This window comes from Coffea arabica, chromosome 5e (assembly GCF_036785885.1).
Source record: "Coffea arabica cultivar ET-39 chromosome 5e, Coffea Arabica ET-39 HiFi, whole genome shotgun sequence".
Lineage (NCBI taxonomy): Eukaryota > Viridiplantae > Streptophyta > Magnoliopsida > Gentianales > Rubiaceae > Coffea > Coffea arabica.
Window position 1 is genome coordinate 38,954,926 of NC_092318.1, and position 60,948 is coordinate 39,015,873.

At 34.1% G+C, this 60,948-nt stretch overlaps 1 protein-coding gene and 1 pseudogene across 1 annotated transcript; both read right to left on the reverse strand.

Annotated features, from left to right (window-relative positions):
- Positions 1-12,255: 12,255 nt before the first annotated feature.
- Positions 12,256-26,101, reverse strand: LOC113688562 (lysM domain receptor-like kinase 3; annotated as a pseudogene).
- Positions 26,102-34,334: 8,233 nt separating this feature from the next.
- Positions 34,335-55,818, reverse strand: LOC113688563 (chitin elicitor receptor kinase 1). The gene is made up of 10 exons (XM_027206421.2): positions 55,727-55,818; positions 55,388-55,522; positions 52,748-52,941; positions 50,779-50,868; positions 49,329-49,422; positions 41,675-41,826; positions 41,503-41,594; positions 35,425-35,560; positions 35,047-35,145; positions 34,335-34,958 (listed from the first exon to the last, which is right to left on the reverse strand). The coding sequence occupies exons 1-10, from the start codon at positions 55,767-55,769 to the stop codon at positions 34,698-34,700; spliced, it is 1,296 nt and encodes a 431-aa protein (XP_027062222.2). The 5' UTR covers positions 55,770-55,818; the 3' UTR covers positions 34,335-34,697.
- Positions 55,819-60,948: the final 5,130 nt, after the last annotated feature.

Consider the following 60,948-nt stretch of genomic DNA (forward strand, 5'->3'; position numbering starts at 1 on the left):
TTGAACGTGCCACCATCAAATTAACTTGAAAATTGCCTCTTTTAATCATGTTTGCTCCTTTTCCTACAATTAGACCATTAACCAAATATAAGTAGCATCTATCAATTAAAACAATATTTGGCTAAAATCAAGGGGAAAATAATCATAAATTAAATAGCAATTTTGCACCTTATCATATGTAGTATAGAAATATAGTTTTTTGTATTTCCATATTGTTGCTTATATTTTCATAGGGGCTAAACTGCAATATTTTCTTACGAACTTTTAAGGCCAAAAAAGTAGAGTTTAAATTCCATATCAGCACCAAACTTTGAGAAAATTATGTAGTACAGAAGTTTTTTTTTTTTTTTTTTTTGTATTTCCATATTGTTGCTTAAATTTACAAATTTTTTTCAATTGGCATATATCTAGATTACACTTAATTATCTTTCGAGTTCAAAATGCTAACTTATGTGAGAGAATTATGCACAAGAATGAATTATCTTGTTTTGAACTTCAACAAAAGTATGTGTAATCTAAGCATACTTACTTTTAGGGGCTTAGGTTCAGAGAATTGTTTGGTGGTTTTTAAAATTATAAACAGAAATGAAAGATTAATTTCCAGAATAGACAAAATCTCATAAAAATGATTTCTTAGTCATCCATATAGTCCTTCACTTTTATTCTCGAAACTTGAAATTTGTTATAAAAGTCTACTGTTGTGCAAACGCAAACGTTCATACTTTTCATGTATCTAACTGGGGGGGGGGGGGCATAAGTGTCTAAACAAAAGTACTTTTGGAATTTTCTTTCAGTGTCAAGTTCAGAATTTGAATGATACGGATGATGGAAGGGTAGAATGCCAAAAAAGAAAAAAAATCTAAATAGGAGAAAGTATTTCAAAAATAAAGCATTCATTATAAACTCATGAATATTGACACTAAGAATTTGGCACTATAAGAACAACTATGCACTATCAGATTTTGGCCAATGCACACTCCACACCATCATTTTATACCTAATTTTTTCTATGAAAGAAAGTGACCTAAACACCTTCAAAATATAGGATGAAATACAGAGGCCAGCAGTCACCAAACTATTCAAAAATTTGATGTACCCACTTGATATTTTTTATTTGTGTCAATTGGTGCATCAAACTTTTAAAATTGCATTATTCCACTAATTTCTACAAATTATCTTAAACATAAGTAAAAAGCACATGATATGCACATCTTATTCTCTAGAGACAATTTTGCCATGACAAAAAGTGAATTTTTACAGATTTAATGGGTGAACTGACACAAAAGAAAGTCAATTGGGCAAATAAAAATATCTTGATGCATACATTATCATTATGGTAATTATTGAAAGTTGGAGGGATTAGTTTGGCTAGCCCTTTTCTGTATGATTGGAGTGTCTAACAATTTGAATAAAAATTAATAGATGTTTGTCTTTCAATTTGCCTAATAAACCACAAAAGTACATCCAGTTAAATGAATTATGAAGTTTTGTATGGTTGAGTTTATTCTAATTAAATTAATCATGAAGTTTTGTGATCCTGTTGTTTCATTTTTATTGTGTAACAACAGTATTTTTTATTTTTATTTTTATTTGCTTAAGTGAAGATAACTGTTTTTTTCCCTTCCCTCTTTTTAGTTATTTTTTTTCCGGAACATGCAAGTGAAAAGCTACTATTCTTGGTTTAATCTCTTGAAGTCCCATTCCATGATAATTAACTAATTGAAGTAACTTTAGTTAATAATTCTAAACTTATTTTGGAAGATGTCTCTATTTATTGCATTTAATTGGCTCCTATAACATCTATGGTTTGAGTCCGATACTTGCCTTACTAAACGTAGTTGCGCAATATTTTTTGTGCCAAACAAGATAATAGATTAGAAAAACTCCAGATTGTGTGAATTAACTTAGCCACCCTACCCTAAGAATCCTTTTATTAGATGCTATATTGGCCTTCAGATAACATTATCACCCAATTAAGAAGGTATATATCTAAACCATGCCATGAAATTGTAGGCTTATCAGGTTCAAAATACTCTTTATTGATTACATGACTTGTTTACATGACAGATATTGGCCTTTAGATGATTTTGATTAAACCAATATAGAAACAGAAAATCCTATGATAAGCGATATACGATTTAAGCGACAGAAACAAACTAATAGATAACCAATCTTTTTTATTTTAAAGATTCCCATGTTTGTGTCTATCGTTTAAAAAAAATGTCATGATTTAGAATCATTTTTTATAGGTGAACTCAGAAATAATCTTAGTTATGTCTTGAAATGGTATGATGCTTGGGTCAAAATTAGATTACTCTCACGGTATCCCCTCTGGTTTTCTTCATATATAGGAAGCCAATACCCATTTAATTTGTAAATGGACCTCTGTATGTTTGTATAGCAAGTCAATAACTGTAATATCTCTATTGTTTGTGATAGGATTGTTACATTTTTTCTGAACTAAAAAGAAAATAAAGGACGTCAAATAAATGGTACCAACTACTAATTGAAGACAAACATTAATTTGATTAGGGAAGACGATCATATAAAGGCTGGCTTAGAGCAAAAGAACATTTTCTCAACAAAAAAGATGATCAGTTACATTACAATGGGCATTTCTGCCTTAGTTCTTTCTTTCTTTCTTTTATTGTCTTCAAACCACTCATGTTTTGCCTTGTATGAAATTCATATTGTGAACCGTCTCCCAAACATACCAATCATTTAAAATTTCACTGTTATTCTTCATGAGAGGGAAATTTGGCATTCCATGATCTTAGAGTAAATGGTGATTTCCATTTTCAATTTAACATGAACCTTTTTCAGTCTACTAAGTTTGTCTGCAAATTCTGGTGGGGCAATAAGGCAAGGAAATTTGCTGTGTTCGAAAGTAGTATAGCTTATAATGGTCGCAAGATTAAGGACGAATTGCAGTTTTAATATTCAATATTTGGTCTATGTATCAAATTAGTTCTTAATGTTTTGGTCAAAAGTAAATTTGGTCCCCAAAATTTTTAATTTAAGCAGATTTAGGACAACTAATGAAAAATCATAATAACTAACTGCCAAAATCAAATTAGCATTAGTTAAAAGTTTTGAAGTTGCATTTCTAGTCTCTAGTGTTTGGAAGTTCGGATTAATACGGTCCCTTAATTTTTAAATAGTTACAACTAGGATTTTAGGAGGAAATGTCATGTGAATATAACAAAACATACGACGAATATGTTCCTAAATTTATATAAAGTTTCCTCACAACAATTTATATTGGCACAACATTTTCTTTTCATTCTAATGGATTTCCTTCATTTTCTCAGCAACCAAATGGTTCAAGGGACAGGCAATAATGTTTGCCACTTCTTTGTATAGATTAAGCTAAACCTGTAATGTACATTGAATTCAGTTGCAAAGTTTCATTTTGATGAATTTTCAGGCAACTTAGAACCCTCCAGTTGCGTTTGCAAATCCACGTATCCTTTGTTGGAGATTTTCAAAATTCCATGAAGGATCCGCATCCAGATCCTGTTTGAGGATCGGATTCTAGAAGCAACAGAGTTTTCTCCTTCTAGGATCTGCAAGCATTAATGGCCAGCATTGTTCAAATTTTTGTTTTAGCAGCTTTTAATGTTTTCGATAGGTAAACACCCTCCATATGGTACCTTAACTTCTGATAACTTTCTGAACATTTGTGTTAAGAGTAGAGATACCTCTTGGCTAACATAAATTCATGCAAAGGTGATGAATCGTTTGACAAAAGTTACAATTCTTTGTGTATATTCAATCCTACCTATATAAGGTCAAATAATCGATGATTTGCTGCAAAAACTTATTCTCTACCTCTTGAACTTTCTACAACAACATTTCTATTGTTCTTGTGGTTCGTCACATAAGTTTGTATTATAGACAAATCATTCTTCATCTTATCGTAAAGGGTATTTGTCCAAATGATTACACAAAATATAGGACAAATATAGCTTAAAGAAAACAGAATCTGATTCACGATTTGAATCCTTTCCTTTCCTTGTTATTCTTGTTATTTCATGTATTTGTACCACCATCCTTCTGCTGAGCCAAGGGCAAATTCTGTCAATGAGCTCACAGCAACTAACATGCCAGCACATAATACTCGAATTGCAACCTAGCCATTTTTTTCAGCAGTCTCGACTTCCTCCTCTAACTGGTCAAACTCCACCACTTCCATATTGCCTGCAGATTCCTTTCCAGACCTTTTGGATCCGCCCAGGTCCATCGAGAACCTTCCTACACTAAATCTACTTTGCATCTTGGAATTTGTATCACTTTCTCTTAAATATTTTGCATCATAAGCTCTCAATTTTGGATACTTTGCAATCTACACTCTCAATTTTGTCACATTTAAATCCAATTAATGATAACTTTAGTAAAATTAATAGCATGCAACATCCAACAAATCAATGACAATATCCTAAAAGTAGTTAAAAGGTGCCAAGATATCGTAATAAAAACAAAATAATACATTGTTATTAATTTGTACTATCTTTTATCTCATTAATTTTGCTAACAATAATATTATTGATTCAGACCATATCAATTAATGACAATCGTGGTCAAGAAAAGTTAAGGGATCACAGTTAGAACAAAATGATACATTATCATTAATTTTCATCATTCTTTATCTTGTTAATTTTGCAAACGTAATTATTAATTGGATTTAAATGGAACAAACTTAAGAGTTTAGGGTGAAAAGTGTCCAAAATAGAAATTTAGGTACAAAGTGAGAAAGTGATACAAGTTTAGGAATGCAAAATGAAGTTAGTCCCTTGTTTTGCTTACAATGAACCGACGCCTGCTGCATAAAACGTCGAATCCATCGAGCACCGGAACTGCACGGATATCATCCAGGAATATAGATCATTGTCGAATGCAGATTAAGATTCTGAAGAATACGGAGTCCAAATATGAAATATACATTTTGCTGATTTAATTAAGACACAGTATCATGATCATTAAACTAGACATAGAAACGTGTTTTGCTAGGAATCTGAGCTGTTTCTCGAATAATATATCCTCGCACCAGTTTTACATGTTGAGGCTGGAATTCCTCTTTGAAAGAGCCTCAACTGAATGTATTGAGTCCTCTATCTGAGTATGCAGATCTCTCATTGCTGCTCTAGTCTTTCCGATTGAAGAAGGATCTACTCCTTCAACATCTTGGTTTCTAAGTTGCAAACACTTCTTTTCATAAGTAATCCAAACACGGTCACCCTCTCCGACTTGTTGATAGAACACATTCACTTCTTTTCATACATTAAACAGCATCTTTTTGTTAGATTAGTTATAATTGGATGAGAACAAAACGATAATACATGTAACAAAAAATTAGTGGAGGAAAAGGAGATTTCTAGTTCTAAAATATAAGTTTATCATAGTTAGTAGTACACAAATTCTTGGATGTATTATGCTCACAAGCTTCAAATTCTTGTAGTCAGTCATTATAATTACAAAAACTAATGAAGGTAATAGCAATGTGAACTACTTTTAAGAATTTTTGAAAAAATTTTCTTTTATTTTTTTGTTTTTCCTAATAATTAAAATCCAATGTTCCAATACTATAGTTTTTTTAAAGTCCTTATTTTACAATCTGATTTTATAAAATGCAGACTTTATTTCAAACTCATTTAATAATCTATTGAGATGCAAACAAAAAATTACTCACTTTGATTTAGTATATATATTTTTTATATTTTAAAGGGATAATTAATTGAGCTATTCAATTATCACTAAAAATAGTAAATGATAAAACTCATTATCAACTAATTATTATTAGTCAATATAATAATATAAATATGTTATACCAAATTTGAGACTAACTATGAAAAGACAAGAAATACATGAGATATTAGTGGCATAAATAAATGAAATAAAAAAGGAAGAAAAATAAGTTTAATTAAAAATCCTATTACCCATTTGATACAAATTTATTTTAATTTTCATCTAATTTTATCTTAAAACCCTTAATGTACTATTTAAAATTTAGAGAAATATAATGATTCAAAATCAAAACATTGGGACCAAAATTGCAAAGTCAAAGTTGTTGACTAATGGCAATTTAATGTGGCCCATTGGTCATTATTAAATTTCCATTAGTAGTCCTAAATGTGCCGCAAATCATAAACTTTAGGGACTACATTTGTTTCAAACGAAATATTTGGGACCAATTCAGTACACTGACCAAACAATAGGGATCAAAACTGCAATTCTTTCCAAGATTAACTACACTGATCCTAGCTTATGTTATTGGCTAGTAAGAGCTGATGGCTTTTTTTATAGGCCGCTCACTTAACCATTCTCCAGGATCTTTCAAGAAAAAGAATATATGGCTTTGATGATGTGAAATGTAATGCTCTAATATATTATGAAGTGCCCAATATTCATAAAGATCAATCTGAAAATTATATTATGAAGTACCAAATAAGTACAATCTTTTTTTTTTCACCTTTCCACCCCTCCCTACACCCTTTCCACCTTGAAAATTTGATAATCATCTTACCTGATATCAAACTTCCTAGTCAATGCTTTCTTCGTGGAAAAATAATTATAATGAAGAAGTACTCTTTCCAAATCTTGTTTTTCTTTCTTGATGGAATGTAGGATTCTGTATTCATGCAAAGCCATTTGACATGAAATTCTAGATATCCAAGACGAAATTAAAAGGGCATGCATGTAAAGTAAATCCTATTTATTAAAAAAATTGTCGGATAAACTTACTCTGTCTGTACGTAGATTAATACTTTACATACTTGCACCTTTACATACTTTGATGCATGGCTTATTTCCACTTTGCACCTTTAATTATACTTGCAATCTCATTTGGTCCTTAAACTTTAAAATGGGTCATCTTACACCTTAAAATATAAAATTTGTCCTCCAAAGAAATTGTTGATGAAGTGAGACAAATTTTATATTTAAATAGGACAAATTTTATAATTTAGGGATAAAATTGGGACACTTTTTAATCCTTAGGGCACTAGAGGGTGATAGAATTTATACGTTATGAACTTAAGTGAGATAGCTTTTACACTTTAGGGACTAAAATATTCCACTTTAAGGATCAAAATGAGAGTTCATGTATAGTTGAAGCATGCAAAGTGAAATTGACCCTGCATAATATACATGCTTAAAATGCATATATAGACCTGCCTTTTTAACCTAATCACTTCGATTCTACTAAGAAACTCACTAAAATCACGACTGTGATGCACTTGCAAAACACTATGCATACATTTTTTTTCTAAAGAAAAAATTCCAAAAGAAAATTGAAGCAAACAGGAAAAGAGAAGGAAAGGAAATCGGAAGACACAATACTTGATCTTCAATCTTATCTAAAATGGGATAAGTAAATAAAGATACAAAACGTAGAGTTTAAGCATCAAACAACTAAGCATGGCATATTTTCCGAATGGCTAAACTTAGGTGCATTTGATAAAATTGTAATTTAAAATCTAAAATCTGAAATTTGAATCCGTTAACTTAGTGAATTGCTAAGTACTGAATCTGATACATCTTAACATCTTCTACATTTAATAATGAGTGAACAACATATCACTTATTTGGTGAAATAGTATTTGTCTAGGTAATTCAAAACCACTTAATTAATTAAGATGTTCTAGTTTTTGTTATTAAACACACATAAATAAATTAAGATCTAAGCATATATAATTTAAGTGCTAAATTGATTATCAAATAGAATCTTAAATTGTCTTTCTCGTTAGTATCTTAATTCATTTTTGTACTTTTTTGGGTGAAGAAAACCAAAAAATAATTTTTTACAACTATGACTTTTGTCTTCCATTTATAAATTGTCAACTGGAATTGACAAGATTTCAGTTGATCTAAAAGACATTATAACATTATCTAGAAATAAGAAGGGATGATAGTCCAGGCCACCTAATATAACTAGGAAATCCTAATTAACTTAGAAGGGATAAATTCAAAGATTAATTCAACCTTTTCTTCTTTTGCTATGGAAGAATTTAGTGATTGAATACTGTGACAAAAGCACACTAATGGGGATAACTTTATTATAATTACATGGAATCATAACTTATATTTATTCATATTATTAAAGATTGTTTAAGTAACTTGAAAGGTTAAAAAAATATTATAAGGGAGGATTCTTTAAGAAGACACTTTTGAGGAGACGTTGGTATTAGATATACAGCTTATAGCTTCATTCCAGGCAATTTAGAAACAACATTAAATTATAGTTAATCTTATATAAACTATCACAATTACATAAATTTAAATTATATGTCATGTATCTAACGGTGAAAGTATATAAACTGACAATTATAAAAGATTAATCCTTCATTTAAATAGAGAAAAATATGGAAAAACAAAAGATGACAGTTTTTTTTACACCAAAAATCTATATCTATATAAATTTGAGAAGGGATTTTTAGCAACAAGCATTCACAAACCTTCCCACTCTCAACTCTATTTTTCTAGCATTTTGCATTTAATTTATTTCGTAAAAAAAATCATGGGTACGTTACACCCCCACGTTTCCCTCAAACAAGAAGTTAACTCCAACTAACACTTCCACGTTTTCCTCAGACAAGAAGTTAACTCCCACTAACACTCCTTACATACCTTACTCCAACTAACACTCCTCACCCACCTTCCTACTACAATAAATATTTTCACAGATCATCTCCATGAAGACAAGGTATACTGGTTTCAAAATATATATGTAATTCCGGCAGATCTTAAATATCGGCTTGCACCACATTAGTACCAATTATCATTTGGAAACGATACGAATATAGTGAATATTTTAGATGATTGTGGAACCATACCCCGTTTCAAGTTTAATCTGGTCAAACTAAGAGATACAGAACAACACATGGACAATGATTTGCAATTGATAGGTATTTCATTCTTAATTAACCATACTTCTATTTAAGTTGTATATTTGAACGGGTATTACTTATACTATTTGATCTTTTGCAGATGTAATTGGTTTAGTTGTATCTGTTGGTTCACACTATCAAACATCTATCAATGATACAACTAAGTGTGATATACTTTTACTTGACAAAAGGTTAGTTAATAGATTCAATATCTTTAAAATATTTTATATTCTGCAAATTTTGATTTATACTTACCAAAATTCTCTAAATGAAGTTTGACAGTAGTTCGGTTGACTTTATGTGATAAATTTGCAACTGATGATGGTGAACACTTGCCTCAAACTGTTACAAAACACAATGTTTTGCTAGCCTATGGTATTTGTGTGATAAATTATAAAGGTAATTCAATTTTTTTTCACTTTATTTTATTTAATTTTTATAGTTTATCAATAATATAGCACATTGTGCAGGAACGTCACTTAATACTATTCGAGCAAGCAAATTGTATGTCAATTACTACTTGGATTTTGCTCAATACCTACACAGTTGGTAAGTTTTACAAATATCAAAATATTAAATTATTAATAATATTTCATACCCTTACGAATATGTATTTGAAAAATTTGCAGGTTTGAGAATGATAAATGTGCTCAGAAATTAGTGACGTGGTTGCGGTCATGCAATTTTACAATGTCCCAAGGATTGTTGATATTAAATGCTAAGAGAATATCGATATCCGAATATGCAGTTCTACCTACGGTACAATCCCTCTCAATTAATTAAGTAATGAACAAGTATCTACATGTAGTTTCGAATTAATAATTGTAATCTATACATTCGTTGGATCGTTTTAGGTTAAATATTTTCGAATACTTGCTTACATTCAAAGTATCAACATAGATAATATGTTCCATGAGTTATGCAAAAATTGTGGACAACCATGTCAATCTCATATTGTAAAAATGGTGTGTATACATTGTAATGATGTAGTCGACATTATTGTCAGGTAATTATTTTCATATATTTTGAATTTTAATATAATTTTTTGCATGATACATCACAAATTTTTTTTAACAGATACAATGTTAACATAGAAGTTAGAGATTCCAGTGGTAACCAATACTTCACTCTTCAAGACAAGCATGCACGATTCATGTTTCGTTGTGATGTTTCTTATCTTAGAGATTTAAAAACAAAGGTATACATTATTTATATGTATATATTTTTATATAATATTATTTACAAACTGTCTAAAACAAAATATAATTTTGAATTATGTATGCTTTTAATTGTCAGGAAAATAGAGGTGCATTGTTCGACCAACACTTTAATTCATGCAAAAATCGTGCATTCTTATTTATAGTACGAACTTCACAAAAATCAACAGAATTAATTAAACCTCCAATATTGGCGTTCGTACTCAGAGGTGATTGGTATGAATAAAGTTCACACCTTCGTAGAAGATTATCAAATCAAAGGCACAATGTTTGTAAGTATTTCATTTACTTATCAAATTAAGTATTCAATTATATTTAATTGGACCCTTATGTCGCTCAATTTACGATATAGACTTCTATTTTTTTTCAGGATCCAACATTCATCAAAGTGATAGTTTATAAATAATGGAGACGTTTTATCATATATTGAACTATTGTTACAAAGTTTCATTTTTTTAAATATACTTTCATGTGTCCGTGATTATAATATTTTACTTTTTTTAAATTCCTCCATAGATTGTAATTTTTTTCAAAAATATAATCTACTGTGCGTAGTACGGGCATTTATACTAGTGAGATAAAGGTTTCACTACATAGAAGAAAAATTGAAAGATATAGCATATTAAAGTTCATTGTGGGCTTCAAACCGACACGAATTATGCTGGATGATGCCTATATTTATCACGAATTATGCCACATCAACCATGTCACTTAAAAACATGGGTACTGATAACTGCCCACTTCCTCACCTCAAGTATGACATAACTACCACATCCGTTAACTTCTAAGACCATGATCTTCTGCATGACTTCTAAATGAATCATCTAGCATGTTAGCTTTTCTTCTCCCTTATATATCTAACACTTATCAACACTTGTTCGTGTGCATCAGTAGAGCCATTATGTCAATTATTGATGAATCTTCCGTTGCTTTTACTTATTGGCCCCAAGTCGATGTTGCTGATAAATTTTAGGCGGCCAATTTCTAAGTAATGAATATTTTCCTAATAGATAGATGAGTTATCAACCTCTATTTGTCATGGCTGATAAATCGTTCATGATATGGCCGATTACTTGTTTATCGATAAGTGATAAATATTGCATCAACGCTTCTTATTCTTCTACTCCAATAGAAGTGGTGGTGTTTGGATCACATATCATGCCCGTAATTCTTTATTAAACTTAGAAATATTTGAAAGATTGGTTATATGTTCGTACAAGGTATGTTATTCTTTCTAGCTAGTTACCTTTCTTCCCAACTAGAAAAAGAATAATCTTATACATATTACATAATCTTTAGGTGGAGAGAAGAGTATGATTTAATTCATGGAAAATTAGACCATATTTTCCTCAAGCATGCATCTCACAGATGAAGCTTATGCTTATGGAGCAGTTGAGCATCCTTTTCCGATGAATTGGCATTGTTCAATATATATGTCTTCCTGTTGATTTCAAAGGATATATAGGAATATCTAAGGATATCCAATATCATCTCCTGTCAGTCGAGATCTAAGACTACCCTATTTATATTCGGAAACGAAAGACTACCGTATCTTAGAGAGAAGGGAGGATTGGTGTGCCATTTTTTAAGATGATCTATAAGCCAAAAAAAAAAAAAATCTAAAATAGAATAGTTAACATACTATAATAAGTTGAATAAATATTATATACACTGATAGTGTATGCACTATCACCGTTAGATTCATGACATGTGTGCAAAAGTTGAATTTCAAATTTAAATTTTGCATAATTGTCATTCATCAAACGCTGATAGTGTATACATTATCAGTGTAGGAAAGATTTAATATAATGTCTATCAAGAGTTGGATTTGATTGGGTTGCCCATTTAGCTTCAAATTGGAGTAGCTTCTACTCCAACGCTGATAGTGTGCAAAAGTTGAATTTCAAATTCAAATTTTGCATAGTTGTCATTCATCCAACGCTGATAGTGTATACACTGTCAGTGTAGGAAAGATTAATCCATAAAAATATTAGTTTTTACTCCAATTTGAAGCTAAATGGGCAACCCAATCAAATCCAACTCTTGATAGACATTATATTTGAGAACATTCGTGATTATATTTTTTGCCCTTACATATATAAATTTTGATTGGAACCATATTTGTTGGCATATATATATATGTATATACACAATTAACTCTAATTTTTTTCCTTGCATCCTGGGATGGGGAGGGCCCTGGATAATGCGAATTTGATATTTGATGGCACAATCTCACTGCCATGTTGCAGATATTAGTCACAACACCTCAGGGCAAAGACTAATTGCGGTTGCAAGTTCTATCGCAAGTATCTCCGCAGTCTTGGCACTAATTTTACATTGCAAAATTTTCCTTCCCATGTAAAATAAGTGTGAGTAGCTCAAATTTTGTCAGGTCAACCGCAATCCAATCCTTAATTGACTGCTTCAGTCACATCTTCTACTCTGTACACCTCAAATCCCAAGACCACAGTTTCCACAGATGCAACACTAGAAATCTCTACTCTTAGGACATCAGTTTCAGGGGTTTCATATCCCAATACTTCATTTTCCAGAGGAGGAACCGATCATAGACTCTTCTATGGAAGATGAAAGTGTCATTAGAGTAATGATAACAGATTTCATGCTCGGCCGGAGTTGAGGTTTTTTGTGCGTGCAAAGTTTGGCTAGATGAAACATCTGCAAATAAGTGAATTGTTTGTAAGAAGCTAACGGTGCACTTTTAACAGGGACTAGTGCATAGGTTGCTGTATACTTCTTACCTTTCTGACTGATTTGAGGGGGTAATTATCACCAAGTCTGGGGTCAACCAGGTGGCGGAGGTCATCATTTGGATCTGGCAAAACTTGTTCAAACTGTCATCCAAGGGAAAAAAAAATCATTAGGTCCCCAACAACTTCACTTACAAGATGGTTAACAGTCATTAATCAATTTCCAATTACTTCCTTGCCTATTGATTTATAATTCAGGAGGCTAATGAACTTTACCAAAGTAACAAGGCCCTTAGGGTCAGTAGCAGAGCCTCCATCAACTATGGCTGCCTTGGCCGAAATTAGTTCGTAAAGCATAACACCAAACGCATAGACATCAACTTTAGGAGAAACAGTACCGCGATTAGCATACCTGCACAGAATAAAAGGTTGATATTTCTGCATGTCATGTGCAAAACAAACCAGTAATAACTTCATTCATGACAAGTGAAATGCTTCTTCCAAATGAAAAAGGGTCTTATGCAGAATATTCAAGCCTCATCAAAATAGGTATTAGGCCTTAGCTCTATAATCATGATACCTAAGCCAAGTCCAAAAGCGATTTTTAGCACATTTCTTACTTGTAGGACTGGGACTCTTCTACTTAGACATTAACATCGATTTTTTTTTTTGGGGTCAAACAGCCAATGTGATTTAACCTAGGAAACTACCTCCTGTGAAGTAAAATCAACTAGTGCAGACATGGAGCTAATCGCGATGTTCTAAGGGATAATGTCAAATTGTAAGATGTTGAGTGATAAAATTTCTACCGAGTAATTCCGTACTTTTACCGCAGCATTTTGGTATCAGTGCCATACATTTCACCACCAAGTTTTCATCAGTTGTGCAGATCCTATAAACCTAGTCTAAGTTTTGAAGCAAGGAAACACATCTATAAATGATCATCTGCAGGAGTTTCACGACCTTTTTGTTCAAATTAAGGTTCTTGAAGGTCCTCGGAGAACAAGTACTCTATCTAAAGCTGGTTTGAAAGATGAAATAGAGAACAAGTTGCAGCAAAAAGTCTTACATTGCACAAACTGGTTTTCGACCAACTTTAAAGGCTGGTCAGTAATTAGGACATCCTTAGATAAAAATGAGGTTCAAGCCAGAAAAAGAGCACCTAATGAACTTCATGACGTAGATCGTAATCCAACTACAGATCCTTTAGGTCCAAGAAAAGACTAAAGACCTAAAATTTTGCTGAAAATAACAATCATGGGAATCCTGATTCACATCCAAAAGAAGCTCATGATGATTTAACTTGAAAAGCAAGGAAGACATGCTTAAAGGCTGCAGAAAATTAAAAACACACAGCTTCATTCTTACAGCATGATATAGATGTTGATCAGATCTCTAGAGATGGATTAACTCAGGCTGATAAACCTGTTAAGCCTCTGGATTCATCTTATATATCCAGCAGCAAGACATTGAAGGAGTGGACCCAAAAATAAGTACTTTAGGAATTGAAAGATCATAAGTACCTCCCCCTGAATAAAAAATCCTTTCTGACATCTCAAACTACTAGTTGAAGTTCACAAGCAAAACTAGCTTTTGAGAGATTTTAAGAGAAGGTTATTGCCAAATCCCAAGAGAAAGCTCTTCTTGAAATCTCAGTTAAGACAATACTTGACTGAAGAGACCTTGGAAGGAAGAAGAGGCCAAGGGTGGATTTTTGAAGAATGATAGTGCAAGGAAAAGGCAAAAGGAATCATTAAAAGATCAAGTATTACTCTATGCTTTCAGCATAGACTTAGGATAAAATCTTAAGAAATCCATGTCATTTCTTTGATTTTGTCATTCCCTAGAAGTTTCAAAAAAAATTTCAGGAGCTACTTTTTTAATACTGGTTATAAGGAAAGTGCGCCAATCTAAAAGCTAGCTGCATTCAGCTTCAGCAAAATCCATAAAAAGTTGTAGCTTCTCATGCTGTACTACAAAACAGGGGATCAAGTTTTCTCCAACAAGGGAGAATGATGTAGAGTATGCAAGTCTAATTAGAATGGCTGGTACACTTAAGCTCTTGAACCTTAAGACCCTTAAGACCCAAGTTCAAGCCCAAATTAGTTACTTATTTTGTTTTGCTATTAAAGCTTTGTTAGCCAACAAAGCTACAAGATAGGACTTTTCTGGTCATACCTTTGAAGTGAACCTTTTTCTGTTAAGTGCGGAAACTGGTGTAACCAAGATTCATTTTTCCAGGTTACATAATCCCGGAATCATTCTCTAGGAAAAAGGTTACAGTACTTTAAATGTAGTGGCATGCAAATAAGTTGTACGTTTGCGACTTTGTGGAATAAAAGCACATCACTGTCTTCGTCTGACTTGCTTATAGAAATTTTGCCTGCTATATTTTTAAGCCAAACCTTGTTCTCTTACTTTCACCAGCAAAGAACATGGAAGCCTCAATAGCCAGGGGGAAGGGGAAAAGGAATGCATCCACACACCTCTTGGGAGCTGACAAAAGCATGAAAGTAGATTACAACGTCAGAAGTGACTGACTGACGCAAAGATAGAATAGTCCTCATTCTCCTCCAGCTTTAAGTAGACGGGTGTTTGGAACCAAGAAATCCCCAGGAAGAGTAGACCAAACAAGAAAAGCTATGAGTGGACAAACACTTACCTTATTCTTTATAGGTCATAAAAAACTAATTCCACCAAAGAAGGGAACTCCAAGGATTTGGAAACATCAAAAGGCAGATTTAACAAAGTGAAATATGTTTAAAACTACTTAGAATCAGTAGAACAAGGAATTTCAACCTGAAAAGTAAATGATCTACAAGCATCAAGAAACAGATTCGACATATTCCCAGCAAGACCCTAGTACCGATATATTCCTAACACATGTATGTCAACATTACAAAAATAATAAATGCTTACTCTGGTGCCATGTAGCCAAATGTACCCACAAGACGTGAGTGCAAGGAAGGACCTCCAACCTCAGCCAATTTAGTTAAACCGAAATCTGCAACCTGCAAAACAAACAATTAGCACAAACAGTTTGGAGATTCTTTAACATGATTTATCAAAATGAGAAGTCTGTGGTACTACCTTAGCATGCAAATCATTGTCTATCAAAATGTTTGCCGATTTAATGTCACGATGGACATAGGGAGGTATAGTATGCTCATGAATGTACTCAAGACCTCTTGCTGAATCCACTGCAATTTGCACCCTAGTTGACCATGACAGTGTGTCCGTCCCTAGAAAGAAGAGCCAGATATCATAACAAATACTTCAGAGTGCGAAGAAGAATTACTATCTGAATAAGACCACGTTTCAAACTTAGGGTTCTAATATGGAATGCTAATAAAAGCACTAATATGAATACAAATCCAACGCATAAAGAATGCATCAACTACAATGAAATGCAACAGTATGAATAAAGAGATAATATGCTTGTACTTCTAATGCGACAGAAGATAATTATGATTTTCAGCCTCAGGAACAACCAAAGAAAAAAATGGTAGATCTGCATATGAAATGAGATGAGCAAACAAAGTTTGTAAATTTGAGGGATCTTTTGTCTTAGAAATGACATCAACCACCGAGATTGTTTTGTCGAGGAAACTATAATGCAATCCCACCTAGTGCCTGCCATTGCCTCATCCCCACCTTCCCCACCCCCCCCCCCCCCCCCCCAAAAAAAAAAAAACCAGAAAATCCTCAAGACTCAAGCACTCTAGTGACAGATTTCGCTGTGCAAAGGCCTGCCAGGGGTTTTGCTACTCCACAGAAAAATAGTATACGAAAACAGGAGAAACAGAAACCCATGGACGCAGCCTAGTTTACAAGTCAATAGAATTCCTGTAGCAAATGCTGTGTAAGAATTAGAATGGTGCCATTGATCTTTGAACAATGATTATGGCATAAATTTCAAAATGTTAGCTTACCTGATCCACGGAGATGCTGGCTCAAGTTGCCATTCTCAACATACTCATATACAAGAAAAAGAGAACCCTCAACGCAATATCCAATTAAGCGCACCTGTTTTATCATAAATGAAAAGTATTGACATTCCAAAAGCATTAAGAGTATTAGCTTACAATGAAAAAACAATTAAAAATGATGACATATCTACGGTATGACCCCATAAATACATGCTAATTTTTTAAGCCCAAATCCAGCAAAAAGATATGATTAAACTAAGATTACATAGATAAAACAAATGCAAATGATTTTCAGTAGTATTCAATGTATCGTTGTTTGGCTAAATAAAACCTCCTGAAAATTGACAATGCCCATTTAAGCACTTACTGTAAATAATATTACTTAAGACTACCATTTAATCAAATTCATAATTGCTACTAGCCAAGAAAGTAACACTGGATGATCCAAAATTATACATTCAATACAAGAGAAAACAGCTTAAGGAGGCAGTAGGGTGGCAAATGCTTCAATGCTTGGGTTGGATAAAAAAAGTTATAAGCTGTGGTGAAATTTTTATCAGGTAAACAATTTCAAGTCAAAACTGGTCAATCCATGAGAACATGTTGAATAGATTTCTTCACAAAGACCATGAATACAGGACTGATATAAGTCTGATGCCTTAGTCTAATGCAATATGGACATAGAAGAATTTAGGATAGTTCAGGTTTAATTACGAAGAGAAAAGCAACATAACCAGAATACATTAACTAAATCACCAGGAACAACGAAGTGTACATGTGTCTGTTTGTGTGTGTGTTTTTTCTTTTTCTTTTTGTGTTTGTGTGTGTTTTTTCTTTTTCTTTTTCTTTTTTTTTTTGTCCATGCATGTGTAGATAGGCATGTCCATGTGGAAATCATAAGCAGTAGACTGCTGAGCATTTTAGGCAAAATTTAGACCAATTGTGTTGCATGTTTTCCTGGTTACAATGACTTATTACATTTAAACATGAGTGGAGAAGCAATGAGCTTAAATCTTGACTAACACTGTATATAGCTCATCATAACTAGGAAAACATGCATAGCTCGTCTAAATTTTTCTTAAATTCCACAACTATACTTCTGCTGCTCATGTTTTATTAACAGATGAATAACTAAATTTGCAGATAAGTGTTTGCCTTTTTCACTAAAGTTTGCTATGAGAAACAACTTCATCAAAGTCACAGATTCCAATATACAATCTTTGAAAATGCTGAAGGAGAAAAACCATAATTGCATCTTAATCTTTCAGATCCAGGATATAAATGATGTTAAAAGCAATACATGAGTATGGGATAATATCTGCATGTAAAAAGTAAGAAAACCAATCCCTAATTCCAAACAAAGCTTATTACTACGTTCAAATGATGTTCATACTGTTAATCTTTAAAAATGCTAAAGAACTGAAAACATAATTGGATATAAATCATTTTAAAAGCAATTTATGAGTGTGGGATAATTTCTGCACATAGAAGTAAGATAATTAACACCTAATTTCAAACACACACCAACATGCATAAGATTGTTTAATAGTTTGTTACCAAGTTCTGATGATGTACACGTGTTAAAACCCTCAATTCAGCAAGAAATTCTCTTGTTGCTTTCAAGTCCATTTTCTTGATTGCTGCTTTCTGCACCAGAGTTTGGGTGTTAGGAAAACTCTAGTATGTGTAGTTGGCAAAAAGGAAATTGAAATGCAAAAAATGACCAACTTTGTATTACATATACTAAAATGGGGGGAAAACAAAGACAATGGATATTAGACATAGGTTAATGAGATGTTGAACAGTGCATCATTGAAAGCAAAAATGCCAAAAAAGAAAAAAAAATGAGAAGCAATTCAGTAACTCAGAGACATTTTTGCATATAACTCGGGAACTCTCCAAATAGCATGACCAAGCTACTCAAGTATACCCAAAAAAACTGAGTTCCTAATTCACGTCAATCATAAAAAGTTAAAAGTCCTCACATTTAGGTATCCCTTTACTTCAGTATAACCAATTTAAGATGAATAAGGTGAAATACTATATGCCCCGCAACTTACCTTAAGGCACTTATTCTCTAACACCAGCCCTGACTGCCCAAACCTGCTATCTCCAACTCTGTAGATCCGGACTGAGAGTACACCTGGAAACTCCCACAAATAAAATATCTCCAAGCCCATCGAACTCCCTTTCCACCCCAATCCTCTGCCTCCACTAGATCCCTATTTCACATCCACCCAGTAAGTGCCGAAATACACATTACCAAGCCACAACTTTCTGTACTCCCTCAGTCTGCCAAAGCCCACTTCCCCACATCTCAAACCCACACCATCCCAGGCACACCCCAATTCACCCAACCACTCAGCTACTGTTCTGAATCCAATTCTGCCACTTCTTCCCTACTGGCAACTGTTTAGAGAAGAATTAAAGAGACTCAGGTCATGTATTTGCAGTTTTTACAATGATTGGACAAAAATCAAGCCACTATTGTGTGGTACACTCCAATGGTGATGCTTAAAACTAACACGAAAAAAAAGGACATAAAGGTGTTTTACCCCTAAATTTTTCTGTTGTTGCGGGTGTAATATTCACTCTCGAAGTATCCATGAAAGAATTTGTCACTGATAGTCAGTGATCTAACACGATTAAGGAGTTCATCCTCCATATTGTTGAAACTAGATACTCACTAATTATCACCACCCATCCATTCTTTAAACCTTGTCAATGGTCGAACTAGAAGATATGAACTGAATGCCATTTAATAAATAAAGAACAAAAGAAATACTACAACTTGGGCACTGGGCCTAAATCTCTGAAAAATGATGGATCACTAGAATCAGCACAAAAGTGGCTGATAGACAAAGGAGGTAGCCCCTTCAGTTGAAGGCAAGAGATAGGATGTCAGCCGTTGAACTCCCTTTCCACCCCAACCCCTGCCTCCACTAGATCCCTATCCCACATCACCCATTAAATGCCTAAAGAAATATCACCAAGCCACCACTTTCCCTAATGCCCTCAGTCTGCCCAAGCCTACTTCCCACACCCCCCCCCCCCCCCCCCAAAAACACCATCCCAGGCACACTCCACGCATCCACCGACCCAAACAACTACTGTTCTCAATCCAATTATTTCCCTTCTTTCCTACTGGCAACTGTTTAGAGAAGGTTGCAAAGAGATCGAGGTCAATTATATGCCATTTTTTGAATGTTTGGACAAAATCAAGCTGCTATTATCTGGTATATTCCAATCTGGAAATGCTTAAAACAAACAAGAAAAGAAAAGGACGTAAACGTGGAAATGCTTTAAATTTTTCTGTTGATGTGGGTGTAACATTCACTCTCAAAGTATCCATGACAGAATTTCTCACTGATCTTCAGTGACCTGGCATGGTTTAGGTGCTGAACCTCCATATGGTTGAAACTAGCTACTAACTAATTACCACCACCACCCTTTCTTTAAACCTTGTCAATGGTTGAAGTAGAAGATATGAACTGAGTGCCATTTTTTATAAAATAAAGAACAAAAGAAATACTAAACAACTAGGAAAGTGGTTCTAAATCTCTGAAAAATGACAGACCGATATAATCAGCACACAGTGGCTGATAGATGAAGGAGTTAGCCCTTCAGTTGGAGGCATAAGATAGGATCTCAGCCTGTCTTCTAAAAAATATGTTTGAGAAAGCAATCTTGATATCTTTAAATGGACAAGATATCCTGCTCAACGAAAATCTAAAGCTCCATTTTACATATTCATTTAGAATTTGGAGACAGCCTGGCTGACAAAGGGTAGACTTCTAGTAGTCCAGTCTAAATGGAAAGAAAAACCTTGAAAGTAAGGGGGTAAAAACCGAAACAAAAAAGAGCAATATGGTGTGTAAATAAACCTGATTTCATACCCTACTCTTTTTTATTCTACAATCAAGTTTGCTTTACAGTGGAAGTTAGATAAACATAACCAGATATGTCATTCTATCTAGATCAGATGATTATCCTCTAGGAAAGTCTCAGGGAACCTGTCCACCTATCAGGTGCCAGAAATAAGGTGGTCATCCCCCTCAACAGCTTAACACTCGAGATCATGAAAGCAACTTTTACTCTGATTTGGTAACCAAGAAATAACAAAAATATGTGTGCACAATTTCATCTTTCCTCATAATGGTGCATACAGAAAGAGATTAAACAAACCTCGCCTCTAAGCTCGGCATAATAAACAGAGCCAAAGCCGCCTTCACCAATCTTATTAGCTAAACTGAAATCATTAGTGGCCATTGCCAGCTCTTCTTAAGAGAATTCAACAGAATTTTCAACAACTATTCCAGCAAGGCCTGGAGATGCCCCTTTAGTAACACCAACAGAGTTTGGAGCTTTGGCTGCAGTACCTCCAGGGTTTCAACCAAAGAAGAGGATCAATAAACTTACACAACCAGTGTAAGGGAAAGCTTCTAAGGAAAGAAACAACAAAAACATGCATATGCTTCTTTAAAGCAAACATCATTCCTTAGGTGTATGCACACCACCATACTGAATTTAATTAAAATGAACATTTACATGGTGTCTGTTTTGTTAGAATGATAAAAAGAATATTGAAACTAATTGAGAAGAATGAACATTGTATCATCTGGAACTCTGAAATAATCTATAGCAGATAATAATGATATAACATACTGACCACTGAACAGAAATTATGCGCCACTTGCATTAGATAACAGAAGCCAAAACCTATGTCTGGCTTCAGTCAATGTAGGATCATGAGATTCAAATGGCAAAAAGAAACTAAAGCTGAAACCAACTATGTCAGATCCATGCAAAGTGTCAGCCCAAAGCAATGCAGACTATGAAGTTTTATCATGTTTGCAGAATCCACAGTCTAACTAAATGACTTCTGGCTCAGTCAAAGTTATTGATAGAAAACTGTAGTAGTAAACTTTGTCTGCTTGAAAGAGATTGAAGACATTATTTGTAAGATTTATGTTATCATTTTGCAGAAACAAATCCGTGCAGCAGTATTCGTGTATAAAGTAGATGACACTCGAACTCCTCACTAAGATTATGACACAAAAATTTTTTTAAAAAGCAAATTTTAACATAATCATCGAGCAACAACAGCATCCATTTTGAGGAGTTGACATAATATTGAACTCTGATGGTACACTTTGGACTATCACTTCACAAACCTTAACACTGTCATATGAAAGCATGCACTTAGACATGATCTCAACGCATTCCAGCCTCTAGGTGGGAGAGATAAATAGATGGAAGGATTTGAAGGCATAGTTCATTTTTGAGTTTTAAATGTAAAGCTATACAAAGCTTATTAGCCATCAGTAAGCATGATTACTCCCAGCAAGTATAGCTCATCCAAGATACTAACATGTCATTTTTTTGCTGAATGGACCACAGCTGTAACCATATCCTATGAGGTCTGAGGTTGAAGTCATGCCACTATCTCCTTGAATTGAATCAGAAAATTTTAGTAAATATACCTTCTTCACTTTTAGTGCAGACATGCTGTCCCAACAAAATGTTCCAGTAAAGTGCATGCAAATTTTATGGCAAACACGACAGATATTCATCTATAGGCCTTTATAGACAAATTTGCTTCCCTTAGTTCCATATGAGGAAGAATCACCATGGATCTGGTTTGTGTTTGGGGTATACTAGCTCGTGGTTAGCACTACACCAAATATTATTTAATGACTTGAAATATAAATTTCAAATACTACCCAATAACTTGCTTTCTATCCACATAAAACAATGTTGAAATAACAGAAAAAATGCAAGGCTTCCCTGCATACTTAAAAATAAGCATGTTAAATCTGCAAAGTAAAGCTCAGCAACGATTTTAACAGGGTCTCCATAAAAAAGGAAAAGTACACAAAAACTTAGAGAGAGAGAGAGAGAGGGAGAGAGAGAGAGAAGTACATGAAGCAGCTCGCTTAAATTGATTTTTAGGAGATATTTTGTGTGCCTTCCTCGTTCTGTCAACCACAAAATACAAGCAAGCAGCAAAGAACAGCAGTCCCGGAACTGCCACAGATATCCCAGCAATAGCTCCAGCAGACAATCCTGATCCTAGAGGGGGGAGGGGGCAGGGGGCAGGGGGCAGGCTTCACTAGAATCAATAATTCCAATGTCAATCTTGAAGTAAATTTAGTAATTGGAAATGAAGTAAGCTAATACTGATCCAATATGAGACAGAACCACCTCTGCATTAAAATAGGGAAAAACATATTGAAACTGATGCTAACATTCATCAATAGTTGGAGATAATAATAAGGAAGTTCAGTCCAAAAACCTCAGAAAACCATCAAATGCTACCTGAACTCAAAGGCCGATAGCTTCCACTTTCATCTGCATAACAAGTAAGAATATTTATCAAACTTCACATTTTTAAGTCACCTTAAAATTCATTGGCAACTCCTACAATTTTAACTACAGCTACAACTCTTCAAGTGACAAAAACAATTAGTAGCATGACCTAAGAATGTGATAATACATTTAAACCAAAAGTACCACCCCTATAGTCAGTAAACAGTGAACTATCTCATGTAAGCACATCAGAAATATATCACACATAGATCCAAACTTCATGGGATTATTGCATATCAAGTCTATCAGTTACTTAATAGACTTTACATGTATCATTTTATATATCGGTGACCAAAAAAGGAAATTAAGATGAAGTCAATAACTTGTACACCCAAAAAAAAACTTAAGATTTGTTTCTATTTTGCTAAATCTCCACACTAAAACCATGTTTTTTATAAACAAAGATGACGTCAATAACTTGTACACCAAAAAAAAAAAAAAAACTTAAGATTTGTTTCTATTCTGCTAAATCTCCACACTAAAACATTTTTGATAAATAAAGACAAATGTTCACCAACAAACAAGGATGATAGATATTGGCAGTGTATGTTGTCAATTGAATTGTCATAATGATTATAGGGGTAAAGAACAACTTTTCAGTGAACTGTAATATCTTCACTTAATTGTCACACACAGTCATTTTTAGTCACATCCAAGTCTGTCCATATCACTGTCCTAGCTAACATCCATTTCTTTTAGGTTAACAAACTAGAATCACCGTTTGGTCAATGAACACAAAATGAAAATGAGAACAACCAATCACACTCTTATCCATGGAGATTCTGAAAAGAAAATCTTGCAAAAAGTAAGACTGCTGACTTTTAGTACCTATCTTCTTTAGGGCTAACTACATAATACCCCCTCAAAAAAAAAAAAGAAAAAAGTTTCTCAGACTTCCCCTTCCTTTTCTAATTGAACTAATTTGGCCTCAAGTGTTTCAGTTTTTGCCAGTATGATACAGTTAACCAAGTAACCCGAAATCAAATTTCATTTCCCCATTTGAGATGTCCATGTTGCAACTCAAGGACAAATATACCATCAAGACACTAAGAATTTGTGGATTTGCACAGAACAATGTGCATTTACAGGCATAATCTATTACCTTGGAAAACTTTGAAAAATTCCAGAGACTTAATTGGTCAAATCAGACAATAACAGGGGTGAAGCAAAAAACCTATAATCACTGGGGAAGAGGAAGGGCATTTGGTGATCAACCCAAACACATGCACACGCCGCTCACACAACAAGTACCTCACGGACATCTAAGTTACACACTCTGGCAACAATTAACACAGAAAATCTCAGTTTCTTGAATCAATGCATAGAGAACACAATCTCTGCTAGGTGTCAAAACTATCTTGATTGCGAAATATCTAAAACTGACCTTTTCCAGGTATGAATAACAGATGACCTTCTTCATTAAAACTAGCTGTTGGATTATATCTTCTGACAACATCAGCACTCAAATTGTTTGCAGCAGCCACAGAGTCCAAAGTATCTCCGTCCCTTATGGGCCAAGTTACAAACAATCCATAATCCTTGGAAATTGCCTTATCCCCACAAGAACAATTAACGGTCACATTCAGGACACTATTAACCGGGATTGCATTTCCTGGATATCTATTCCATCTCTGCAGGCCAACAGAACTAGTCAAATTAGAATAATAAGTATTTGCAATTAAATCATACGTGTCCCCCTCTGAAACATTGTAACTGAAGATATGAGCCAGAAAATCTCCATTGATGCAGTCACAAGTAAAAGGGATGTTTATTCTTGTCTTGGCTTGGACTATATACTGGTCCGGGGAATTAACTGGATTCCAGGAGTTAATAGTAGAAACTGGGATGCTGAAAAGTTGGGAAAGGAAGGCCGTGGTTAAGCCTTCCCAGACATAGTAGTCTGCTAAAGCTAAGTCACAGCCCTTGATACACTGGGAATTGGCTTGGCAAGTTTGGAGTGAGATACTGAAGAATAGTACTAGTAGTACCAATGGGGATAGTAGCAATGACATGATAGTAACGGGGAAGAGTCGTGGTGCTGCTGTTGTAGCAGGGTGTTAATACTTGTCCCAGCCAGTTTATTCTTGTCCCTCCCACGTCTATATAGAAGTTGCGGTGGTGCTGCTGAATCAAGTCATTATTCTTGTCCTCAACCATAGGAGTGGTGCTGCTGCAGCAGCTGAACGAGGTAATTATTGTTGCCCCAGATCCTATACGAGTGGGGCTGCTGCTGTATCTATATATATAAGTTTATTCTTGTCAGATATCGAAGTTTTTTTTGTTTTTGGTGGAGATTTGATTAGTCTCCATCAATGGCGAATCAGTTGACTCACTGGCTCTGAATCTTACCTCTTCAACTTCAAATAATTGCGGATGGGAGGGGGGGTTGGTTGGAAGGGTGTATTTTATTGTGTATTGTGGTTTAAAGTCCATTTTCAAGAAGGTATTTTATTGCGTTTGGAAATGAACATTGTGAAAATCAACTTCAGGCAACTTGTGCTCCCTGGAGACATTTGGTAAGAATGGAGAACAGAGCTTAATTTTGAAGTCGAAATCCTTCAAGATTGATTCGGGCATATTATCAAAAAACAAGGACAAATCGATTTCCTTGAAGATTGATTCAGGCATTTTATCAGACAACAAGGGGACACTCACAAAGTTGTGCATAGAACCAGGCACAATAATCCTCTCAACCAACAACTCTTCGCCCCAGTCATGGCTTGGCGGATGACAAATCACTTTCTATATCAGTAGACCGTCATTGTCCAACAAAAATTATACAGAAAAATGCTAACAAGAAATCAGTTGCAAATCCAATATGCTGAGAGTATATATATATATATATATGGTGGAAAGAAAAAGGGGCCAAATAAAATTGTAGAATGAACTGGACGCTGGAATTGCTTGATGGGAAGGAGAGACAAACTTATTAAAAAATATATATTTTCCTTCTGTTTTTAAAATTAATTAAAAACCACAATTTATATGATTTGGTAAATCTGGTCCACAATTGTAATCTATGATGTAGGCATTGAAACCAAGGTTTTGAAACCCAAACTAGTCATTGACCCCGGACAAATGATTAGTCAAGGATTATTAGTTCAATCATTGGATGAACTGTTATTAACCCGTAGTATCATAAAGATATCATAAATATTATTAATAAATATTAAACATCTAAAAGTATGTAAATATTTGTAGAAACTTCAATAATAATGTTAAAAAGAATTACTTCAATCCTTATTCTAATCTTTTATGTATTACTTGTTTGAAATTCAAGAATAACTTTTATAAGTAAAAGGTAAAAGAAATATGGAATCGCATTATTATCTACATTTTTAATTTTCCTAAATTATATGATAAGTAGTTTATAAGATAGGAATAAAAATAAATAGAATGCAATAACAAACAATTGAAATACACTAAAGAGTTAACATAATTAATATACTATATGCAATAAATGTTAGACAAAAGTTAATATATCATTATGAGAGAAAGAGTAAGAGAATGAGGACTAGAAATAAGGTAATAATTGTTAATACCTAACTAACTGGAGACAATTATGCACGGGTAATTGGTAAAGTTTATTTTGGAATGTCATTGAATGAGATTAATTAAACAAATTAAATTTTTTTGGTTAATTAAAGATGGGCAAGGAACCCGCCGGTTTAATAAAAATCGTTCTAATTCAACGCTCCAACAATCAAATCATCTGGGCTAACTGATTTTTACCAAAAAAAAAAAAAGGCAGTTTTTTAACCCCTTGGGTTTGAGGCATAACCCGGCCCGCCCAGATGTCTGATCGACGGTTCAATCGATCCAACCAGGCGGTTCGAGTTAGATTTCAAAACCTTGATTGAAGCTAAAGATGGATATAGAGCCGTTTATGAGTTTGAGACAATTGATAAATGCTTTTTTTATTGGTTTTTTTTTAAGCAAGAAAAGGGTGAAATTTAAGAAGCGAAAAAAAGGAAATAGAGAATTGAATCCAAGAACAAGTACTTTAATTTTTGAAGCTTTATTGTATGCAATTTGGACGCAATGGATCTTCTGTCCCACTTTTTGTGTCACTATCTGCTCTACTTTTTATTATATTGCTATTTTTCCTTTATAAACATCAAATTTAGTTCTTTTTTGATTCCTTAAGATCGAATGACTATTAATTGAGGAATACACAAAATTTAACAAGTGAAAAAATCAAATTGCATAAAAAAATGAGATTTTTTATCAATTGTTTGCTGTATTTTTTTAATTTTCTATTAAATATTGTTTTTTTTTTAGACTGTTGTATTTCTGTAAAGTTTTTTGAGAATGTTAAAGTAACAACTTATGCCACTAATTTTCTTCAAACTTTTGGTCAGTAAACATTTTAAGGCTACGTATCAGTAATATTAGTGTAGTATTTATTTATTGGCCTCTCCTACTTTGGGGCCAGATAGGGGTTTTATAAAAGGATTAATATTTTTAACACTAACGTTCATGCCACACATGCAAATTCAAATTAATTATCATGTAAGAAAACCTGCAAATATGCACACTATAATCAAAAAGTAGGAGGTTCCATAAAAAGATGATATATTTCTTACAATAGCAGTGTAGAGTAAATGCATACTACATATGCAAATTTTATGTTTCAAATTTAAATTTAAATTATTATCATATTCCAAAAACCGCCAAAATAACATTAATGTTAAAAAAATTAATCCTTTATAAAATGTTTTGCCAAGTTTGTCGCTTAGCACAAGTTACAATATCTCTTACTTGTCTTGTAGTATAAGCAACACCTAATCACCAAGAAAACATCAATAGATTTTTTAACGTTGCCTTTGTTCCCTAAACATTCACTATTTTTCCTTTGGCCATTGGATTTTTCATTATTTTCAATTTGGCATGAAAACTTTAACAAGGACAAAATAATTAAAGAACAAAAAGATGTCAGCAGATATAGAAGTGAGGTGGACTGTGTAACTCAGTAGCAACATCCAAAAAAGTGTAAATAAAAATAATCTTGAACGACATAAATGACTGTCTCATTTGACTAATGAAAATGTTGATCAACTTCCCATCCATTTTAGTAGCCATACCAAACAAGGAACAACATCAACAACTCAGAGTACCTTGGTGTGATGCTTGTATTATTGGATGCCAAATTAGAGAACTTTGTCAACATATTCTGTCATTATCTTTTTCACCAACTGGATTTTGATTTTCTTTACTAGACTACTCAGGAACGAAACTAGAATTTTTGTTTACAGGGAGGGAATACCAAATACATGATAATGTAAAGCTACCCTATCCTAGGTCAAAATTTGATTAACTTTGTTGGGTAATATAAGCATTATAAAAGAAAGATATTAGCCAGCAATTGTGAGTTATTTGATTTGACTTTCAAATCCTCTCCTTTTTCCTTTCCCTTATAAGGTTTGGAATCTCTACTTGAACTAAAAAAATTTTAAAAAAATTATAGCTGAAGTTCTTCTAAATCTGAAGAATAATAGTGATGCAATTTTGTATTCCGAACCATCTTTTGACATATTGTAAATTGATTTGTTAAAAAAAAAAAAAAAGAATCTTTTCAACATAGTTTATCCAATATTATAGTGTATGGGTAAAATTTTTGATCAATTGAAAATGTTCCAAGGACAAAAAATTCAAACCAAAAGTTAGATTCTAAATGACCGGAACATTGAAGTGAAATTTGTTCCTTCTCCAACTTAAGTGTCATATCTTATTTGCTTGTTCTATCTATTACACTTTTTTTCCTCTCACATATAACAGTTGATTTATTGATTTTTTGAGAAGATTTACCTTGTTTATTACCTTATTTATTATCCATATTCTTCTTAATCACTATGTATAAATTATATCTTCCTTATCCATCTTTTTACCTAATTTATCTCATAGAATAGCTAATTCAAAAAACTTGCAATTGGAGAGAAAGGCGTGCAAAGGATAAACATCAAAAGTTTATGAGGGGGCAAGAATGATAAGATTATGAATTTTTGGTTAAAGCTTATATTACAAATTAAAAGTTTTAAAAAAATTTTGGGGGCGGCTGCACCACCACTGCATCCGTCCTTGAGACTACTAAACCAGCGCTCAGCAAGCAGAGTTATTGCCCTGTTGATGGGACCTGCAGTCTTGATATTTGATAACCAAGAAATAGAAAGATGCCCCTTTTTGCTTCATTCTTCCACCTAAAAGAGATGACTAATTAACATAATCATCGTTGCAAACATATTCAACAACATCATTTTCCTTTAATTTTTTTTCCAATTCTTCTGCCAATTACCGCAAATCAAATTGAAGCGGAATTCATATCTTGTTATGTCAAGCGTTTGTTCAAGGGTGACAAAATCAAGGGCGTCATGATGATATGAAATGCTAAAATCTTTCGGAACATCATCAACAATGTCGTATCGAAAAATAGTTTAGATTGAAATATCTAAACGTCCCTTAAACTATTATCGTTGTATGTTTTTTGTCTATGTTTGAGATCAAATTATCCACTCAACAAAGTAAAACGTCCAATTTAATTTTAACTGTTCGAGTTAATGATAAGAATAATTACTTCAAATAAGTCTTCATTTTATGTTAAATTTTCAAAATCTGAGTTTTTTCTAGGGCAAGCACTTTCCCACATCTACAAAACTAAGTCCAAATCAAGCATCATTTACACCAAACTGATCATGGAATATTATCTCTATTTCATGCATATATGTGTTATTTCTTTCTCGATACGACACACATGTTCCTTTCTTGTCGAGAATCTTTGACCATGAAATTTGTGAGATTTGGACGTTGATTGGATGAGAAAATTGACGCAGCCCCATAATTGTTTCTGGCACATTATATGTCAAAACTCGAGTGATAGGTGGAAATTTAGGTTAATTATTGTGAATAAATAGCCATAGCCGCCTGCTTGGTGTACTTCGTCGGTATAGAAAACTAGGCGCAGTAGTGGATGAAATTGGCAGTTGACTAACAAAGCAGGACTTAAAGGTCTCTATCAACGGCTGCCAAACCTAAAGAAAGTGAGGAAGAAGGAAATGAAGCTTGAAACCATTCACCATGATTAATGCGTCCATCCATGCAAGATATCAACCGATTTCTCATGGTTTCTCCCGTTTTGCAGTTGAATATTTATACTAATTCAAAGGAGAGAAGATTCTTGAGTGAGTTTAGGAACAAAAGAGAATAATTTTGGATTCATGATGCATTATTGTATTTTTGTTATTCAGCATTTTATATGTAATTATAAATTAGTATTTTGAGAAACTTTTACAAATAATTTCACTTTCTTCATGTGTCTTAACTTTTGGAGAGAAAAGTTTTTAACCATTATTTCATCTTTACTTCTTGCTTGTGCTCTTCGTTTCATAACACTTAAAATTTCCAAACAAGATAAAAGATTCTCAATTGGTTCCCTTCTAGTCTTTTCCTTTTTCTCTAAATCCTTCCATCCAAAAAGTCATATTTGGACAAGATTGGTTTCCTCTTTGTTAGGCTAGCCATGGAGTATGACTATTTTGAAGTTGAATTTTAACGAATTGACTTCCATAACTTGGAATCCATATAAAAAAGTGGTACGTCTTTCAAATTTGAATAATTAAAATGACAATAACTGCTGCCAATAATCCATATATTGAGCAATATAAAAAGGAATTGGTAATGCAGATGATAAAAGGAATGAAAATAATGCATTGCTCTTGTCTATAACTTTTGGGTTAATCATAATTTGTCCCTCTAAATTGTGAGGATAATTTCACTTATCATTGTAAACTTCAAAAATATGCGTTTTTCCTCCATATTATATATGGAAGCAAATTACTGTGTCTCTAAGACCCAACTCAGTGTGTAAAAAGATACCAACATTGGACTGAAGAAGAAATTCTGCCAAAATTGGTTTGATTTTCCATATCTTTTAATCTCAAATTCCAAGCATGACATGAAAGTTTGACACCCATTCTACTTGGGTAACCCAATGTATTCATCAACTAAGTAACATCAAGTCTGAAAACCATCTTTTGCTTGTATGTGATTTCAATTAGTTCCATTTGAGTGTGACTTTGAACAAATTTAATGTTGTGTCCCCATGATATTACTATGCCTGGCTTTATTCTATATTCTGCATTATTAAGAGCTCCACAGTTTGGTAGGTGCATTAATTTAAAGTGTGGAGAAATTCAAATAGTAATTGTGTCTATTGACTCTATTCAAATTGAAACATTTAGGCAACACATTACAAATTTTTGTCCCACAAAACCAATAATGGCTTTTTAGTTTTCCTTTCTACCTTTTGAACTAATGAAGCTTTACAAAGGCAAACAATATGAAAACAATGACACTAGTGTTGAATCGCGTGGATTGAATAATCCTATGCCAACTCCTAATATACACTTGACTCAAATGCATGTGGTTTGGGATTCATAACAAAAGCTAAACTATTATGTATTATGTATAAAAAATAGGAAATTTTCTGGTATGCAAAGAATGACATTAGGGCCATGTGGGCTTCCCAGGGTTGTTGTATAATCGTTTATAAAGTATCAAACAGATTATATGATCATATGCCCTTGTGTAAATGACAATGGAGACTGAAGAACAGATTTTTTTTTTCTTAATTTTTGTATAAAGGCAAAACTTAGTACAACAGATTAGCCAATCTACCAGCATTAACTATGTTGAAAAGCAATATACACACGTTCATTTAGTATATGTGTGTATATATATATATATATATATATATATATATATATATATATATCACAAAGTTCATTTATTATACATCAAATTTGATCATGTTCGAAAATTAAACCATGCTTAATTAATTTAATGAGTAATTTACAAGTCTACGTTTTACTGATAGTCTTTAGTGATTATGAAGTAATCTTCCATTTTGTGTCACATAGAATTAGAAGTATCAATCACAATCCAATTATGTTGACTCATCCAAATCTACCCACTAATAACCCGCCCATTAATATTGGGTTGGTCTGATTGGCTACCCAATTAAATCCATTTAATTAATGGATAGTGGATTGACTCGATTCACTGATTTATATCCATTTGAAAATAATTATATATTTAAACTCAACTTTTAGTGAATGTTAAGGAAATAAATTTGAATTTTTTACCAATTTAATAACAATAAAATATCATCATTTCTTGTCAAATAACATGCAAAAAAAAAGAGATTGAGTTTAAATCCCATGCCATTTATTTTTTCCTGGATTTGTAAAGTCAAAAGAGATTGAGTTTAAATCCCATATGGGCACCCCAAAAAAAAAAAAAAAAAATCCCGTATGGGCACCAAAATTTGATGTTAAGCATAGCGTGATTTCTTTTCACTTTTCGATTCCCATTTTGTTATACGTATTTGCAATTGTGTTCAAATGGCATCCAAATTATCACTTAATTATTGTTTTTTTTAGTCTAAAGTTCTAGTTTAGTTAACCACTAGCTGCGGAGACTAGTGGCTAAAGAGTTGAACTTCCGTCTGATAGACAAAGATCAACCTTGGCTACTACTAGGTTCGGGGCAGCAAGGGACTAGGGGAAGGGAAAAAGGGTATAAAAAAAAAGTAAAGTAGATAATCATCCTTGAGAACTAAATCTAATATTTGATGTTCTTCAAACGTGTATGCACTATATCTAAAAAAAAATGTGCATGTACTATAGGCATGAATAGAGGCCTTAGAGACATAATATTATGGTTTCTTTCTTAAGCTTTGTTTAAGGTTGCGGTACTTTTGGTAAAAATATAATTTTGGGTGGTAAAAGTACATTGGAAACTTTTGGTAAACACTATCTCGTAAAATTAGGAGTAGAGTTTTTAGTGTTAAAAGAATTTTAGTCAAAAGTTCAAATTTAGTACTTTTAAAATAGCTTTTGTGTTTTACAAAAATAAAACTTTAAGTTTAATCATTTTATCCTATATTATGAATTAAATAAAGAGATAAATATATTTAAAATTTTTTAAATTATACATTATCCAATACAATAACTACTATTGAACTATGTATCCAAACAATATACTTAAACTCACTTAAACACTTAATAAGTGCTTTTATTTAAAGATCTATTGGTGAAGTACTTTTTACTAAACTGCCGTAGCCCCAAATGGGCCATTAATATTCTTATCATTCTTATAATCAGATATAAATGATTAATTTCCAAAAAACAAAGACCTCATTGTTTCTAGTTTTCCATGTGTTCCACATGTTATTGAAACTTGACGAGGACCGCTTGCAATGCTTGAAGACAAGAAGCATTTAAGTATTTCTAAATGGAAAATCAGAGAACTCTGATGCCAAATCAGTTGTGAAACATGTAAAAATTATCTAAGAAAAGGGATCTTAGCAGGGGTGAAACAACCTAATAGCAATTCATGATGGAATAAATAAGTGAGAATCGATATCCTTTTCCTCCAGAAGATGACTTGTTCTCTTCTTTTTCGTGCAAATGCACAAATCACTTTCTATTCCTAACATGAAATTATTTATAAGTTTTAACTCTTGTACCAGCACGAATTATGATACTTTTAATGCATAGAAGCCTTTCTATAAAAACTTCATCATTATCTTTGATGACAGTACTTGCACAAATTGCTTTCAATGATATGAGCGTAGGGAAAAAGTACTAAACTAATATGTGTTTTTTGTTACTAAAACAATCCACAAAAGAAGAAGTAATGCTTTGCTTAATTAAAGCAAATGTTTAAGAATCCAGGATGATTAGCCATGCATGAATGGACGAACATAACCAATTGATATAGTAACCTCATACTACCAAAACGTGAATTGGAATTAAATGCTAAAACATCTTAGATACAAACTACTGAATATAAAAGCACCCAAACAAAGATTTTGTTCAATACGTTTAAGATTCTATCTGGTTGTTATCTTGAACTGTAAATGAGCAAGACTCAATGCTGGTCCAAATTATTGTGGAAACAGGATCACATCCAACTGAGAAAGAACATTCTAAGCAATTAAACTAGTTGGAAATTGTAAAAATAATCTTAATTAATCAGTTAAAAATCTGGTTAAAAAAGAAAGTATTGAATAAAAATGGTCTAAGCTAAGCCAATGGGGAATATAAACATTAATCCGGATAATTTAAGGATGGTCCTAATTAAATACCATCTATGAAAGTTCGTAAAATCAATTTTGTTGGCAAGAAATAGAACGAAATAAATACCTTCATTTTATGAGAGAGTAGGAGATTTGCTAATAGTTGATGAATATAACTTTTCTAATGAGATAGCAATACATATGATAACATTATTGCAAATATTTCTTGCTTCTATGGATAAAGTATTCATTTGGAACCATCTTTAACACATTGGAATATAATAATTCCAATCTATTTCCCTTGCATCCTGGGAAAAGGGGGCATGAATGAATGTGAGTTTGATATTGTGATTGCACATTCTCACCTCTATCTTGTAGACATTAGTTGCAAGACCTGGTGAGGATTGTTTTGCAATTGTTTTACCAAACTAGGTCATTGGTTTCACTTCTAAAATTTTTCTTCTTCATGAAAAAATAAATTTGAGCAACAACATATCGTTCACGTCAACTACCATTTAATCCTCAATTCCTTCTTCTATTGTATAAGGCTCAGATTCCACAGATGTAACTGTAAAAGTCTCAGATCCCAGAACTTCAGTTTCCATAGACTTGATCATAGAATACTCGTATTTCAAGATCTCAGTTTCTAAATGAGGAACAAAAATCTTAGAATCCTTTGTGGGGGATGATAATGCCATTAATGCAACGATAACAGATCTCATGCTCGGCCTTGATTCAGGTTTTTTATGTGTGCAAAGTTTGGCTAGCTGAAACATCTGCAATTAACCGAATTGTTTTCTTTAAGAAACCAAAGACACAGTTGCAAGAGGACAAGTGCTTAAGTTGTCATGTACTACTTTTTACCTTGCTGACTGATTCGATTGGGTAATTATCCCCAAGTCTTGGGTCAACCAGTTTGCGAAGATCATCATTTGAATCCGGTAGTATTGGAACTTGTTCAAACTGTCATATGAGCAACAAAATTGTTAGGTCCTCAGAAACTGAATTTACAAGCCAACAAATAGCCACCAAGTAAATTTAAAGTCTTGGAAGCTATCCGTATTTCTTAAGAGTTTACGGATACAAATATGGAAATCTCTCAAGTCAAGGAGGTAGGTATCATTTAATTTGTACTTATCGTATAAGTCGTATGTAGTTTAGCATAGAATCTTCCTTTTTTTTTTTTAATATCTAACTTTGGTGCATATAGCAATCGAATTTGCCTCATGCATATAAACTTACCAAACCAACAAGGCCCTTAGTATCAGTAGTAGAGCCTCCATCAACTACAGCTGCCTTAGCCGAAATTAGTTCATAAAGCATAACACCAAAGGCATAGACATCAACTTTAGGAGAAACAGTACCACAATTGGCATACCTGCACAAAACTAGAATGAAGGTTGTTATTGCTTCATGCCATGTACATCACATAAAACCAGCAAGAATTCCATCCATGAAAAGTGACTGGCTTGCTCTAGAGAGAAAAAAAAAAGGGGGGGCTTATTGTTTCTCTACGTGAAAAGCATCATAGAGAATCCAATAGCCAATAGAGGTATTAAAAATGCAAGGGACCAACCCAAAGAAAAGGAGACTTTTGTGCCAAAACTTTCTCCAGCTTGGCTAATGAGTTTAACTGACCCCTATACGTGAATTTCAAACCCCAACAATTTATTTAAACTTAACACCTATGCCAAGTCCCAAGCAGCCACTTAACCAGTTTCCTACTTCAAGTATTTTTAGCACATTTACTTCAAGTATTTGGCATGACTTTCATATTGTGATAGTAGCAAATATCTCTTTATTGTTTGACAAAAGTGCTTATCATTAATCAATTAGTAACTAGTTGTTACTAAATCATGCTAATTCAAATCCAACAAATTCTGCTCCTATCCATGCAAGGTTTGAAAATCAATTTCAAATTTAAGTTCAAGAAGAACTACTACATAATCCTAGAGACAATTCTAGGAAAGAGGTCACAATGCTTCAGATGTGATGACACGCGATTAACTTGTATGTTTGAGACTATGTAAGAAGAACTACTGCACATTACTGTCTTCATCTGACTAGCTTATAGTTTTAAGCCAAGCCTTGTTCTCTTCCTAAATAGTGGCGCCAAAGGAATACATGTACATGTTGACTTTTTGGCATAAGTCTCTGTCCCACATCGGTGGGATAGGTCTTGGGGGGAGTGCTTGAGAGTTATAAATTAACACTCTCCCCTTCCAATTGTAACACACTAAAAAATTTTATATTCTTTTTTCTCCCAAATTAGTAAGAGCAAGTTGCTTAGGCGGTGCTCGGAGATTAGACATATTTGACCGAACTCCGTTATCAATTTCGTTCTTTTCTTATCTCTTTTATTACGCATCTGGTAGTTGCAATTTTGAGTGGAAAATTACCCGGTTTCCCCGACAAGTGGTATCAGAGGCGAAGGTTCGTTCTTTGGCTTGTTTGTAATTTGTTATATTGAATACTATCATTCAAGTCCATAATGGCGTTAGACGATTCACCGATAAATGAATCCAAAGCATCGGCTTCCTCGTCCACATGACCGAGGATTCCAATGTCAAGTTTTAAGCTGGCGGTGGAGATATTTGACGGTACTGGCCATTTCGGCATGTGGCAAGGCGAGGTCATAGACTCTCTTTTCCAACAAGGTCTTGACATTGCTATTGAAGAAAAGAAACCAGATGACATAGAAGAGAAGGAGTGGAGTACCATAAATCGGTTGGCATGCGGAACTATTCGATCGTGTTTGTCCAGAGAGCAAAAGTATGTTTTCAAGAACGAGACTTCTGTATGGAAATTATGGAAAGAATTGGAGGAGAAGTTTCTGAAGAAAAATGGTCAGAATAAACTCCTTATGAAGAAAAGGTTGTTCCAATTCGATTACCGACCAGGTATTACTATGAATGAACACATCATTATGTTTAATCAGTTAGTAGCAGACTTGTTAAATTTAGATGTGAAATTTGAAGATGAAGATTTGGCTTTGATGTTGTTATCATCCCTTCCTGATGAATTTGAACATTTGGAGACTACGTTACTTCATGGGAAGGAAAATGTGTCTTTAGATGCTGTATGTTCTGCTTTGTATAGTCATGAATTGAGAAAGTAGGATAAAATGAAAAACAAAGTAGCTATAGCAGATAAAGCGTTAGTGGCAAGAGGTCGTCAGCAAAGCCAATCAAAGGGGAGAAGAGAAAGGTCCAAATCGAAAAACAGAGTTGCCAAAGATGAGTGTGCTTTCTGTCATGAGAAATCGTACTGGAAGAAAGACTGTCCAAAGTTGAAGAAGAAAAGAAAGGCTCCTCAAGACATAAATGTTGCAGAGTACAAAAGTGATATGGAATCAGATTTCTCTTTGGCTGTATCACCTTCAACATCCCACCCAGATGAGTGGATTTTGGATTCAGGTTGCAAGAGTGGTTCTTTGAATTTAAAGAATTTAATGGTGGAGTTATTTACATGGGAAATGACAATCCATGTAAAACAACTGGGATAAGTTCAATCAAACTGCGTAATCATGATGGATCTACCAGAATCTTGAAAGATGTTCGGTATGTACTGAATTTGAAGAAGAATCTCATTTTTTTGGGGGCCTTGGAGTCAAAAGGCTTGATTGTGATGATACGAGATAGAATTCTTAAAGCAATTTCGGGAGCACTTGTGATGTTAAAAGGTGTGAGAAAGAATAATTTGTATTACTATCAAGGTAGTACGGTTGTTGGGACAGCAGCAGCTGCAACATCTTCCAGTAGTAAGAAGGATGTGGAGGCAACAAAGTTGTGAGAAATGTGGTTGGGACATGCTGGTGGAAAATTCTTGCAAAATCTTGCCAAGAAAGGATTGTTGAAAGGTACGAAAACTTGCAAATTAGAATTTTGTAAGCATTGTGTTCTCGAAAAACAGAGAAGAGTGAAATTTGGCACTAGCATCCATAATACCAAGGGTATTTTGGATTATGTGCATTCAGATGTGTGGGGACCTGCCAAGACTCCATCCCTTGGAGGCAGGTACTATTTTGTCACTTTTGTTGATGATTTTTTCAAAAGAGTTTTGGTGTTTACTATGAAAAATAAGGATGATGTGCTAGGGATTTTTCTTAAATGGAAAACTCAGGTTGAAAATCAGACGGGAAGAAAGATCAAGATTCTCCGAACAGACAATGGTAGAGAATACAAGAGTGATCATTTTCAGGAGATATGCTAAGAGTGTGACATAATTCGGCACTTCACAGTTAGAAGAACACTGCAGTAGGACGGGGTGTCAGAGCGTATGAACAAGACACTAGTGGAGAAAGTTCGTTGCATGCTGTCTAATGCTAGGTTAGGCAGAAAGTTTTGGGTTGAAGCTGTGACATACGCTCAACATCTCGTCATTCGCTTGCCATCATTTGCAACAGGTAGCAAGACTCTGTTAGAAGTATGGTTTGAAAAACCTGCAAGAGACTATGATTCTTTGCATATCTTTGGCTCTACTGCATATTATCATGTAAATGAATCAAAATTGGATCCACGTGCAAAGAAATCTCTCTTTATGGGTTTTAATACTGGAGTTAAGGGATACTGTTTGTGGTGTCTAGAAACAAAGAAAACCATTATTAGCAGAGATGTTACCTTTGATCAATCTATCATGTTGAATAAGGTAGTACAAGATGAGACCAGTAGTACTCCGTAACAGGTGGAGTGTACGCCAAAACAGGTAGAGTTTGAGCAAATAATAGTGAGCCAGCAAACAGCACCATCAGTAACTCTCTCATGGTAGAAGGGGAGTCAGATGAGGAAGAGATTTCAACCCAAGAATTTCAACAATAGCAAGAGTCAATTGCCGTCAATAGGTCAAGACGAGAAATTCAAAAACCTGCTCGTTTTACTGACATGGTGGCCTATGCACTTCCAGTTATTGATAATGTTCCATCGACCTTTTCTGAAACAGTTCGAAGTACAAAAAATGATAGATGGAAAGATACTATGGAAGAAGAGATGCAATCTCTTCAGAAAAACAAGACGTAGAAGTTGACACAATTACCGAAGGGCAAGAAGGTAATTGGATGTAAATGGGTATTTACAAAGAAAGAAAAATTTCTTGACAAGAATGATGTTCGTTACAAGGCAAGATTGGTAGCTAAAGGCTACGCTCAGAAAGAGGGAGTTGATTATCATGAGGTATTTTCTCCAGTGGTTAAACATTCCTCTATTAGAATCCTGTTGGCCTTGGTAGCACAGTCGAATTTGGAGCTAGCTCAATTTGATGTGAAAATCGCGTTCCTTCACGGTGACTTGAAGGAGGAAATGTATATGTCTCAATCAGATGGATTCAAAGTTGCTGGTAAAGAGAATTGGGTTTGTAAGTTGAGCAAATTATTGTACGGATTGAAGCAATCACCAAGGCAATGGTACAAACGATTTAATCAGTTCATGATGGGCCAGAAGTACACAATAAACAAATACGACCATTGTGTGTATTTGCGCAAGTTACGAGTTGAGTCCTACATCTACTTACTCTTATATGTTGATGATATGTTGATAGCGTCAAAGAGCCAAGTTGAAATTGATAAATTGAAAACTCAGTTGAGTAAAGAATTTGAGATGAAAGATTTGGGAGAATCCAAGAAGATTCTCGGCATGGAGATAAGTAGGGATAGAATGAGAGGCAAGATTTGTCTCACACAGAACCAGTATATGGAGAAGATACTACAACGATTTGGTATGAATGGAGATTCAAAACTTGTAAGCACTCCGCTTGCTCCTCATTTGAAATTTAGCAGTCTATTATCTCCAAATACGGATGAAGATCGAGCAGTTTGATGTATGCAATGGTGTGTACGAGACCCGACATTTCACAAGCAGTTAGTGTGGTAAACAGCTTCATGCATGATCCGGGCAAGGGTCATTGGCAAGTTGTGAAAAAGATTCTACGGTATATCCAAGATACTGTAGATGTTGGATTAGTATTTGAGCAGGATGAATCACTTGGTCAATGTGTAGTTGGATATTGTGATTCTGACTATGCAGGTGACTTGGATAAGCGACGTTCTATGATTGGCTACTTGTTCACATTTGCCAAGGCGCCAGTTAATTGAAAATCTACATTGCAGTCAACAGTGGCTTTATCTACGACAGAGGCAGAGTATATGGCGATTGCCGAAGCTATGAAGGAGGCAATTTGACTTTAAGGATTGCTTGAAGATTTGGGAGTTGGTCAAAAACACATTGACGTGTTTTGTGACAGTCAGAGTGCTATTCACTTAGCGAAAAACCAGGTCTTGCACGCAAGAACGAAGCACATTGATGTTCGCTATCATTTTGTGCGGGAAATTCTCGAAAAAGAGGAGATTTTTCTCCAGAAGATTCGGACTACGGAGAATCCTGCAGATATGCTGACCAAGGTGGTTACAAGATCCAAGTTTGAACATTGTTTAGACTTGGTCAACATCCTGTACATTTGAGTTGGCGCCTGAGGGCGCAAATTTGAAAGAACCGCCAGGACCCTTTGTTATTTTGTTTGAGTGAGAAGGTTTGTATTTGTGGTGGGACTAGAAATTTTGCCAAGATAGAGATTTGTTGACTTTTTGGCATAAGTCTCTGTCCCACATCGGTGGGATAAGTCTTGTGGGGAGTGTTTGAGAGTTATAAATTAACACTCTTCTCTCTCAATTGTAACACACTAAAAAATTTTGTATTCTTTCTTCTCCCAAATTAATAAGAGCAGGTTGCTTAGGCGGTGCTCGGAGATTAGGCATATTCGACCAAACTCCATTATCAATTTCGTTCTTTTCTTATCTCTTTTATTACGCATCTGGTAGTTGCAATTTTGAGTGAAAAATTACCCGATTTTCCCGACAGTATACACCTCTGGGAGCTGACAAAACCTTGAAACGATACTACATTTTGGGGATTGACTAACACAAAGAAAGAAGTCAAAACTTACTCATTCTCCTCAATTTTGAATACACAGCTCCTTTGCACTGGAAATTCCCGGGAAGAGTAGAACAAACAAGAGAAGCCATGGATAGACAAACAGTTACCTTTTTCACTATAGGCTTTGAAATTCTGACTCTTCTTAGGAAGGGAACTCATAAGATAAGGAAACACCAGAGATAGATTTAGTTCAATTTGCAATCTAGCATAATATACGCCAAACTTAGTTAAAATTATCTAGAAATTGATGTATCAAGGAATTTAAACTTGAAAAAGAAATTATCTACAAGCATTTAAGTAACAGATTTCACTACAAATTCTTTGCAAAACCTAATATTGACATAGCAATGACATAGTTACGTTAACAGTAGTACTAAATTAACTAATCAAAACTTACTCTGGTGCCATGTAGCCAAACGTGCCCACAAGACGTGATTGCAAAGATAAACCTTTGACCTCAGCCAATTTTGATAAACCAAAATCTGCAACCTACAAAACAAACAATTTAAGCCAAAAATTTGGAGATTCCTTACATGACTCATCATACAACGAGGACCAGGTGATACTACCTTGGCACGAAAATCTTTATCTATCAAAATGTTTGCTGATTTAATGTCACGATGGATGTAGGCAGGAGTAGTATGCTCATGAATGTACTCAAGACCTCTTGCTGAATCCACTGCAATCTGCACCCTGCTGGACCACGACAGTGTGTCGCACCCTAGAACAATCCAGATATCTTAAGAAACACTCACACTGCTAAGAAGAATTACTGTCTCTGCACAACCATGCTTCAAACTTGTGATTCCAATATGGAATGCTAGAAAAATAAAAAACTGATGATATGTTCCAAAAATTGTGAGTAACAAGATGGACGGGTAAAAGGAACTGAATGATTTATAAAGATGTAGAATAATAACTATAGATTGACATTAGTGGTCCCTAGGTTTTTGTGTCAGTTCCATGTTGGTCCTCATGCTTTGATTTTGAAACTCGTTTAATTTCTTATGTTTATTAGGTTGTGCTGTGTATTGACAACAACCATTTGGCACCATACCAAATACACTCTTGTTGTCTAGCTAATTGACATATTCTGCTCCTGCCAAACTTTACTTATATAGCCATAGTATGAAAAAGAAAAGGTGATTTTTGATAAGTGACTAATTTACGTAATAATTGTATGATATTTTATATTATTTTTAGTCACTTTGGATATATTATTGGAAGAAAATGATTCATTTTGGCTATAATTGGTATAAAATGCTTTTAAGTGGTTAAATGAGGTTTTTATCACTTTTTACTTGGATTTTGTGTATTTTGACAGTTTTGACACATTTTCGTATTTCGGCTATAACTTGAGCTACAATGATTGGATTGGGATGATTCTTGAACCCATTTGAAGATAAGAGATAGATCTACAACTTTGGTGAAGACATCTGAATCCAGTTTGAAGGTTTTCCAGGTCAAAAAGCCGAAGTACAGAGTCAATGGCTATTGGTCGAAACTGGAACAAGGCATGGAGCAGGCAAGGGTATTTCCATCATATCTCAGCCTACACAGATCCAAATGAGGTGATTCTTGATGCATTGGAACGATAACGCATAAGGCTACAACTTTCGTGTTTTAGACATGAGCTGGTTCAGCCTCTAACATCAAGAAAAGATCGGTTGAAGTTGGGCCAAAAACAGAGCAAGTGATCCACACTCGGATCCACTATTCATCCGAACCCTCGGCTGTTTCTGGGTTAGTGGATCCGAGCTCGGATCCATACGGATCCGAGGTACTGTAGCAGCTCGGATCACTGTAGCAGCCCAGATTTACTGTAGCAATCCGGCCTGAATTTGGCCGGATTTGTGGCCGGATTCCTGGCCGGATTGTGGTCAGAGAAGGCTGCTTTTTACGCGGAAAACTCAATTTCACCTCCACCAACTCACATGGGATGCTAGACATGTGAGAAACATTACCAGCTGTAAGGAGAAAGTGTAAAGCTTCATTTCTTGACCACCTTTCATCATTAAATAGCCAAATTCATTGAAGAAAAGAGAAAAATGGAGAATATAGGGGATTGGGGAGTTCATAGCAGAAAATAGAGAGACATACGGGAGAAGCTTGAAGTTGCAGAAATGTAGCTCTTTCATCTCCCTAGTGTTAGTTTAGCTTAGTATAGAGTAGTGTAGCTTTTCCATTCTTGTTTATTATCTAGATTAGGATGAAGATGGAGGATGAAGAAGGCAAGGAAGAAAGCTCATGTGACAAGGGTTGTATTCCTTCCAAATTCTTTATCTTTTGTATTTGATTCCAAGTTTAGTTAATATACAAGTTCTGGATTTTGTGTTTAATATGTATTTCTAAAGTTTATACCTTGGGTTTGGTTGAACTTTCTATAATTGTTAGTGTTTATTATTTGGTTATTTGACTGCTATGATTTGAGCAAGTTATTTAGCACTTTGGCTCTTTAAATCATGATTAATCTGGTACCATTGATTGTGATTATCTAAGGTGTTGTTTCTGCAATGGAAATTGAGATTTAACACTAGTTCAAGAAGTGCTAAACATAGGGAGTACACTCACGAAAGTAGAGGTGCATCTATGTGGTTTTTAGTGATTCATTTCATGTAATTTCATTGAAGAAATGAACTTGTAGCTAATTTCATAACCATGAGAATAGGTATGGATTAGTTATGAGTATAATTGATTCACTACGAAAGTGGGATTCAAATGCATAAGGAAATTACACCATAACTAGCCTAGATGTAGCAATTAATGATCCAAATATAGCACTTGCTTGAGTAGTTAGGGATACCACAACCCAAGGAGCTTTCATTTGTCATTTTGTATAATTTCAATAGGTTAAATTTGTTATAATTCATTGATAGTCTAAATAATAGAGAAGCTTTAGTAGTACCGGTAATTGCAATCTTCCTTGTGGGATCGACCCTTAATACCCTATACTCGCTCACGATTCGTATACTTGCGATAAATCGCGTGTGGGGTATTTAGGAGTTTATAAATGTAAAACTTGATTAGGATGAGTTTAATTGTATATGTATACTCCGCGCACGTCAAGTTTTTGGCGCCGTTGCCGGGGAAGATTTGGCAATATCGGTGTGAAGAGCAACTTTATTAGTTTAGACATAATATTAGTTATAATGTGAATGTTATTTTCTGTTATTTTAGTATTTTTTGTGTGTATGCATTTTATTACCTATTTTTCTTACTAATTTTGCTCTTAAGTTGTTTAAAAGCAATTTTAGGTAATGAGGAGGGTAGGTCAATTTGGAGGACAATGCTTGAGAAATGAAAGATTGGCAATGGATGGTTGCCTAGTGCAAAGCTCCTTCAATAGAGGTAACCAAGAATTTGCTGAATGTATGTCTTTTGAAGATGGTTTAAGGTGCTTAAAGGCAAAATTTGATGTAATTAAGTTACAAGTTCAAATGGACACCATGATGCATGAAATTGGGCAAGGGAGGAATGTTAATGCTTTTAATTCTTATCATGTGATTTGTGACTTGTGTGGAGATTATCATGCTACTAATACATGTATGCAAGCACAAAATGTGGATTATTATGATGAATTAGAGCATTACAATCCTTGTTTTGATCAATACAGTGCTAATTGGAGCAGTTTTCCTGCTTATGGTTGGCAAAATCAATGTACTTATAGTGAGTCTCCTTATTTTTATGATTACCAATCTGAAAGTGTCCAATATGAATCAAAACCATCTTGGGAGTTGGCAATAGAGAAGTTAGCTAATGCACCTCTGCCTTGGGAACTAGAGAATGAACCATTAGCTAATGATTCTAATGCATCTTGGGAGCTAGCTGTAGAAAATTTTTCTAATCAATTTGATTTAGCCATAGAAAAGCTAGCAAATGCAACCTCCGACCGTTTTGATAGGATTGAGGAAAGGTTAGATGAATTAGCTTCTCACTTTGGTCGAATACATGAGCAATTGAATGCATTGTGTGAAGTTATTTCCTCTAATAATGTGCAAAATGATCCTAGCATGAATGATGGGAATGTTGTATGTGAAAATGGATTGTATTTTGATGAAAATGATGAATCTCAATTGTGTTTCAATGAGCAAATGTCCATTTCACATGAGAATATCTTTGGAACTAACTTTGAGCCTCAAGAGGTGAGTTTTAATGACTCATTTTTCACCCCTCTTGAGGAGTGCAGTGAAAGTATAGGTTCTAAAGGTATTCCTGCCCAAGATACTCTTATGACATGTCCTTTGGTAAGTTCTCAAGTGGTGCATATTCAAGGTAATATCTATGGAACACTTGGGATAGGTAAGTCACTTCCATTTCTCACATCATTAGATCATGTGGCTTTGGCTATAAAGTCACCATTTAATGATCCACCACGACCTAAAATGGTGGATTATTCGTTAACTAAACCTCCTTGAAAAATGAGGAGAAATAGTCAAGCTATTGACTTTAAAGAAGCGCTTATTGGGAGGCAACCCAATGCTTGTTTAAGTTGGTGTTACTTTGGAGTGATTTTATGTTTAAAGTATAAGTTTGAGTTATTTTGTTGTTTTTCATTTGTAGGTTTTGGAAAAGTGACCAAATGAGGTGGCAATGGCAAGAGTTCATGCAAATGATCTCAATTGCAAAGGGTGCAATAAGTGAACTTCCATTCTTTCTCAAATACGGTTGAAAATTCATCACTTGGACATGGATTCGGATTGCGCAAGTCATAAGGGGAGTATTTTCTTTTACTCTTTCTTTATTTTCCTTTTCTCACATTGAGGACAATGTGAAGTTTAAGTGTGGGGGAGGAAAATATTGAACTTGCATTCTAATGCTATGTGATGATATTTTGTGGATTTAAATGCTTAGAAATATTGGAATTGTGTTTGAATTATTTACCATGTGGATAATTTGCCTGAAATTGGGTTTGTTGGCAGGGAGTTTTCTTCCATTTATATGGGGAAACTCCGTCAAAATTTGTCTAACATCTTGTCCAATATGTCACTATGGCCCAAAAGTTCTTCAAATTTTTGCATTTTCATTCAAAAAGGGCTAATTTGTTCCAACTTTAAATGTTTTTATTCTTCCAATTGTTGAAACTTTATGTGTATTTTGGAAGGTTTAGTCCTCATTTAACTTGAAAATAGTTATTATGCAATTAGAATTTTTACATTTTAGAAAGTATATTTGGTAAAGTGAGGAAAATTATGCCTATAATTTTACATGTTTAATGAAATTTCTTCTCTTTACTTAATTTTATAAGTAAGTGATTGACATAATTGATAAAAGGTTATACTCCTCCTTTGATTAGTCTTATATATTTTCTAAGAGGGAATATCTATTTATTGTTCTATATTTTAAAAAAAAAAAAAGAAAAAAAAAAGAAAAGAGAAGAAAAGAAAGAAAAAAAAAATTATTTTACTCCAATGATTTTTGTACCGAGTAACCGGGGGTTGGCATCTACAAATGTCGATTTTAGCGTAAAAAGGTACTTGAATTAAGAGTATGCATTGCAACTTGAATAAGTGAAATGTTGAGTAACCGGGAATCTTCACCTAAAAGTGTCGATTTTCGCGTAAAAAGGCATTCTCACTAATTAAGTAAAATTAGTATGAATAAATCCCTCTTAGATGTAAAATTTTGAGAAAAAGATGATTATAGGAGGAGGAAGGCTATAAATTGACTATGTGATTTGCTTATTTGTAAAATTAAGTTAGGGTAAGAGATTAAGTTTAACTTGTTGAATTTAGGGTATAATTATCTTTCCTTTACTTGATATTATGAGTATTTAGTGTAAATTGAATAATTGTATAATGATTATTTTCCAAGTCTTGAGGAATTAAATTGGACAAAGTGCATATATTATTTCACCTCTTGAATCATTGCATTTGATTATGTATGGATTGCTTGAGGACAAGCAATGATTTAAGTGTGGGGGAGTTTGATAAGTGACTAATTTACGTAATAATTGTATGATATTTTATATTATTTTTAGTCACTTTGGATATATTATTGGAAGAAAATGATTCATTTTGGCTATAATTGGTATAAAATGCTTTTAAGTGGTTAAATGAGGTTTTTATCACTTTTTACTTGGATTTTGTGTATTTTGACAGTTTTGACACATTTTCGTATTTCGGCTATAACTTGAGCTACAATGATTGGATTGGGATGATTCTTGAACCCATTTGAAGATAAGAGATAGATCTACAACTTTGGTGAAGACATCTGAATCCAGTTTGAAGGTTTTCCAGGTCAAAAAGCCGAAGTACAGAGTCAATGGCTATTGGTCGAAACTGGAACAAGGCATGGAGCAGGCAAGGGTATTTCCATCATATCTCAGCCTACACAGATCCAAATGAGGTGATTCTTGATGCATTGGAACGATAACGCATAAGGCTACAACTTTCGTGTTTTAGACATGAGCTGGTTCAGCCTCTAACATCAAGAAAAGATCGGTTGAAGTTGGGCCAAAAACAGAGCAAGTGATCCACACTCGGATCCACTATTCATCCGAACCCTCGGCTGTTTCTGGGTTAGTGGATCCGAGCTCGGATCCATACGGATCCGAGGTACTGTAGCAGCTCGGATCACTGTAGCAGCCCAGATTTACTGTAGCAATCCGGCCTGAATTTGGCCGGATTTGTGGCCGGATTCCTGGCCGGATTGTGGTCAGAGAAGGCTGCTTTTTACGCGGAAAACTCAATTTCACCTCCACCAACTCACATGGGATGCTAGACATGTGAGAAACATTACCAGCTGTAAGGAGAAAGTGTAAAGCTTCATTTCTTGACCACCTTTCATCATTAAATAGCCAAATTCATTGAAGAAAAGAGAAAAATGGAGAATATAGGGGATTGGGGAGTTCATAGCAGAAAATAGAGAGACATACGGGAGAAGCTTGAAGTTGCAGAAATGTAGCTCTTTCATCTCCCTAGTGTTAGTTTAGCTTAGTATAGAGTAGTGTAGCTTTTCCATTCTTGTTTATTATCTAGATTAGGATGAAGATGGAGGATGAAGAAGGCAAGGAAGAAAGCTCATGTGACAAGGGTTGTATTCCTTCCAAATTCTTTATCTTTTGTATTTGATTCCAAGTTTAGTTAATATACAAGTTCTGGATTTTGTGTTTAATATGTATTTCTAAAGTTTATACCTTGGGTTTGGTTGAACTTTCTATAATTGTTAGTGTTTATTATTTGGTTATTTGACTGCTATGATTTGAGCAAGTTATTTAGCACTTTGGCTCTTTAAATCATGATTAATCTGGTACCATTGATTGTGATTATCTAAGGTGTTGTTTCTGCAATGGAAATTGAGATTTAACACTAGTTCAAGAAGTGCTAAACATAGGGAGTACACTCACGAAAGTAGAGGTGCATCTATGTGGTTTTTAGTGATTCATTTCATGTAATTTCATTGAAGAAATGAACTTGTAGCTAATTTCATAACCATGAGAATAGGTATGGATTAGTTATGAGTATAATTGATTCACTACGAAAGTGGGATTCAAATGCATAAGGAAATTACACCATAACTAGCCTAGATGTAGTAATTAATGATCCAAATATAGCACTTGCTTGAGTAGTTAGGGATACCACAACCCAAGGAGCTTTCATTTGTCATTTTGTATAATTTCAATAGGTTAAATTTGTTATAATTCATTGATAGTCTAAATAATAGAGAAGCTTTAGTAGTACCGGTAATTGCAATCTTCCTTGTGGGATCGACCCTTAATACCCTATACTCGCTCACGATTCGTATACTTGCGATAAATCGCGTGTGGGGTATTTAGGAGTTTATAAATGTAAAACTTGATTAGGATGAGTTTAATTGTATATGTATACTCCGCGCACGTCAATTTTGTCAGTAAGAAACACTAAACACCTAAAACATCTTACTTCTATCTTAAGATGTAGGTACTAATTTGAGTACAAATCCAGCTCATAAAGAATTCATCAACCACAATGAAATGCGGCAATACGAATAAAGGCAGAATATGCTAGTAACTTTAATGCGATAGACTTTGCAAAGGCCTACCTTGGGGTTTTGCTACCCCATAGAAAAATAGTGCAAGTAAGGAGGTGTAAGTATGAAAATAGGAGAAACACAAAGCCAACATGCAGCCTACTTAACAAGTCCATGGGAATTCTTGCATAACAAACAGCGCGTCAGAATTAGCTAGAATGGTGGCAACTATCTTTAAACAATGATTATGACTTCAAATACGAATTGCTAGCTTACCTGATCCTCGAAGATGCTGGCTCAAGTTTCCATTGTCAATGTACTCATATACAAGAAAAAGGGAACCCTTCACACAATATCCAATTAAGCGCACCTATTTTTCTCACAAATGATTAGTATTAAATGCCAAAAGCACCAATAGTATCAGCTTATATTGAAAAGACAAATAAAAAATAACACATATCTAAGATATGACCTTACAACAATGTTCTAATTTCGTAAGTCCATTATTAACAGAAAGATATGATAATACTAAAATTTTAAAGACAAAACAAACTACGACCCCATTTGGCAAATGAGTTTTTTTGATGTTTGTCTAAAACTTTACTGTAACTTACTGTAGAAGTTTTTAAAAAAATTTTTAAAGTGTGTTTTTTCGAATATTTTAAAGTGTATAGTTTAAAAACTTTGAGAAAGTTTTTTAAGGTTACTGTAGTTAAACTTTTTAAAAAATTTGTAGCAGACAAACTTGACAAAAAACTTATCTGCCAAATGAGTTTTAGCAACATTGTGTGTATAGTTGTTTGTCTAAATAAACTTCCTGAAAGTTGATAATGCTTGTCTAAGCACTCACTATTATATGTGTAATATTATAATTATTAATGTAATCCAAACAGAATAGCTACCAGAAGGTAATAATAGGCGAATTGCATTGCAGATTGAATGCAAGACAATCAAGAAAATAGCTTAAGGAGGTAGTTGTGGTAAATGCTTTAATCTTTGGGTTGGATAAAATAATTTTAATTTGTGATGTAAAAGTTTTCTGTTAAATCTAAATTTGTTGACCAAGGGATACACATTGAATAGATTTGTTCAAATACCATGATTGCAGGACTGCAGTAGGGTCTGATGTCTTAGCATTATAGAGATATATACTAGGTTTAATTATAAAGAGAAAACCTACGAATCATAATAATTAACTAAATCATCAGGCTCATTGAAGTGTGATCGTGAGCTTTTTCTGCTTTCACTCTTGTTTGCATGTGTGTTTATATCAACCATAAGCAACAGAACCACTGCTGTATAATTTAGCAAACATTTAGACCAACAGTCGTGGGTATTTTCCTAGTTAGAATGAGCTAATTGTGACTAGGAAAATACACAAAACTCTTGGTCAAAATTTGCTTAAAGTCCACAGCAGTACTTCTACTGCTTATGATTTATTAACAGAAAATAAGCGCATAACTGAATTTGCAGAGAATTGTTTGCCTTCTTCATTAAAGTTCATGATGGAAAAGAATTCCATTAGATGCATGCGTTTAAATACAGTGTCTCTGGAAAATGCTGAAGGCGGAGAAAACATGCGGTATTGAAATCTTTCAAATCGAGAATAGACGGGATGTTAAAATAAATACTACATGAGTGAAAGTGGTATAATTTCTGCACGTAAAAATAAGAAAATCAACAGCTAAGTAAAAACACATCCAAGAAGCATAAGATAGTTTATTACCAGGTTCTGATGATGTACATGTGTTAAAACCCTAAGTTCAGCAACAAATTCTCTTTTTGCTTTCAAGTCCATTTTCTTGATTGCTGCTTTCTGCACCAGAGTTGGGTGTTAGGAAAAATATAATACATGCAGCTATCATAAAGAAACCTAAAATAAGAGAAAAAAACCAACTTTTTTTTTGGCACATGTACAACAATGGACAAAAATAAGGCAAGGGTTACCAGAAATAGGTATATGAGATGTTAAATTGTGTACCACTGATAATAAAATGTTAGAAAAAGGGTAGCAATTCAGTAATTCAGAGACATGTTCGATATAATTCGAGAATGCTCTAAATAACATGACGAAGCTACTCAAGTATGAACAAAAAGACATGGATCCTTGTTCACATCAATCCTGAAAAATTTTTTAAAAAAAAAGTTTAGTCCTGAAGTAGAATTTCATGGTGCTCATATTACCAGTTTAAACTCTAACATTCTTTCTTTATTTTTTTTCTTATCGCAACGGTAACATTCCTATAAGCTAGTCTATCCTTGATTCTTGCTTCGCGGATCATTCCTATTTATGGTGTGCTCTCCTCCACCCTACGTGATCCGCCGACTACCTCCCCTCCTCCCTACCAATTGTCCGATTCCAAGGAAAAAAAAAATCTGGTTGCTCCCCCAGTGCCATCCCCAACTCTGTAGAACTGAATAAACAACACACTAGAAAAGTGTCACAAATAAAAACAACCCAAAGCCTGGTGAACTCCATTCCCACACTAATCTCCTGCCTCCAACAGATCACTACTCCACATCCACCAGCGAGTGGCTGGAACCATATCACCAAGCCACCACTTTCCCCACTTCCCCACATCTCAACTCCACGCCATCCTAGGCCTCCTTCCATCTAGTCACTCAATTACTGTTCTCGTTCCATTTTTCCCTCCTTTCCTACCGGCAACTATTTAGAGAAGATTGAGAAAATGGGAAAAATAAAGAGAGAGAGAGAGAGAGAGAGAGATTGTAATCAAGTGTTTGCCCTTCGTTGATTGTTTGGACAAAAATCATGCCCCTAGTATGTGGTGTTTTCCAATCTTGCAAGGCTTAAAACTAACAGGAAAACCAAGGGACACAATGGTGTTTTATCCCTAATTATTTATGCTAATGGTGGATAGGGCAACTCATAAGGCATCTGCTAGCAAATGCTGATTCCATGTTAGAAATTGTCACTGATCATCATTGACCAGTGATCACTACCACACGACCTTTCTTTAAAGCTTGTCAATTGTCAAACTAGAAGATATGAACTGAGTGCCATTTCATGAAAAATGAACAAAAGAAATATTGTAACAACTAGGGCTGTGGGTGTGAATTTTAGGGAAATAGAGCATCACTAAATTCAGCATGATGTGGCTGATAGAAAAGAAGCTAGCCCTTTCAGTTGGAGGTCAAGGAGATAGGATTTCAGCCTGTCTTCTAAAAAGATGTGTATGAGAAAGAAATCCTGAATTCTTTAAATAAACAAAAGTTCATGTCAAGGAATCAAAAGCTCCACCATAAGTATTTTAGAGATAGAGTGGTTTGCACGGGTCTGACTTCTACTGTCCTGTGTACATGATAAGAAAAAATTTGAAGGTAAAGAAAAAATAATTGCAAAAAATAAAAATAAAAAAGCAAACTGGTGCGAAAAAAAAATTTGATTTCATACTCTACCCTTTTTTTTTTCTTTTTATATAATCAACTTGAGTTTATGGGGAAGTCAAATGAACATAACCAGATTATCCTCCAGGGGAGCTTCAAGGGAACCTGTCCACCCATCATTTGCCAAATTCAAGGCGGCTCATTCCCCATACAGCTTACCATTCAAGGTCAAGTGAAAATCTTACTCTGATTCAGTAACCAAGGAACTTAACTAAGAAAGAACAAGAATGTGTGCAAACAATTTCATCTTTCCTTATGCTGCTTTATAGAGAAAGAGCTCAACAAACCTCGCCCCTAAGCTCAGCATAATAAACAGAGCCAAAGCCGCCTTCGCCTATCTTATTAGCCAAACTGAAATCTTTAGTAGCTATTGCAAGCTCTTCATACCAGAACTCAAAAGATCTCTCAACAACTACTCCAGCAAGGCTTGGAGAAGCCCTTTTAGCAACATCAATAGACTCTGGAGCTTTAGCTGCAGTATCTTCAGGGTTTCAACCAATGAAGAGAAGAAGAGGATCAATGGAGTCATACAACCAGCAAAGAGGGAATGTTGTGCAGGAAAGAAACAATAAAAATACGCACATGCTTCTGAATTAGTGAACATAATTCAATAAGTGTACACATTTCACTCTGTTGAATTTAAATAATAAGAATTACATGCTCCCGATTTTTATGTAGCAAATGTAAAAGAATATTGAAACTAATTCAGAAGAATGAATATCTTATCATGGGAATAAAATATAAGATATAACTACGATATATCATCCTGACCTCAAAAAGAAAATTAGATGTCACTTGCATCAGATAACAGTTGCCAAAACTGTCTGGCCCCATTCAATCCAGGATCGTGACATGCAAATGGAAAAAAAAGAAATAAAAGCTGTAACAAATTACACAACATCCATGCGAGGTCTCTGAGGACAGACTACGAAGCTCCATCATGGTTGCAAGCTCCACAGTTTGGCTAGAATGACTTCTGGCTTTAGCAGATTAAATCATAGAAGCCCAGAGTAGTAATCTCTCTACTTGAGATAGTTTGATAGAATAATTATAAGAACTATGTTATCATCTTGCAGAGTTTGACTTTAGTTTACTTCATTAATTCCAAGAGAAAAACAATAATGATGGAATAATCTTCAGGGCATTTACCCTCGTTTTACAATCAGTTTCTCATTTCTCAACGTTTCCATTACCATAACACTTCTAATAGTAATTAAGTTCATTTGGTGGAGTTTAAGAACACTAACATATCATGAGAGTCACTATTCTTTTCTGAAGCGGATTGCATGTGGTTCAGGTGTCTTTTCTGTTAAATCTGCTTTGAAGAAACTTTAGATAGAAAAGTGAAATGGCATTCATTAATTTGGGGAAAAGGTTTTGTTCCCAAGTATGCCTTTATTCTGTGGTTGATGATACAGAAAAAGTTGATGACTAAAGATAGGCTTATCAAGTGGGGTGTGAGTGTGACTGATATACTTCCTAGATATGTGTTTGTGATCAAGAGGATGAATCTGTTAAACATCTATTTTTCAAGTGTTCCTTCTCCGGGCGTGTGTGGGACAAAGTGCCAAGATTGTGCTTGCTATATAAGGGGTCCTTGTCCTGGGAACAAGAATTAGATTGGTGGTGTCATCATAGTGGTTCAGACTCCTTTGCTGCTAAAGATCAGAAGACTGTCTTTAGTTGTCACTGTATGGCATCTTTGGCAGGAAAGGAATAGAAGGATCTTCCAACATGTTGCTGCAAGCACTGGACAAGTTCTTAGAGCTATCACTAGAGGGGCCCAATGGTGGTTGTTTCATGATCTAAAACTCCTCGAACTCGAGAGAATTGGCAGTTGTGAATGGAGTGTCTGATGTAATAGTTACAGTAGTAGCTATAGATAGACAAACTTGTGTATAGTGTTGATCACTGGAGTATCTCAGATGTGTGGGAGTTCTTTCTCCATTGTACAGTTGAATTGCATATCAATAAAATAGTTTTTTTTCCCCAAAAAAAAAATTTCATGAGAGTTGTTAAGCACGCCTATATGGATTCGAGCCTAAAACACTTCAGGAATCAGGACAGCGTGATCTTTCTAATTTAGAGAAAAATAAGATTTACCATCAAACGACAACCACATCCATTTTGCAGAGTCAACATAATTTTGAACTCTCAATAGCTACTCAAAGAACACTTCGGAAGATGATTTCCAAACCTCAACCCCTGTGATCTGAATGATGCACTTTAAACATGATCTCAATGCCTTCCAACATTTAGGTCAAGAGAGAGACAGATGGATTGAATCTGAACTATTATTTAAGCCTATTGGCCCTCAGAAAGTATAGCTCATCAAAGATCTTAATGGTTATATTTCCACTCAATGGAGCACAGAGGTAACCGTATGCTATCAGGTCTGAGGTTCATAACCAACATGCCACTATCTCCTTGAATTAAATCAGAACCGTATAAAATATTAGCATTCCCCTCTTTTACTGCAATCTTGCTATTCTAATATGTTCCACTAAGGTGAGTGCAAACTTTTGTTGCAACAACAACAGATGTTCCTCTATAGGCCTTCATAGGCAAATTCTCTTCCCTTGGTTTCAAATCACGAAAAATTCCTCTGCTTCTACTTCATGTTTGGGGTATAAGTACTAGCTCATGGTTAGCACTGCACAAATATTAACTAACAACTCAAAACATAAAAATTCCAAATACTGCCAATTAGCTTATTTTTTATTTGGGGAAATCAAGGTTGAAATAGGTCCAAAGCTACCCTTCATACTTCCATGAGCAACTTCCAGAGGGCACCATCAGAATCAATCACAAATACATCAATAATTTCAAAAAGCATCCTAAATCTGCAAATGTAGAGCTCAACAATCATATTAAATATGTGTGTCCAAAACCAAGGAAAATATATAATCTTAGAGAGAGAGAACTACCAGAAGCAGCTCGGTTGAATTGATCTTTGGGTGATATTTTGTGTGCCTTCCTCTTTCTGTCAAACACAAGGTACAAGCAAGCTGCAAAAAACAACACTCCAAGCACTGCAAGAGATATCCCAGCAATAGCTCCACCTGACAATAAGGTTGCAAAAGACAAGCTTAAGTAGAATGCAAAGATTCCAATGTCAATCTTCAAGTACATCCAGTAATTGGGAATCAAGAAAGCTAATATTGAACCACTTCTACAACAAAATAGGGGAATAATATATTGAAACTGATGTAACCTTATAAATAGTTGCTAATTAGGAAGTTAAAAAATTGTAAGAAATACTTGACCATAGCAGGGCTTGGAAGTTCTTTGAGCCACGAAAAGATTCATGCATATTGTTAAAAAATTGTAAGAAAATTATGAGGGATGAAAATTCTTTGAGCCAGGAAAAGTGGAAAACGTGGGGGAAGACTACAGCAAGTTGACTATTCTGCAGCCAACAGTTGACTTGGAAGTGAAAATTCCAAGTCGTTAATTGATTTTGACGGTAGCGAAGATTGGAGAATGACAACTATCGCAAGGAGTATATCATGTGACATATAATTGCAAAACAAGGGTAGAAACTAGTGCTTTAATAATCGTCCCAAATTGTGTCTCTATTTACTAGTCCAATCGTTCAACACTGGGTTTTATTTGGGCAAATCATGTGAAGTCCATCGAATATTTTGAACTTTTCCAGATTTTTTATAGCGCAAATTCCAATAAACACCCTCAAAAAATTACATTCTTTTTCCACAACTTGATCCCATGAAGGTTGAGTAGTACCAATCCACCCTCACGCAATCTAATTTGTGGTCGATTTAGTCATGTGCACCTCATTCGATTCTGTGAAGGGACCAAACTATCCTCATAAGGATTAGTAATTGACATGGGTAGAAAATTATGTAAATAAAATAACTAATTTGCCTTTTTTTTTTTTTAGTGAAAGAATAACCTAACAATATATGAAGTGACCTCGCTAGCTGCTTGCTCGACAACCCAAAAAATTGCATCAATTGTTTTCTTATTACTTCAAGCATTGCGATAATGGATTTGTTGCGCGAGTCTTTGATAAATCAATTAAATGATTCATGCATATTGTTAAAATTCATGTCACATTTAGATTACTTCATTTATTTATTTCTCTGGCCATGTCAATTATTGATTTTTGTGGGAATAGCTTGGTCACTTCACAGAATCCTGTGAAGTTCACGTATGGCTAAAGCAGCCGCAATTTGAGTTGTCCAACTTGATTGCACCTAATTAGGAATATTATACAGTACTATTATAGGTGGTTGATTGGTGTGAGGAAAAAGCATTTTTGGAAGAGGTTTATTGGGATTAACCTTTTTTTTTTTTATATTGTCAAAAATTGTAGGGTCAAATACATACCTCCCGTTTGGTGAGATCTGCTCTTTCAACTCTAATGTTATCTTCTTCTCTCTTTTTTTCTTGTACTTTTCCCCCTTTGTTAAGCCACATCAACTGTGGCAGTTAAAAAATGTCAAATTTCTTACCTTGCCCGATTTATATTTTTTCCCATTCTTTTTCTCACTTCACAATTAGCTTCTTCTACCACCCATTTTCTGGGCTGTAGTTTTTTCTTTTCTTTTTGTGGTGGGAAAATTGAGAATTAGGTTGCCAAACTATTTCACTTCTATGTGAACAAAAATAATCTTTTTTTTTTGTTTGCAATCACTCTTTTGCACGTGCGACACACACAAAATTACATTAGTGATCGAGTGAGATTAATATTATAAAAGAATTAATCTCCAAGCTCGTTTATGATAGCATTAGTGATCTTAGTAGTAATAGCATTCACAATGTCTTTCTGAATATCCGGAGAAGTATTGATTATTTTCTGGAGCATTTTGTAAGACCACATCGTTTACTTCTTCATTGTGGTTAGTAAGAAACTTCAACAATTCAAGAAAATCGCCTTAATTAGATGAACTCTAGGATTCATCATGACCACGAAATGCTAATCTTTGAGACAAAAGAAATCAAATACAATCTACTGATGTGGTCAATCTTGTCTACTTCGAACTTGATTAGATTGTTTAGATAAAGCAACTTCAATGTGTTGATTTTGCTTCAACAATGCTATACATTTTTGTCAAGCGTAGTTGTGCGCACTATTTGGAGGTCCAACATGTATAGCCAGTCTATCTTTCTTATTCCAACTATTGAAACCTCCAGCAGTAAAAGAATCTCCTCTTCCCTTTTCCAAAATTATGTGGGAATAAATAACAACATAAGCAAAAAATAGCATCCTTACTTATGCTGTATTCCAACCAATTTCCATATTCATTAAACCAAGTAGGACAAAATCGACAAGATACATTTCCAATTCTTTTTGTTGGAAAGTTATGATGACGAGGTTGACAAGGCCCTTTCAATAAATATGCTCTTCGTACTTTATCTTGATCAATTGGGTTATATTCAGAAATGTTAATATGTAAACCCAGATCTGAAGGAAGATCAGCCAAATTAGCTGGAGCTCTTGATTTTTTAAAAATATTTTGCGAACCACTAGCAACTCGATCTTCTATAGGTTTCCTTTTAAGAAATTTATCCATAACCTATTATCAATAAAAATTATAAAAAAAAACTTAATTTAGTATTATAACATGAATTTCAGCATCTAATTCAACATATAAAGGTTGAGGGGTTGAGTACAAATATATTGCCCATTTAAAAAAATGAAAAAAAATATGAATAAAGCTAATTTAAGCTTCACTTTTGAGGTCCAATATGTACCTGCTAATGCATATAATAATAGTCAAAATCCATAATTTAGAAGAATTTTCAATATTCTATTCTACTTGAAAGAGATTGTAAATTATAATAATGAAAGCAAACACTACTTGTTGATTACTTTATTGCTCCTAATCCATGTCTAAATTAATCAAATTCTAACTCATATTCTAATATGTCCAATGATCCTTAGTCAAAATTCAATCTAGCCATCCCTAAAATTGATAAACAAATCCATATTTAATCAAATAGACAAATAGTTTTACAATATCTAATTGAAAAAGTAAATACCAAAAAAAAAGATTTACACAAAAAAGGAAAAAATAACGCAATCATATAAAAGGAAGTGAACCAGGGATGAACTCAACCAAAATTGTTTTTTTTTTTAAAAAAAAGGGCAAAGAAATGAACGTTTTCGTTAGTTGAATGCAGAATATGTCTCCAAGGGGATTTTTTCCACAAGAATACCTTGATTTTCCACGGCGGACCGGGACTTCTGTTGGCCAGTGGACTTGCAGTCGTCGGAAGCAACTGATGGTCAAGTTTTCTACGCAAATTAATCATGTTGGTTTACTAGTCTTCTTGTTTAAATTTCACTTCATCTAAATCTAGATCGGCAGATTGAATGACCAGACTCAAGATATTATCAGCTCAAGTCAGGACGTTATCAGCTCAAGTCTATCCAGTCACGTTAGAAACCAAATTTTATTAGTGCTAATTCTGTCTTCCAATAATCCTGTTATGATTTTTTATCCTAAGCATAATATATTTTGCTACATGTTCGATAACAAATCGGAAACTAATATGCGAATGCAAACATAAACCAGAATTAACTTGCAAATAAAAGCTACTCATCTCAAATTTTTAATTTCATGCTAGTCTTCGAACTCCCATATTCTATCTTTCCACTTCTTTCCTATCACCCATCTGTGATTATATTTCCAATTCAATCTTTTTCGGATCGTTTATGGGTCCCAATCAAATAATGCCTCACCAACTCCATGATCCACACCCATTAAAAGAATTGACGATAAGAAAAGTAAAAGAATATCGTTAGTTAGCCTCTCGAGTTTGTTTAATCATAAGAAAAGTAAACGGTTCTTTTGCATCTTAAGTAGATCGCTTTTACCACCGTTGTCTGCAAATGAGATTTCATCTAAAAAGAACAAAAGAGATCTAAAATAGGATGAGACAAGAAGAAAAAGGCAAGGTAGTACATGTACTTGGATTCTTAACTTTTGAGTTTCCAAGACTTTTCTGCCGGACAAGCCATCCACTTTGGAATTGTTATTTTAATGTTTTAGTCCTTTAAATTTGTTAATTAAATTTTTGACCCCAAAATCTATTTTTTGTAGGGGTCAACCAAGAGCATCATGTATAATATATATATCTGTAATTTTAAATTTTAAATGGGGTCATTTGACCCCACTTGGAACAACATGGCTCCGTCCTTGCCTATAACTTTAGTAAATCTTAATACTGCGCATGTTCTAGTATGCAAAGAAAGGCATTAGGACCATGTGGGTTTTTTAGGGTTTATTGTATAATTGACGAGACTCTATCAGGTATCAAATTTTAATAAAACCAAAATACTCCGTTTTCTGCAAGTATATAAATCATTTATCAAATATAGGGGTATTAGGTGTCGATTCCACAGAAAAAATTGTCGATTATCAATGGTTTTCGGACTCCTTCATTATTTAGACAATCACAAATGTAAGAAATTAAATCTACACTACAAATATGAAATAAAATAATAAAAATAACAATAAAAAACTCCTAGAGTTATGAAATTCCTCATTACTCTTGGAAGTGAAATTATCGGTTAATTGAATGTTTTTATCTTGGTTAATTATGACATAATTTCCTAATGTATGTGAAACATACGCTCGTAGTGAATTAACTATACTTGTTGCTAAGCCATGCCTACTCTTATGATTATGAAATTAACTACAATCTCATTTCTTTTATGAAATTACATGGAATAAGTCACTAAAGCCACAAAGGTACATCTCTACTCTCGTGAATATACCCCTAGATTCAGCACTTCCTTGAAGTAATGTCAAATTCCAATTCTCATTTTAAACTTAACACTTTAAGATTATCGCAATTAATGGCTAGTTAATTAAGATTAGATAAGCAAAAGTGATAAATAACTTGCTTGAAATAATATCATCAAATAACTAAATGAATATGACAAACAAAATATAGAAAGTTCATCCATAACTCTAGGTATAAACCACATAATTTAAATATAAAATCACATAGAATTAACATAAATAACAAAAACATTGGGTTGTCTCCCAACAAGCGCTTTTGTTTATAGTCGTTGGCTTGACTATTTTACCTCATTTTTCAAGGAGACTTTGTTAATGAGTAATCCACCATTTTAAGTTGTGGTGGATCATTAAAAGGTGACTTTATGACAAAAGTCACGTAATCGCATGATAAAAGAGATGGAAGTGATTTACCTATCTCAAGTGTTTCATAGATATTACTTTGAATGTGTGTCACTTGAGTACTCATCAAAGGAATGTCCATATGGCTTTCTTGGGCTATAATACCTTTAAAACCTATATTCTCAATACATTCCCCAAGAGGGGTGAAAAATAAGTCATTAAGACTCACCTCTTGAGGTTCAAGATTAGCTCCAAAGGGACTATCATGTGAAATGGACATTTTCTTATTGAAACACAATTGAGATTCATCATTTTCATCAAAATGCAATCCACTTTCACTTGCAACATGCTCACCATTCATGCTAGGGTCATAG

Bases quoted from the DNA above. Each gene is read 5' to 3' on its own strand.
- LOC113688563 (XM_027206421.2), bottom strand. From the start codon at position 55,769: ATGAATCTTTTCGTGGCTCAAAGAACTTCCAAGCCCTGCTATG. The intron at 55,523-55,726 runs GTCAAGTATTTC...CCTTATTGTCAG, and splicing joins AACTTCCAAGCCCTGCTATG to GTGGAGCTATTGCTGGGATA. The intron at 52,942-55,387 runs GTAGTTCTCTCT...GAAACCCTGAAG, and splicing joins ATTCAACCGAGCTGCTTCTG to ATACTGCAGCTAAAGCTCCA.